Source organism: Lontra canadensis, unplaced genomic scaffold (assembly GCF_010015895.1).
Source record: "Lontra canadensis isolate GAN:19392208 unplaced genomic scaffold, GSC_riverotter_1.0 scaffold30, whole genome shotgun sequence".
Taxonomy (NCBI): domain Eukaryota; kingdom Metazoa; phylum Chordata; class Mammalia; order Carnivora; family Mustelidae; genus Lontra; species Lontra canadensis.
In genome coordinates, this window is record NW_022631024.1 from 13,639,921 (window position 1) to 13,707,678 (window position 67,758).

General features: G+C 54.6%; 4 protein-coding genes across 8 annotated transcripts in view; 2 read left to right on the plus strand and 2 right to left on the minus strand.

The window, feature by feature from the left end:
- Window positions 1-713, plus strand: part of CDK9 (cyclin dependent kinase 9) — a 4,111-nt gene extending 3,398 nt beyond the window's left edge. Inside the window, exon 7 of the mRNA XM_032865928.1 lies at window positions 1-713. This exon is cut by the window's left edge and continues 213 nt beyond it. Within this exon, the coding sequence (XP_032721819.1) occupies window positions 1-153 (153 nt within the window). The 3' untranslated portion in view covers window positions 154-713.
- A 5,632-nt stretch (window positions 714-6,345) lies between these two features.
- Window positions 6,346-24,734, plus strand: FPGS (folylpolyglutamate synthase). Of its 2 annotated transcripts, none has more exons than XM_032865935.1 (15): window positions 6,346-6,540; window positions 16,851-16,979; window positions 17,072-17,125; window positions 17,210-17,274; window positions 19,108-19,222; window positions 19,359-19,439; window positions 19,543-19,604; window positions 19,685-19,787; window positions 20,031-20,108; window positions 20,309-20,456; window positions 20,562-20,651; window positions 21,346-21,496; window positions 21,672-21,747; window positions 22,557-22,623; window positions 23,825-24,734. In XM_032865935.1, exons 1-15 carry the CDS (start codon window positions 6,418-6,420, stop codon window positions 24,235-24,237), a joined length of 1,755 nt encoding a protein of 584 aa, XP_032721826.1. In that variant the 5' UTR covers window positions 6,346-6,417; the 3' UTR covers window positions 24,238-24,734. The 2 variants fall into 2 exon arrangements, with proteins under 2 accessions (XP_032721826.1, XP_032721825.1); XM_032865934.1 differs by lacking the exon at window positions 6,346-6,540 and adding an exon at window positions 15,476-15,670.
- A 722-nt stretch (window positions 24,735-25,456) lies between these two features.
- On the minus strand, window positions 25,457-55,974 carry ENG (endoglin). Of its 2 annotated transcripts, none has more exons than XM_032865933.1 (15): window positions 55,588-55,974; window positions 47,310-47,452; window positions 38,145-38,285; window positions 35,441-35,603; window positions 34,574-34,739; window positions 34,165-34,291; window positions 33,568-33,742; window positions 33,217-33,359; window positions 30,139-30,276; window positions 29,904-29,942; window positions 29,252-29,365; window positions 28,697-28,948; window positions 27,208-27,262; window positions 26,041-26,142; window positions 25,457-25,908 (listed from the first exon to the last, which is right to left on the minus strand). In XM_032865933.1, the coding sequence occupies exons 1-15, from the start codon at window positions 55,652-55,654 to the stop codon at window positions 25,784-25,786; spliced, it is 1,950 nt and encodes a 649-aa protein (XP_032721824.1). In that variant the 5' UTR covers window positions 55,655-55,974; the 3' UTR covers window positions 25,457-25,783. The 2 variants fall into 2 exon arrangements, with proteins under 2 accessions (XP_032721824.1, XP_032721823.1); XM_032865932.1 differs by having other exon boundaries at window positions 29,252-29,368; window positions 55,588-55,973.
- Window positions 55,975-65,016: 9,042 nt separating this feature from the next.
- The window catches only part of AK1 (adenylate kinase 1), an 8,605-nt gene continuing 5,863 nt past the window's right edge, over window positions 65,017-67,758 (minus strand). For all 3 annotated transcript variants that reach the window (XM_032865937.1, XM_032865938.1, XM_032865936.1), the window contains 2 exons: window positions 65,507-65,698; window positions 65,017-65,255 (listed from right to left, as the gene is read on the minus strand). In XM_032865937.1, coding sequence (XP_032721828.1) covers window positions 65,187-65,255; window positions 65,507-65,698 — 261 coding nt within the window. In that variant the 3' untranslated portion in view covers window positions 65,017-65,186. The remainder of the gene's footprint in view (window positions 65,256-65,506; window positions 65,699-67,758) is intronic.

A 67,758-nucleotide genomic window follows, 5' to 3' on the forward strand; every position in this document is an offset into this window, starting at 1 on the left:
GATCTCAAGGGCATGCTCTCCACGCACCTGACGTCCATGTTCGAGTATCTGGCGCCGCCACGCCGGAAGGGAAGCCAGATCACCCAGCAGTCCACCAACCAGAGCCGCAATCCCGCCACCACCAACCAGACGGAATTTGAGCGTGTCTTCTGAGGGCCGGCTGCCCGCCCTTTTCGTTAGGGCAGTTTTATTTTTCCTTCTGCTATGTGACTTGCATTGTGGAGATGATGGGGCATTTGAGTTTTCTCTAGTGCTTATTTTATTTCCTCCCTACTCTGGGCACTGGGAACACCAGCTGAGCGGACTGGAGGAAAGCTTTGGCTGAAAGTCCTGGAGGGCACTGGGGTGCCTTGCCTTGTTCCCTGGCTTTCGAGATGATGCCCAGAGGGTCTCCATTTACTTTCAGACAGGAATGGGGTGGGAGGAGAGGCACACCCCACCAGTGACTTTGTAAAGAGAGTTCCCAGTGTGGTAGGAGGAAGGGACAGGTCCCTCACCTGTTGCCAGCCCTCCTCTCAGGTGAGAAACTGGTGTGGGGGACGGAACCAGCCCCGGGAATGGGCTGCTCTTGGCCCAACCCTCCGAAGCCCCAGGGCTGGCAAAAACTTGGTTTCTTCAATAGAGAATTTTATCGTGTTTCTTTTGCTCAGTTTGGAGACATTCCTGGACAGTTTGGTCAGTTATAATTAAAGTTGACTTTTTTTTTTCAGTAAGTGGCTATGTGCTGTGTTCTGTGTTCACACCCCCAGCCCTGCACCCTGTGGCCAGCACACTAGGCCTCACAATTGATTTGTCAAGTCTTGATTCTTTTCTTCATCCCAGTTCATGTCCCCAGATATAATTGTGGAGGACTTTTGTCTTTTTTTTTCTTTTGAGTACCTTCCAGAACACTTGGCCTGCTCCTCCAGAGAGCAGGCGCCATGATGCTCCCTAGCTCCTGTCCACTGTGTCGAGGGAGAAGGAAGACAGATGAGACAGGGTCTCGGTCCCCGAAGAAGGAACTGGGGAGGGACTGCTGTAAGCTGCATGCCGTGTGACTCCATCTGCTCTGCGTCATAGACATGCTTGAACCTGAGGCTGCAGAAAGTTCTCCATCAGTGGAGTGACAATAGTTAGATTTGTAACTTAACAAAGGTTCCTCGGGCTGCTAAGTCTTGGGTGGCCTAGGGCAGGCAAGAAATGACCAGAGCAGTTGAAGGGAGATCTCTGGGGACTTGGGGAGATGGCAGTCACTTGGATTAGGGTAGCCAGTGGGCAGGAGGACAGAGAGCAGTGGGAAGGTTAGAGTGTCTGGTGTCAGAGCTACAGTCCTTGGAGGAGAAGCACATTTTGGCGGATAACGTGCTGGGAACCTGAAGCCAGGGATAGCTATATTTAAGGCAAATTCTGCATTCTGTCACAGGAGGAGGCCTTTGGAAGCGGGTCCCTGAAGTAAGGTTGGCAAAACTTTTAACCAGAACTGTCTCTAGAAATGGACCCAGATCTCCAGATAACACACTTCGCAAAAGGCCAGAAGTTAACAAAAAACAAACCTTAAACTTCCTGACTAGTGTTTTAGTTTGTCAGGGCTGCCGTAGAAAATCGCATAGTCACACAGGTGGTTCACAACAAATTTATTCTGTCATTGTTCCAGAAGCTAGCAGTCTGAAACCCAGGTGAAGCCATTAGTGGGTCCATCAGGGTCCATCAGAATGTTCCATGCCTGTCTTCTAGCTTCTGGTGATCGCTGGCAGTCCTTGGCTTTCCTTGGCTTGTAGATGAACCTCTCCAGTCTCTGCCTCTGGCTTCACCCTGTGTTCTGCCTTCTGTGTGTGGCTGTCTCTCCCATGAGAACACCAGTCCATGGATTTAAGATCCACGTTGATCCGGTATGATCTCATCTTAACCAGCTACATAGGCAAAGACTCTTATTTGTTTTTTAAGATGTTTATTTATTTATTTATTTGCTTATTTATTTATTTTTGAGGGAGGGAGGGAGTGAGAGAAAAAGCAGAAGTAGTGGGGGGTGTGGAGCCTCAGAGGCAGAGGAAGAAGCAGAATCCCCACTGAACAAGGAGCCCGGTATGGGGCCTAATCCCAGGACCCTGAGATCATGACCCCAGCTGAAGGCAGGCACTTAACTGACTGAGCCACCCAGGTGCCCCTGCAAAGACCTTTTTAAATCAGGTCACATTCTGAGGTTCCAGGTGAACATGGGTTTCTTTTCTTTTTTTTTTTTTTTTGAAGACTTTATTTATTTATTTGAGAGAGAGAAAGCTTGAGAAGGGAGAAGATCAGAGGGAGAAGCAGACTCCCCATGGAGCTGGGAACCCGATGTGGGACTCGATCCTGGGACTCCAGGATCATGACCTGAGCCAAAGGCTGTCGCTTAACCAACTGAGCCACCCAGGCGCCCTGAACATGGGTTTCTATTCAACTCAGTACATTAGCAAGTAATCCAGCCCGTGTGGAAACAATTGCAAGGTGTCCTAATGGCTATTGAGTCTATAGTTGTTGGTTTTTTTTTAATCTTTTTTTTTTTTAAGATTTTATTTATTTATTTGACAGAAATCACAAGTAGACAGAGAGGCAGACAGAGAGAGAGAGAGGAGGAAGCAGGCTTCCTGCTGAGCAGAGAGCCCGATGCGGGGCTCGATCCCAGGACCCTGAGATCATGACCTGAGCTGAAGGCAGAGGCTTTAACCCACTGAGCCACCCATGCGCCCCTTTTTTAATCATTTTTAATTTATCTGCGTACAGGAGGAGGGGCAGAGGGAGAGGGAGAGAATCCCAAGCAGGCTTCACACCTAGTGTGGAGCTGTCACGGGGCGGGGGGTGGGGGGAGCCGATTTCACGACCTCGAGATTATGACTTAAGCTGAAACCAAGAGTCGGACTCCCAGCTGAGCCACCCACGTGCCCCTCAAGTCAGTAGATCTTGAATGACCTAACTGACGAGGGGAATCTCCTGTCCTAAATTGTCAGAGGTGTGTTTGTTAGTTTGTTTTCTCTGAAGGAGATAACAAGCTGCTCTGAGAGAGGCTCATGTTCTCTGACCCAGCAATTCCTCTTACAGAAGTTTCCACGGACACAATGACAGCCCGTTACCCCGTCGAATCCTCACCACGAGCCCAGTAGTTTGATTCCTCCATTCAGCGTGTTTATTGTCTGCGTCTTCCAAGGACCAGACTCTTCTAGACTTGCTACAGCTACCAAGCTGTGACCACTCCCATCTCTATGGAACTCACGTTCTAGTAGGTTCAAACTAGTCTGATGGGATAGATTGTATGGCAGACGATAAAGTGGAATAAGAAGGGAAAAGAGTGGGAGTCCATGGAGGGGCTCAGGGTGACACGAGAGCAGAAATCCCAAGAGAGATGGGGCATACGGGGAGCTAGAGGGTCACGCAAGTGCCAGGATCCAAGGCTAGGAAGCTGTCAGAGAGCCTTGTGCAGAGGGGGACACGGTTTCGAAAGGTGCAGTGACTATGCTGGGGAAAACCGAGGCAGAGCTGGAAGCTGGGGGAGCAACTGGGATTCTGGAATAATCCAGGCTTGAAGAAAAGGGCTTTGAACCAGCCTGGTGACGCAGCTGCTGGCGTGCATGTTGGTTTATGCGTGGCTGGCTGTGAGGACAGGTGTGTTTTCAGGTTGGACGTGAGTGTGAATGAAAGGATCCCGGAATCCCAGGCTCTGCTGGAGGGAGGATAGTGCTGCCGTCTCCGAGACCAGGAAGGCTGCAGGAGGCCAGGCCAAGGCACGGGTGGTCCAGCATGGTAAGATGGAGAGGACAGGTGGACATCCCTTGAGTCAGCAGGTGTATACCTAAGGCTCAACCAGGGCCCCCGGAATCTGGGCAGGGGGCACACTTGGGGATGGGGCCAGTGCCACGGTTCTGAAAGGTCTAGGGCAGGAGGAGATCGTGAGACAAGAGGGGAGAACAGAGATTGTGGCCCCCTGGGCCCTCCAGTGTTCAGAGGTCCTCAGGGAATCAAGAACAGCAACTATGAGGTAAGAAGGGAGCAGAGACTGAGGGTGTTCTGGGCAGGTGGGAGTGGCGGCTTGGACAAGCGCCACTGTTGGGTCCCAACAGTGGGGTGATGGCCAGCAGGCAGAGCCACATCGGGGTCAGTAGTGGGTGCTCCAGGTGAAAACCTGCCGAGAGCAGTAGGATTACTGGAGGACGGGACGAAGGGACTTGAAGACAGGAAGCGGCACCATCTGCTGTGAAGAAGGGTTAGGGATCCAACTAGTCCTGGGTAGTCACGGACGAGCCGTGACATGGAATGACCCAGCAGAGATGACACACATTGATTCTCATCCTATAGACAAAAGGGCCATGTGGCCAAGGGTTCAGTGGCCATGCAAGGGCCCTTCTTCCCTGTAGTTCTTCTGGATGGTTTTGTCCTTCGCGTTTCTTTGCTTTCTCCTATTTCCTGAGTTCATATTTTCCCTCATGCAGTCAAGTGGTATTTTAAACCAACAAAGCAGACCCGAGGCCCTGGGGCTGCTGGCTCCGAGCCTCCTACCCCAACATGAACTTCCCCAAGGGGAGGCTGCGTGAACCAGCCTCAGACCCTGGTATGCTGCCCCTGGTATGGCTTCCCCGGCTGTGGAGGGAGATGGCCTTGAATAAAAGCTCCTAGAGGGCAGGGCTTGTGGGGCATTCCCCTGGGGCACCTAGAGGAGAGCCTGGTGTCTTGAGTCCCAGTTACCTCAGCGAGTCACCCCCGTAAGCAGCTGGCTCGAGAGGCTGTGTCGTCCCAGGCGGGAAGGGCCTTCACCAGCTCCTTCCGCCCAGCCCTCCGCGTCGCCTGGCCGGTCTGTGTTCTGACTCCCTTTTTTTTTTTTTTTTTTAATATTTTATTTATTTATTTAACAGAGAGAGAGAGAGAGATCACAAGTAGGCAGAGAGAAAGGCAGAGAGAGAGGGGGAAGCAGGCTCCCCGCCGAGCAGAGAGTCCGATGCCCCCTGACTCCTTTTTGAGCAGATGGTTTTGATGAGGGAACAGAAGGCAAGCTGAGGACAAAGCAGAAGCTGACACCCTACAACCACCCCCACCCCCCACGAGATACATGGGACATTCCTCAGACGCTGTGGGCTGTCCTAAAGGAAAAACAGTTAACTTGTAGAGATCACAATCCTGTAGGACCTGAATCTCCCTCAGTTTACAAATGTCCTGGTGATTTACAAGGAAGAAGCTTTCTTATCAATAGCCTGACTTCCAGAGACCTGTAACTCGGTTTCCCAAAGCCCTAACATCACTGTCCCCTCCATAAAATTGAGGGAGGCTGAGGCAGAAGGAAAGGTCAATAAAATAGAATTTCTTTTAAACCTGCAGCCCAGGGGCTCCTGGGTGGCTCAGTGGGTCAAAGCCTCTGCCTTTGGCTCCGGTCATGTTCCCAGGGTCCTGGGATTGAGCCCCGCATAGGGCTCTCCACTCAGCGGGGAGCCTGCTTCCCCTCCTCTCTCTGCCTGCCTCTCTGCCTGCTTGTGATCTCTGTCAAATAAATAAATAAAATCTTTAAAAAAAAACCAAAAAATAATTTAAAAAATAATAAAAAAAATAAACCTGCAGCCCATTGACAAGGACGTGTGATAGGAGGAAGCTCCCAACTGTCTTACTCTTAATGCCTTACTAGAAGGAAAACCAACTTTGACAAATAGCAAAGCTTCCGGGATCCTGTGTGTCTTCTTTAATACATGAAAGTTCTTTCTCAAAACCTCCCTTTTTCCTTACCTGCCCCCAAGCCCCATAGTCTATAATCAGCCGCCCCTCACAACCCGCCCCTCACAACCTCACAGCAGCTTTTCCTGCCCTCGTGCTTTTACAAACCACCATTTTTCACCCAAGATGCCTCAAGAAGGCTCTGGGCCTCGCCCCACTGAACTTCACCCATATTCCAAAACCACCTCACGTTGGTGAAACACAGCCTCAGCAGGCTCTGACCCCTCAGGTCAAGGGCGCCTGGGTGTCCTGCCCCATGGCCCTGGGCTCCCAGCCTGGCACAGCCAACACACAAAGGGCACTAACTGTAAGGGGAGGTGGGCTGTGATAAGAGAGGCCAGATACGGCCAACCCTGTTCTGTGGGAAGCCCTGCCCCAAAGTCTGGAAGTTTCCCAAGTGCTCTCATCTCTATGCGGGCCCCCACCTGCTCACTCACCTTTAACCGTCTCCGGGCTGTTATTTAACTGGGGAGATTCACCAGAGAAGTCCCTCCCTGGGCCGATCCCCAGGACGAGAGCAGGCACCTATCAGGTAAGACCTTCCTCCCTGCTCACAGGGGAGGCCCAGGGCCAAGAGGCAGGGAGAGGGAATCCCCGATATACCCCTCCTCTCTGGCCCAGCTGAACCCAGGGCAGAGCAGGCTTGGCAAAGGTGCCCTCACCCATGAATCACTTTGTACCCAGCCCTGTTGGGGTGTGGGAAGCCCGGGAATGAAAGGTGCCAGGTCCCTGGCAACCCGCTGGACAGGGGCTGAGAAGGTGTGGTGGAGAGCAGCCATGGAACGGTCCGGCCCATCCACGAGAACTTTCTCAGCTAAAACTGCCTCCTTCCAGGTAGGAGAACTTGGTGACCTTGGGCAGGTGGCCTGTCTCTCCAAGCTTCCATCTCTTTCTTCTGCATAACGGGTGTGTATATATCCCTCGAGGCCACAGGCCATCAGCAATGATAAAAACCCCACACTTGGCGGGGCCCCAAGGGCGAACCTTGTCATCGATAAACCTGGTTCTAAGGGCTTGGGGTGATCAGGGGCCCTCCTGCGGGCCTCAGTTCCACCTTCTAACCCAGCTGCCCGCCCACTGTGGTGGTGGGGGAGCTCTAGGGGAGGGGTCTGCAGAGCAGAACGGACAGCAGGCCTGGGAGGTGCCGAGGCCCCTCGTGGGGCTTCCTGCGCTCCAGGCACCGCGGACATGGTTCCTAGACTGTTCTCACCAGATTTAACTCTGACTGCTCATTCAGGAAGGGTTGTTAGTGCCACTAAAATAATAATAATAGTAGTCATAATGGCAATCCTGGTCCCTGGCTTCCTACCTGCTGGTCCTATGCCCATGCGCTCTTCCTTTTGTAGATTCCGAAGGTGCAGTAGTGGCTGTTAGGGACCTAACCCGTTAAAGACTTCTAACCCCCATCTGGAGCTTGCTCTGGGGTCCGGGCACAGCACCCTCTCATTCTGCCTCACCCCACCCCTCTGAGGTGGGCACGACCGTGACCCCTGCTTTACAGATGAGGAAATGGGGCTCAGAGAGGTGAGGAGACTGGCCCAGGCTGCCCAGTCTGGCTCCGGCAAACGCTGGCCGGAGCTGGGGTACAGCCGGCTGGGCCGCAGGAGTCTGAGCGAGGAGATCAAGGTTCAGGACCAACAGGCGCTAGCCCAGTGACTTGGCCTTATCAAGCCTCAGTTTTCTCCTCTGCTAAATGTGCACACAGCGAGTCAGCACCTGCTTCCCTCTTGGGACTGTAGTCTGAAGGCCAGGCCAGAACCGGAAGGCCGCCGTCAGTGTGTCCTGGGGCCACTCTCACCCAGACCATCCTGACCCACGGAACCTTCTGCCCAGCAGACGAGGGGTGGCTCCAGATTCCAGGGTTTGAGATTATCCAGGTCCCCTTACCTTAGAGGCCAGGACCCTAGGGAGGACAGATGACTTTCCCAGGGTCACACGGTGTGGGTCCCCCACCAGGAGAGAGAACTGAGGACACCCCAAGGGCTGTGGGGTGCTGGCATTTTGCCTGGCTCCCTGAGTCAGTGGGGCCTCCCTCTGAAGTAAGAGCCAGCTCAAGGCCAGAGCCCCATTGATTAAATGACCAGGTCACCTGACAGGACACAGGGCTGGGGTGGGGCAGAGTCCAGGGGTGGCCAGGGAGTGGAGTCTGGGGCTTGGCATGACAGACCGCTGTGAGTGACTGAGCTATTTTCCCTAGTAGGTCTTCCTCTGCCTCCCTGAGAAAGGGTCCAGGAAGAGAAGCAGTGCGTAAAGATTGGTGCACAGGGCTGATGTTTAGAAAGAATTCATGTTAACTATTACTTAAGAAAATCCAAGTCACCAATGCAAAAAAAAAAAAAAAAAAAAGACAAGGATTCCCAAGCTTGATGAGCGGGTCTAGATCAGAGGCGACTGGGGGTGCCTGGCAGACTCAGTCCGTGAAGTTTGTGACTCTTGATCTTGGGGTTGTAAGTTCGAAACCCACGTTGGGTGTAGAGAAAAAATAAAATAAAAAAATAAATCAGTAGCAGCTGGAATCAAATGGAGCTGGGACTGAGCCGAATCCTTGCTCCCAGTTCCCCTTGCCAGCTGGTGAGCTCCACATGGGATTCTGCACCTCCGGTCTTCGGTTCCTTCCTGGTTGCATGGGCTCAGCCCAGCAGCTGGCAAGGAGGAGGTGATGAGGACAGTCATGGTTGCAGGGTGAGATAACAGACTAAAAACCAAAATAAGTTCCGCACACATGCTCTGCCTCTGAAGGTCAGCGAGCCAGCTGTCCACCGGTTTGAGCAGAGAAACCCAAAGACACTCAGGCCGCTGGGGAGGAGGCCAGACTGAAACCAGCCTCTCTGTGGGCTGGCCTACCGCAAGGCCTCGCACCACACACCTGGTGCCCTCTGAGGACCCCTCTTGGCCATGAGGGAAACCCCAGGAACATCCCAAGCACATCCATGGAGCCACGCCTGGTCCCATGTCAGCTGTGGCCCCTTGCTGGGCCTCAGTGTCCCCAGGGCAGATGGTGAGCAGAATGTGGCAAAAGGATGACATCTGAGCAGAGACCTGGGATGATGGGGAGTCGGTCCTGGGAACTTTTGGGGGAAGAGCATTTCAGGCAGAGGGAACCACCAGTGCAAAGGCCCTGCGGCTCTTTCGTGCATTCACTCTGTGTGACCTTCGGCTGACTGAGTAACCACTCTGTGCCCCAGTTTCCCATGTGTATAATGAGGATAATCACAGTGCTGGAAAAGCTGTTGTGAGGATGACATAAGTACCTTTGATGCTAAGGGCTCACTAGGTGTGGGGTGATGGGTGTGAGCAGGTGTTTCTGAGGACCACAGAGAAGACCAGCAAGGCTGGGGGTCACATTTAGATGTGCTAAGTTCGAAAGTTTGGTTGTCACCCTAAATGCTATGGAAATTCACCGGAGGGGTTTCAGCAGAAGAGAGACAAGATCTGATTATCTTTAAAAATGACAAGAGAATGCTTGTAGGGGTCAAGAGGAGGAACAGCAAGACTGCAGGGCAGACCAGCAGTGGCAATGTGGAGGGACGTCTGTGGCTGCTGGAGAGGCTGTGGATGGGCAGGGTTTGGGGGCAAGGGAGAGGGAAATCCAAGGTGAGAGCAGCTGGGCAGATGGTGAAGTTGTGTCTCAAGCTGGGGAGGCCTGGCTGGTTTCAGGGTAGAGCCCTAAGGGAACACCTGCTGTGGATGTGACGAGTTTAAGACGCCTGCTGTGGTCAAGCGCGGGGGAGAAGTCAGGAGGCCGCTCATGTCTGCAGCTCGGTGAAGAAAGGCATTTGAAAGTCAGACATCATCCCAGACTGGGGACCTTGGAGAGAGAGAAGCATGAGCCCTGGGCCTTCCAACATGAGGATTCTGGGGAGACAGGGGGACAGTGCAGCCAAGCAAGAAGAAGGAAGAAGTAGAACTGGGGAGGGAAGTACCAGGGGAGCCCAGAGAACAAAGGGTTTCAGGAAGGAGGGCATAGTGAGCCTTGGAGTGTAACCTGCCACCTAAGATAGAGGGTGATAAACACAGCGCTCTGGGGGGCTCTGAGCACAGTTCCAATTGTTTCCTCAAGGTCATGTCTAGAAGTGGAATGAGGATCAGAGGGAGGCCTGTTTTTAAGGCCCCAGTTGCCCTCCTGATAAACTAAATCCATGAACACCTTAGTAGCCAGACTCATGGTGGGGATTTCGTACAGCTGCACCACGGAGGATATGGAATTCCATCTAAGGCAAGTTTTCTTCCCCCAGTTACAGAAAAGTGTTTTCTTGTAGGTCACTGGATGGAAATAGATATTCGGTGGTGGGGAAGTCCTTATGTTTATTGGAGGGTCAAAACCCCGGGTGGCCCTCAGGCTTCATCACAAACCTGCCAATGAGCTTGAACCTACCTTGGTCTCCACAAGGGGGAAAGGGACAGCTGGACCCCTCTAGTCCAGGCTCTCTGGAGTATGGTGGCCTTTGGAAACTCTTGTCCTCAGCGAAATACCCACCCATGGATATCCCCAGAAATGGCCTAGGACAGAGCTAATTTCAGCTCTCTCCCTACTAAGGAGGTGACCAAGGGTCAGACAGGATCAGAGAAGGCAACAAACTGCTCAGGGTCACACAGTGCATTGACAACAGATGAATATCCATTTCTCCACCTATAAAATGGGGTCAATTTCTAATTCACACAATTTTCAAGAACTTGAAAAGAGATTGCAAAGTCAAGTACAGGGATAAGTGTTTAATAAATGTTAGCCTGAAAAAGCAAAGGGGAGAAGTATAGGGGAAAGGCATTTCAGGTAAAGGTAAATGTGAGCAAAAGCTTAGAGGTGGAAGACACCAAGGCCAATTCCTACAGTCTTTGCCAGCTGCAGGAATGGTGCCCCGCAGGGGTGGATGAGGCGGGAGGTAGGTAGAAGCCAGGTGACAGTGGGCTTATGGGCTTTATTAATCTGGGAGGCATGATGGGCCAAGCAAGGGGGCAGGGACTCAGGCAGATCTGAGTTTAGAAAGTCTACCATGGGGCCTTGTTGACTTGCTGTGTGTCCCCAAGCTGTCTCTGTCCCTCTCTGGGCCTCAGCCTCCTGCCTCTATAGCAGTGAGGATGGCTCTGATCAGGGTTATCAGGGTTTGCAAATATGTATCTCCCTTTCTGAGTTTCCTTCTTTATTGTCTTCCTACCTTGGACAGGGCCTTCTGCAAGCAGGACTTTGTCATCTGTCCCCAGAAGCCACTGTCTCCAGCACCAAGCCCAGGGTCTGGCACGGGGCTGAATGAATGAATAGATGAATGAGTGCATGGATGGATGGATGGTTGGATGACATCCTTTCCCTTTAGGAGGGTGGGGGTAAAGTAGAATCCCCAGCTCTTACTGCCCTCCACACACCCCTGCAGATCTGCCTCCAGGGGCTGGACACTGACCCACTTGCCAATTTTCTTTCTCTCTTTCTCTCTCTCTCTGTCTGTCTCTCTTTCTTTCTTCCTCTCCAGACAATGGCTTTCTTTGAATTATTCTTTCTGGAGAGCAAGAACACTTTAATGCTGGCACCAAAAAGCCAACATTTGTTCTCCAGGTGTGGGATGAAGGTGCCTTTGATTTTCTCCTTTACACATTTCTCTGTTTCCTTCTATGAACATTTGTGGCTTTCAAAAGAAAGAGCAATGATACAAAAGAGGTTAGCAGATTACACATACAAATAGTTTTTAAACATAAGAAAAAGTGTGCAGCATCCTCCAAATAAAATAAATACAAATGATAACTACCTTGAGAATCCATTTTTCCAACTATGCAAGTGGCAGAGATCAAAGTTGGCTAAGGTCTGTGTTGGTGAGGAAATGGCTGGCTCGTGCATGCTCAGGCATGAGCGTGGAAATTAATCCTACCTACCCTTTTGGAGGACAATGTATATGTGTATGTGGCAATATGTATGAAGGTGTTGAATGCCCGTCACCTTTGACCCAGCAATTGAACTTCCTGGAATTATCCGTCAGATGTGCTCACACATGGAAGAAATGATGAGGGCAAAATGTTACCCATTGCAACATCGCTTGTGATGACAAAAATATTAGAAACCTAAATGTTCACCAGGAGGAGACTGGTTAAATCCGTAGTAATACCTCCACACCAAGGAGTACTGCCCAGCTTCAAAAACATAAATTAGCCCATGAGACCGCTCTTCTGTACCAACACAGTCTAAAATAAGGTCCAGGATATAAAGTTATATGGAAAAAATACAACACAGACTTGTGTATATAGTCTGCTATCTGCAAATCTAAAAGCGAAATCTCTATATATTTAACTTTGCTTGCAAATGCATAACTTTCTCTCTGGAGGGATCACGGGAAACATAACTGATTGTTTTTGGAGAGGGGAATTAGGGTGCTGGGAACTGGCACGGGAGGGAAGCTTTCCATTGTACATATTTTATACTTTTGTTTGAATCATAGGATGTGTTATCCATTCAAACAAATTTAGGACTTATTTTATTTTGATTTTTTTAAATCCTTTTTTAGAGAGTGCGTGGGGTGGGGAGAGGGGTAGAGGGAGAGGGAGGAGAGAGGGAACCTTGAGCAGGCTCCATGCCCAGCGCGGAGGCCGTGGAGGGGCTGGATCTCACAACCCTGAGACCATGACTTGAGCTGAAATCAAGAGTTAGACATTTAACCAGCTGAGCCACCCAGGTGCCTCCTCCCCCAATATTAGGATATGAAAATATGAAAAGTTTTAATAAGAAAAAGAAGATAACTCTATTCTACCTCCACCCCCTTAAAGGACTCCTATAAATTTCCCAGTGTTTGTGCCTATGTGCCTCCCACTGTCCTTGGAGACCATGGAGTAAACAGAAGTCCAGGGGAAAGGTGACATGACCAGCACAAGTCCACTGGGTGGCTTTGCCAAGGCCCCAGTCGCGGCTTATAATTCCCTGCACGACTGGGATGATACCAGGTAGACTCCTGGAATTTTCTGGGCTGCTACTTGTCTTCATGCTTGTGCATCTGTTTCTGTTTCCAACTGGAGCTGAAGTCAGTAGCTCAATGATTTTGAAGATTGCAAATGCCTACCCTCCCTTCCCCCCTCCCAAGAAGACATGAGGGGAAAATTGGCACAAACTTCTTTCCTTGGGGCATAGAGAAAGAGATTAGTTAAGATTCAGGAATGTAGGCAAGCTGACCTGGGAGGAAGGGGGTCTCCCTCCTGGGATCTCATTTTCCCTGCCATCTCATTCTTGGAGGAATGACCCGGAGCAGGATGTTAATACTAGTACCTGTCTTATAGGGTCATGCTCAGTTAATGACCAACTGTATAGAAAGTGTTTAGAGCAGGGCCTGGCCCAGAGAAGTGCTCCGTAACTATTTGCTAAGTCAGTATCTTCAAGGGATCCCTATAAGGTTATTGTTGACTAAGAGTGTTAAGATGCAGAAAATATAGTCATGGGCATCGACAAAGTCCTGTAGATGTCTAGATGTGTCTGTCATCTCATGTGCTTAGAAAACTGTGGGAGGCAAACTTGGATGCCACCAAAGGAGGAACGTGAGGGGTGGGGGTGAGCCAAAGAAAAACATTTGTTTTTTTTATTTTTAAAGATTTTGATTTTTAAGGAATCTCTACACCCAACACGGGGCTCAAAATTATAACCCCGATATCAAGACTTGCACGCTCTATGGACTGAGGCCGCCAGGATCCCACAAAGAAGAACCTTTAAAGCAACTTTATGATCATTTTTATGCAGTTATTCTGTATGTGCCTATGCACAGAGAACATTTCAATGATGAAGAAGGAGAAGAGGAAGAAGGAGGAGGAGAAGGAGAAGAAAACTATGAAATGAAGCACCTCCCTATTTCCCATGGGGCCAGGGTTGGGGTGCCCAGCAGTGATGTGAAGAGCAGAAGTCCAGCCAGTGATGGAATCTTTCCGACATGTCATATGTTTATTTCAAAATCAAACGATCTCTGATAAATATTTACCCCCAATGATGGTGGGAAATAGGTAGAGAGGTTCTGGAATCCCATCAATTGTTTGAAGGATTGTCTTTTGTCTGTGGGGACTTCCCTAGAGGGCTGTTTGTAGCACACACACACACACACCCCTCTCCCGCCCCCACTCCCTTCACCCCCCACCCCCACCTCCAAATATCCGCACACCTTTCTGGCATCTGACCTATAAAAAGGCAATCTCCTAGTCAGGTGAGGTGTGGGGGCCATGGGAGCCTTCGCCCCTCAGGAGCTGCCCCTCCCTGGTGCCCAGGCCACTGGCCTCCGGATGGGGATTCTTCATTGGTGACTGTCACTTCCGTCTTCCTGGTGTGGCCGTTAGGTTTCTCTGCTGTGCTCCTTCACCTTCTCCTAAAGATGCTTTCTCTTAGTTCTATACTTGCTCACTGAGGAACGCAACATCTTGATTAACTTGCTTAAGGAATATCATAAAAATCCCAGCATTCTGAAATTGTTTGGGCATTGCAATGATCTCCATTGGGGAGATGAAAAAATGCTTGAAGAATGAGTACAGGAAAAAGAGGACCAGGAGCAGGGAGCAGGGCAATGCGATGTGAAAGAGACTTTTTAATCCCGCAGAGGGGATCTGAAAAATAAATTACAGGCATGCCTTGTTATTTAAAAGAAAAAAAAAAAAAAAAGGAATCTCCCCGCTACTTGTTCCATGCTAGCAGTTGGGGCCAAGAAGGTCAGACAGGAAAAAGTCCCATCGGAGTCCTCCTCATCCATAGCTAGGGTAGATTACTGTCTCTTCCCCCACGTGGCTCTCCACTTTGTTCTCCACACAGTAAATCTTCCAAAGTGCAAACCTGATCTTGTCATCTTTATTCATTTTTTAAAAAAAAAGATTTTATTTATTTATTTGAGAGAGAGAGAGAGAAAGAGCACAGGCACGGGGAGGGGGGGGGGGGGGGGGGGGGGGGGGGGGGGAGAAGCATGCTCTCTGCTGAGCAGGGAGGCCGAGGGAAGGGACGCTGGGTCCCAGGACCCACAGATCATGACCTGAGCCCAAGCGAAGATAAACCCTTAACCGACTGAGCCACGCAGGCTCCTCTTTTTTTTTTTTTTTTAAGACCATGTTATTGTTGTGCAAATTTAATCCAAATTTCTTAGGCTACAAGGTCCTGCTGGATCTGGCATTTTGGGGCAAGTAGGCCCCACCCGGTGGAAGTGCAGTTCCCTCGGACCAGTGGTTCTCCTCTCTCCCTCTCCCCACCCTCGTCACCCCTCCCTCTCTTCAGGCCTTTGCTTTTTACACCGCTTTCCCTCCCTCTGAAAACCTCTCCCCGCCCACCCGCCCAGCCACCTCGCTGACTCCGCCTCATCTCCAGGCCTCTGCCAGAATGTCACTTCTTCCAGGACGCCTTCCAGGCTGCCGAGGGACCCCAGAAGCGAAGGTGCTTGGGTTTGGGTCTATTGCCTCGCAGTCCGGTAGTCAGATTCAGAAGTGCAGAGGCCCAATACCCGCAGCCTGCGGTCTCTGCATTAAACCGCGACATTTCTGGCTTGAATTCAGTGACCTCCATCCATCCAAGTGTACGCTAGCTCTGTCTTTGCCTGCTCAGAGCTAGTTCTGGCGGACCCCCAGGCTGAGGGTTGCAGACTGGGACAATTTTGGGGGTGTGGTCGGGTCCTGGAGACGCTGAGCGCGTGCAGAGAATGCCCCTGCGAGGGGGCCCCTCACAAACAGGGCCGAACCGCTGCGCCCCTGCCCCTCACAAATATGGCATCCTGCGGATTCTTATTGGTTCCGGGAGACTCTCTGGGTAGCGCTGATTGGTGGAAGGCAGGGGCGAGGCGAGGCTGGGCGGGGCGGGGCGTCTCCGGCCCGGGCCTAGCAAGTGGTAACGGGCGGTAGGACTATGTCGCAGGCACGCTGCCACCTGCGCGCCGCTCTCTTCCTGGCGGCAGTTTCTTCACGCGGTGCCACGACCGGGGTCACGGCGCGGCGAGGGTTGAGCGCGTGGCCCGCGCCGCAGGAGCCCGGCATGGAGTATCAGGTATCCGGCGGGCCGACGGGCGGTCGTAAGACGACACGTGTGCCGGGCCTGAGCCACACAGCGTCCGGACTCCGCGGCCTGAGGCTAGGGTGGACCGGGAGCCTGACAGTGGGGGACTCGAGGGCCGGAACATCCTGGAGCCCGGGGGTGGGGACAGAGACCAGGAAGTTGGGCCTGGGCCGCGGGTTCTGGGAATTCTGAGGCTAAAGTGTCCCGCCTTAGTGGGAAGGGGCGTCCAGTGATAGGGGGTTCAGGGTCCCAACTAGCGGTTGGGGTGTGGGAGGGGTGAAGAGTTTCAGGAGTTCAGATTTGAGAGATCCAAGAGTTGGTATCTGGGGTTGGAGTCTCCAGGATTCAGGAGATCAGAGATCCGAGTGCCTGGAATTGGGGGCAGGCGGGAATCAGGTGGTATTGGTGGGTGGTAAGAATCTGGAGAACATAAAATTTCCACCTGGCTCTGTTGTAGGGGTGGGTTTCCATAGACCACACCTGCTGCCTGTCAGGCCGATGACACAGTTTAATGGGTGCAGGGCCTCCAGCCAGCTATTGGGGCCCTTGAGGGGGAATAAATAGCATGTCCACTCTCACTCCCACACTCTCCTGAGGAGTGTCTGGTCACTGGCTGGTCGACCCCTGGGAGACCCCTCTTCCTTGGAGCATCCATCTCTTCCCCATCTGGACGCTTTGAGCAGCTCTTTTTTGAGTCAGGCTGTGGAACCCCATCCTCAGGGTTGGGCATGGAAGCCTCCAGGGATTTCTAGTTCGAATTCCTCCAGTTCTAAAACCCCAGCCTTCTGTGGTTCTCTTGCACCCCCTCACAGCCCCTTCCCAATTTAGAGCCCAGTATAGCTGTGGACGTCATTGGGGGGAATGAGGGCAAAGACCCCAGTGTGGGGTTGAAGACTGGGAAGCCCAAACTGGGAACAGGCTTCTCCCGTTAGTCATGTAACCTGCTTGCCTAACACTCCTGGGTGGGGCCGAACTGCCCCAGGTTCCCATCTCTGCCAGAGCTGGGAAGATGCCACTTCTCTCTCACCAGTGCCTAACCTCGATGCTGGGGCACCAGGGCGGGCATTGGTAGGCTTGGTGCCCTGGCTTGGCCACCGATGTCCCAGGGTCCCTCTGTTTCTGTGGACCGCTGCTGCGTCCTAACCTGCTCCCTGGGGACTGTGGTTGCCAGGATGCTGTGCGTGCCCTGAACACCCTGCAGACTAATGCTGGCTACCTGGAGCAGGTGAAGCGCCAGCGGGGTGACCCTCAGACGCAGCTGGACGCGATGAAGCTGTACTTGGCCCGGAGTGGGCTGCAGGTAAGGTGGGCGGGGCCCGGGACCGCTCTCGCCCCCCCCCCCCCCCCCCAAAGGTGAGTCTGTGGCTGAGGCGGTCGTCCTTATGTCTTCAGGTGGAAGACTTGGACCAGCTGAACATCATTCACGTCACTGGGACCAAAGGGAAGGTGAGAGATCAGACTCAGGGGTAGGGTATCCACCTGATGGGGTGGGAGGGTGGGGCCAGCCCAAACAAGATCTCTTCTTTCTAGGGTTCCACTTGTGCCTTCACTGAACGTATTCTCCGCAGCTATGGCCTGAAGACAGGATTCTTTAGGTACTGAGGGTTGGAGAAATGTGGGATCTCTTAGCTCTCCGCGTGGAGGGGATGGTGGCCGGGGGTGGCCTGGAACCAACTAGCAGGAGCTCAGCTGCCTCTCTCTCTGCCCAATGTTGATTGATTCAATAACCATTCCATTGGCTTTTAACATATTGCCCGAAGTTTGTGGCTGCCTTTAATTTTCGTAATGAAACGAATTCAGGACGGGGAGACAGCAGCTGGAATGTGTACATGAAGTACATACCTAGAGTCATCAGATATCTTTTTTATTAAATTCCGTGTGCAGCTTTTATGTTTTTTAAGATTTAAAAAAAAAAATTTAAGTAATCTCTACACACAACGTAGGGCGTGAACTCACAATCCCACAGTCAAGTTTTGCACACTCTACCCATGGATCCAGCCGGGTGCCCCCACATAGAGCTTTAAAATCACAGAGAAATATTTATCACCTCGGACGTCTTTGCCGTAAGGAGCAGAAAATCTGGCTTGTTAGGGCTTAAGTGCTGAGGTATTTCCTGATGTCCACGTGTCGAGGTGTCCCTTCTGTTCTGCTGGCGTCAGCCGCCCCTTTGCCACCTCGTGCTTGGCCTCAGGCACCAAAACGCACACCAGAGGATGGGGTGTGAACCAGATGTAGGGCCCTCTTTCCTGCGCTGCGCATGCCTCTCCTCAGCTCCTCACCAGTAAAGCAGTGGGATCACAGTGGTCGTGAAGTGCTCAGAGTTTGGTCCCTGTGGTGGTGGGACTTAGGATTTTTGCTCCTTTTATTTTGCCAGTTCCATCAAGTGACATCTAGAACTGTCTGAAATCAGCTGACTGAGGCCATTTCAGGCCGTATTTTCTCTCCACAGTTCTTTGTTCAAAAGAAAGAAATGGGGGCGCCTGGGTGGCTTAGTGGGTTAAAGCCTCTGCCTTCGGCTCAGGTCATGATCCCAGGGTCCTGGGATCGAGCCCCACATTGGGATCTCTGCTCAGCAGGGAGCCTGCTTCCCTTCCTCTCTCTCTGCCTACTTGTGATCTCTGTCAAATAAATAAATAAAATCTTAAAAAAAAAAAAAGAAATGTAAGGAAGGACTTATAATATGAGAGGGGCTTGGAGGATTCAAACACAAGCTGACAATCTCTCTTCTAAAATAATTTTGGGGATGGGGTGATCTGGCTGATGCTGTAGGTAGAGCCTATGACCCTTGATCTCTGAGGTTGTGAGTTTGAGCTCCACGTTGGGTCTGGAGATGACTTTAAAAAATAATGAAACCTTAACAAAAATTAGTTTTGAAAAATATTTTTTTGGGTAAAAACCCAGCCTTTGGCTTCAGCCCGTGTAGCCTCGTGGGCCGGCCTGGGGTTGCATCTTGAGCACACAGATGGGACCTTGCCCTCTAGGGCTGGAAGACAGTGTGGGGGCAGATGTTGGCAGAGTGACTGAGGCGTGTGTGATGGGTAAAGCACAGGGGCCTTTTGGAGCCCAGAGCACATTCCTGATCAGCCTGTTGGGGTACCAGGCAGGGGCAGGGCTTTCTTTCTGGAGGAGGGCCCAACTCAGTTGAGATGTGTAGAGGGAGTTGGGGGGTGGGCAGCCTGGAGGAACTACGAATAGGCCCGAGGGGCTAGGGCACAGGGAACTGTGGGGCTGTGGGAGAGGTGAGGCACAGAGCCCAGTGCCTCAGCCCCACCAGGACCTGGGAGGCTGGGTGAGGAGCTGGGACGCTGGAGGCCGGAGGGAAGTCACAGGACTGTCAGCAGGGCAGTGGCGTGGTCAGATCTGGGTTTCTGAAGACAGGCATGAGGGGCTCGGGAAGGGAGTCCCGATGACCACAGGTCTCCCGGCAGCTCTCCCCACCTGGTGCAGGTGCGGGAGCGGATCCGCATCAACGGGCAGCCCATAAGCCCCGAGCTCTTCACCAAGCACTTTTGGCACCTCTACCACCGGCTGGAGGAGACCAAGGTGCGCATGCAGGAGGGGCGGTGGGGGGCCGGGTAGGGGCGCTGGAGAGACCCACAGGGGGCTGTATGCCCCAGAACCCCGTCTCCCCAGAGCAGAAGTGGCAGGGCCCTGGGTTCTGACATGTTCTTGTCCACAGGACAGCAGCAGCTGTGTCTCCATGCCCGCCTACTTCCGCTTCCTCACACTCATGGCCTTCCACATCTTCCTCCAGGAGAAGGTACGTGCCCACTCCCCTGAGTCCTGTGTCTGAGGCCGTGGGGAGGGGAATCTCAGCCGGCTGGGGGAACAGGACCCCTGACGTGCCTCCTATGCCTCTGCAGGTGGACCTGGCGGTGGTGGAAGTGGGCATTGGTGGTGCTTACGACTGTACCAACATCATCAGGTGAGGACCACTGCTTGGGAAGAACGGACGGCGGCCGTGAGCCCCAGGCGGCACCATCAAGTCCTTTCTGTCTCCTGCAGGAAGCCTGTGGTGTGTGGCATCTCCTCTCTTGGCATCGACCACACCAGCCTTCTGGGGGACACAGTGGAGGCGATCGCATGGCAGAAAGGGGGCATCTTCAAGGTACCAGACAGCCCTGGGGAGAGGAGGTACATGGATGGCCTGGCCCTGGCCCTCAAGCCTTAGGGAAGTGGGGATGGGGCAGGGTCACCTGTATTCTAACTCAGGATAAGGTCTCAGCCATCAGCGGGGTCTGGAGCAAGAGGCCCCTCCCCTCCCCTCTGGAGGGCAGGTGAAGTGAGCTGCCAGACCCCAGGACGGAGGACCCGCAGCAGTCTGTCTCACTCTCCCCCTCCTCCTTTGCAGCGTGGCGTCCCTGCCTTCACGGTGCTCCAGCCTGACAGTCCCCTGGCAGTGCTGCGGGACCGTGCCCAGCAGATCTCGGTGAGTTTGGAGACCCCAGGGTGGGGGTGGTAGCCCACTGGGGAGGCACGTCATCCTTTTGGGCCTCAGTTTGCCCATCTGTGCAGTGAGGGACAACTGCTCAGCCAGCTAGAGCACATTCTGGTTCCCAGAGCAGGACGGAAGGATCCACAGCGTCAGGGAGGGCTCCCCTGACCCGCTGTTGCCCGTCTCCTTGACAGTGTCCTCTCTACCTGTGCCCACCACTCGAAGCCCTGGAGGAAGGCGGGCCGCCGCTGACCCTGGGCCTGGAGGGAGAGCACCAGCGGTCCAACGCCGCCTTGGCCTTGCAGCTGGCTCGCTGCTGGCTGCAGCAAAAGGGCCACCAGGGTAGGTGGGCGGGCGCGTGGGGAGGGGGCACGTGGAGCCTGCCTCTGAAGGTTCCCTGCACACTCCGTCCACACAGCAGCCCCTCCCCCCACCCTTGCTCCTCAGGCCTCGGGGAGCTGAAGATGTCTCGGGCCAGCGTCTTGCAGCAGATGCCCCTGGCACCCGTGTTCCAGCCCACGTCCCACATGCGACATGGTGAGGCAGACCTTCTTGCCTGGCCGGGACCCCTCAGATGTTTCTTTGAGTATCCTGTTTGAGAGGAGGGGGCGGTTGGAGATGGTGCCCAGAACAAAGGCCTCTGAAGTCAATGTCCCTGACTTTGAGTTCATGGACTCTGAGCCTCAGTTTTCCTACCTGCCAAATGTGGTGATGACAGGGCCCACCGTGTGGTGACATCACTGAGGGGCTGAGCCAGGGCCTAGTGGGATGTAGCGCCCAGTCAGTGGTAGCTGCTGTTACTGGCAATCTTGTCATCATCCTAAGACCATGAGGTCTGGAGAACGGAGCCATTGTCAGGCTTCTTGCTTCCCCCCGAGCTTTCAGCACACAGTAGGTGCTCATAGCAGCTAAACCCCTCTTGCCAGTGATTCCCTTGTGCCCACTGTGTGCCGGCCCGAGTCAGGCAGATCTCAGATCACATCCCGGCAAGCTTGGCTGTGACCTGATCTCTCTTGGCTAAGGGCTCTCCGCCTACATGGAATAGGAGACTGAGATATGATAGGGATGTCCCCTCTCAGGGCTGCTGGGAAGACTCCCTCAGGGGAGGCAGAGTGAGTGAGAGTGAGTGGCAGGCAGCTTGACTCATCAGCCTCCCAGCAGAGCAGCAGGCAGCAGGCTGTGTGTGTGAGTTGAGGACTAGGGTGGGAGCCGGCTGCCTTGCCCCCTGCAGGGCTTCGGGACACCGAGTGGCTGGGCCGGACGCAGACACTGCGGCGCGGGCCCCTCACCTGGTACCTGGACGGCGCGCACACCGTGAGCAGTGTGCAGGCCTGCGTGCGCTGGTTCCGCCAGGCGCTGCACCGCAGCCGGAGGCCGAGCCGGTGAGCTTCCGGGGCGGGGCTTCGGGGGTCGAGGGGCCGGACGCTGGGGGGAGCTGCTGGGACGGACCCAGCCGGGAGGAGGGCCGTTTCTGGAGGAAGGAGGGGGTGGGGCCCACGGAGTGGGGTGGGAGGTGCCCCCTCTCTGACCACGCCCCCATCCCCGCCCCTCTCCCAGCGGCCGTGAGGTGCGCGTCTTGCTTTTCAACTCCACTGGGAACCGGGATTCCGCGGCCCTGCTGAAGCTGCTGCAGGTGAGGGGCTTGCTCGGGAGTGGGCGGGAGGCCCACCAGCCCCGTTTCTGGCCGTGGGATCCCCAAGCTGCCTTCACCGCCGGACGTTGTTTCTTCAACTCTCAAATGGGGCTCCCCTGAATGGTACTGAGGATACCATGTGAAGGGACCGGGCTCATAAGGAGGTTTAGACCTAGGTAGGTCACTGCCCTCGTCCTGCGGGGTCAGGCTGAATGAAGCCGAGTTAAAAGCAGGACTAGGCAGGGGCGTGAGGTGTGGGCTGTGGACTGGCTTAGCCTGCCCCTTCGGCCACTAGTACAGGGTTGTAGACGAGATGGCATTTCAGAGATGGTTTGCGGAGTCTCTGAGCTGTAAAGCCTGAAGAGGCCCCCTCTCTGCTCAGGGACGTTGAGGCGTGCCCTGGGCTGTCAGGGCCGAAGTGGTTCCTAGGGATCGTTTCCTATTTTACAGACCAGGAAGCTGAAGCTGTTCATCTCTCTCACAGGGCAGACAAAGCCTTTCCCCAGCCTGGATTTGGGGCCTGCTCCTTAGCTGGGTGATCTTAAGCAAATCCCCCTCTCCCCAGCCTCAGTGTTCCCATCTGTACAGTGGGCCGTGCTGCCCAGGCCACGGGCCTGCAGGGTGTACTGAGGCAGATGAGCCGCTGAGGTTCCATGGCTGGGTTTGTATAGCATCACTCCAGCTGAGTGGGGGCGTCTCCAGAGATGGGGATGTTGGGGGCAGCCCAGGGGAGGTGCTGTGAGCAAGTTGGGGTGGTGGAGTCATCCTCTCTGGACTCTGACACCAAGTCTTTCCTCTTGGCCTTCTAGCCCTGTCAGTTTGACTATGCCATTTTCTGCCCTAACCTGACGGAGGTGTCATCTGCTAGCAACGCAGGTAAGGTGACAGGCATGGTCTCTGGGAGTGAGCAGGGGGCAGAAGCCCCTTCAATGGACTGCTCTGATGGGGACAGTGGGGGCTTTGGAACAGGAGGTCCCGGGTAGGAGCTAGATTTGTTTTATTGTATAGATAAATACTCTTCAGTACGTTGTGGATATTGTGATCACAGTACTGGAACAGAATTACTGGAGGGAAACGGTTTTCAAAATGCAGGCTGCAACCCACCGATGGTTTTATAGTCAATTTAGTGGGTATGAACAAGCATTTTTATCTATCTACTTATTTTTAAAGATTGTATTTATTTGACAGACAGAGATCACAAGTAGGCAGAGAGGCAGCCAGAGAGAGAGGAGGAAGCAGGCTCCCCGCTGAGCAGAGAGCCTGATGTGAGGCTTGTTCCTAGGACCCTGGGATTATGATCTGAGCCTAAGGCAGAGGCTTTAACCCACTGAATCACCCAGGAGACCCTATTTTTTTTTTTTTTTTTTAAGATTTTATCTGTCAGGGAGAGAGAGGGAACGCACAGCAGGGGGAGTAGGAAGGGCAGAGGGAGAAGCAGATTTCCTGCTGATCAGGGAGCCGATTCGGGACTTGATCGTAGGATCCTCGGATCATGACCTGGGCTGAAGGCAGACGCTTAACCGTCTGAGCCACCCAGATGCCCTAAACCAGCATTTTTAAAATGAAATAGAAAATATACGTGTGACTTGCATGAAGGGTAGGTACTGTTTTGTGACGGTACCGTCCCAGACACCTGTATACACCTGTGTGAGTACTGAGTTGCCCTCGTAAAGGGTTGTTTTTTTTTTTTTAAACTGTGGGTCATGTTCAAAAAAATTTGAAATAGTGTAAAAAGAAAATGCAGATCCCCAGGCCCCACAGCAGACTGTTGGGGAGAATCCAGGAATGCACATTTCCACTTAGGCCCACCCGTGTGCTGGATCCTGCCTTACAGTTGAAGGCAGTGAGGCTAAGGTTTGGGGAGGTGTTGATCAGGCCAGAGCTCCCGCTTTCAAGCTAAGCTCCGTGGCCCTGCTTGCCACCAGCTCTGGGACGGTCTGTGTCTCCGCTTCCTCCCAGCATTTCCCACTGTGAGGCCTGATGGTGTGTGTAAAGGGCCTGGTCTTGAGCAGGTGCTCCCAGTGTGCCTCCCCCACCCCGTCCCCCCAGCTGATATGCCCACCCTTGTGCCCGGCAGACCAGCAGAACTTCATGGTGACCCTGGACCAGGTGTTGCTCCGCTGCCTTGCACATCAACAGCACTGGAGCCACCTGGATGAGGAGCCGGCCAGCCTGGACCTCTGGAGCCCCACCAACCCGGAGCCTGGTGATGAGCCCACATCCTTGCTGCTGGCTTCCCACCCACGCCACACCCATAGCACTGGCTCCCTCGTCTTCAGCTGCATCTCCCATGCCCTGCAGTGGATCAGCCAAGGCCGGGACCCTGTCTTTCAGCCACCCAGTCCCCCCCCAGGCCTCCTTGCCCACCCTGTGGCTGGCAGTGGGGCTGGTGTGCTCCGAGAGGCTGCCGCCATCCATGTACTGGTCACAGGCAGCCTGCACCTGGTGGGCGGCGTCCTGAAGCTGCTGGAGCCTTCCCTATCCCAGTAGCCCAGGCAGTGGGGTTGGAAGTGGGGGGGTCTCCCACGCCTGCCCTACAGCTCACCATGAACTTTTGTTAGGTGCCTTTTGTTATCTGCTTTTCTGATTCTGTCCAGACTGGCCCGGGGTCCTGGGCTCTGGGCAGCAAGATCCAGGGCTAGAATGGGGAGGCCGAGATGGGACATCCTCTTGTCTGAGCCTAGGGTGCCTTGGGCCTCTCCCTCCTCCTGACTGAGACAGCCAGAGGGCTTCTTGGTTGTCCCACTGTCCCAATAGGCTAAACTATGCAGCCCCCCATCCCTTGCTACCCTGCCTGCATCCTGGCTCAGGCCCAGCTTACCGTGTGAGCTGCCTGGCCAGGCCTGGGGTCCTGCTGGGTGCTGGTTGATAGATTACCTCTTAGTGGCCTTCTGGGGAAGAGAGGGCTCCTGCCTGGGGCCCACCAGAGACAAAGGATGGCTGGAGTCAATTAAAGCCTTTAAGTTTTTCAAAAAGAAATGGCAAAATGTTTGAGCAGCTTAATCTCTAGCTCCCTTAGCACAAAACGCAGGCGTCAGGGCTGCAGCTGGCATGGGAACTGGACTGGGTAGGAGCCCAGGCTGTAGGGCCTGGGATGAGCCCCTCCCCAGCAACCCCACCACCACCCCAGCCTCAGGGGGCCTGTCTGAAGCAAGAACCCTGGACTCGGTTCCATCGGCCACAGGCCAGGCACGGATTTGCAGACTTCTGCACAGAGACTTTGTGACTGCTGAGGGAACTGTGGCTGGCTCGGACGAGCCATGGGACCTGCCCACAGTCACAAAGCCAATTAAGTGGCAGGTTTGGGATTTGACCCCAGAGCTGTCACCTCCCCACCCGTTTTAGGCTTCCTGTCCCTTCTCCCGGCCCAGGCCAGCACTGATTTCATGGTCTGATTTATTGGTGGTGAGTATATAGGGGTGGGTCCAGGCCAAACAGGCCACTTCCCATCAGGTGCCTGCCTCTGGGGTCTCCATGTGACAGTTGCGGGGAGGAGCTAGGCTCCCCTGGTGCCAGGCTGGGCAGCCCTAGGCTTCTGTTTCCCTTGCTAGAGTTGTGCCAGTCCAGGTGTGGAGGCCGCTGGGAGCAGGTCCGGGTGGCTGTGGGCTGGCCCTCTTCTGTTTCCGTGGAGGAGGCCTGGGTGGGCTGGGTCAGTCTGTTTTGAGTTCTTGCCTCCCACCCAGCCCGGGTGCTGGATCCGGGTGCCTCGGTTTTTACAGCAGTGTGGAGTTATAGGGCAGTGGTCTCTCTCTCCGTGGTCCTGGGGCAGCCACAGTCCGGGCCCACCGGGTTTGCAGGTTCTGTGGGGTGGGGAGGGGGGACCCCACGGTGTTCCAGGCTGGTGCCCCCGCTGGCAGCAGGCCTCTGAGAGGGAGGCAGGAGGGGTGGACGCAGAGGGCATGGTCCATCCTTGGTCGAGTGGAGGGGTTGGGGTCCCAGGATAAGTTCAGGGCCAGTGCTTCCCAGCTGGTGGCTGCTCAGTCTCTCCTGCTGGGCGAGGGCTGGCTGGGGGGCCCCCAGGTCTCCAAGCTGGGTGCTACGCCATGCTGCTGGTGGAGCAGGGGGTGCTCTGGGTGCTCCCGATGCTGTGGTTGGTGCTACTGCTCTCCGAGGAGGCCGGGGCAGCCACCGCCACCACGGGCTCCCGCTTGCCGGGGGGACCTGGGGGCAGGGGCGGAGGTCAGGGCCCCGGCCAGGGCTCCCCACTCCCCCAGAGGCTCCCCCGGGCTCCCCCAGGTGGTGGTGGCGGCAGAGAGGTCCTGAGCACTCATGGAGGGGGCCTGGGATACTCACGCGTGTGCGAGTAGATGTACCAGAGTGCGGCGGTAAGCAGGGCCCCAATGAGGAAGGCGCCAAAGGTGATGCCCAGCACAGCGGGCAGGACGAGGCCTTTGTCTGTGCACGCGAGGGAGGGACAGCTGCAGTCAGTGCTACGGCCCCCTCCCAAGCCGCCCACCGTGTGCGCTGGCCGGAAGCACAGGTCTGGGTGTCAGTCCCAGCTCAGCCACTGGCCCTGACTTCTGGACCTCAGTCTTCTCATCTAGCAGGTAGAATCATCAAACCCCTGCCTAGGTGGTGGCTTTTCTGACCGTCCACCCAGAAGGCCCAGCCAGGCCTTTGGGCCGAGACTCTGCCTTCCAAGGCTGATGGAGGTGCATTTTTAGGGAGAACGGATGGTATAATCCGAGTAAAGAGTGAGTCGGGCCTGAGAGTACAGAGCCTCCCCATCCCACTGTGTGACCTTGGGTCAGTCCCTGCCCCTCTCTGAGCCCTCTGCTGTGGTAGGAATGGGCCAGAGTACTTCTGAGGGCTCTTCAGCTCTGCTTGTGGGTTTTCCCAAGCCTCGTTCATCCACACTCCTGATTCCTGAGTGACGATGGGCCTCCCCTTGGACACTGAGTTCCTGTCGATGCAGTGGGGTAATTAGCCCTGCCCTCTTGGTCATGGGCTAGGGTTAGGGCTCCATCCTAACCCAGGTAAGATGGCAAGGAAGCAGGTACCCCACCCCACCCCTGACCTCTGCCCCCAGTGTCAGTGACCTGTTCTGCCTAGTAGGGGCCCAGGCCCACAGGGAATGTACTGGAGGCTGGAGGGTGCTGGGCTGAAGGGGCATCCTCTACAGTGGGGGCCTTAAGAAGGGGAGGCCAGCCCTGCCCCACTATGCCTTCCGCCTCATTTGATTCCAGAACCCCCCCAGCACCCCCAAGCAAGGTCAGCTAGCAACCACAGGGATTAGGAAAATCTAAATGCCTGGGATCCAGTCTATGGGGTTGTCAAGGGCCAAGGCTTTCTAGCTAGAAGATGCGGCACAGATCCTACGCTAGGCTGCTGGGGGCCCTTCTGTCCCTCCCAGGGGTGTTCTCTTTGGGGTCCTCCCTGCATGTATCTGTGCTGCACCCCTTTGGGCCACCCATCAGGCCCCACACTGGCCTCAGCCACTGGAACCCAAGAGAGACTCACCAGGCAGGCCAGGGCTGACAATATTCAGACGCATGGAGACAGTCCTGTGGGTGTCCTGGGGGAGGAAGAGAGCGGTGGATAGCACAGCCTGCAGGAGCCGGCCCCTGGGCTTATTCCCTGGCTCTGTGACCCTGGCCTGTCATAACCCGCCCTGGGGCCTTGGTTTTGGATCCCATCCCGCCGCTTAGCTGTGAGCCTTTGGGCAAGCCCTGGGAGATCCATGCTGAGGGAGGGTGGTGGGTGGACAACCCTTGGCTGCTGCTAGGATGTTCCCTGGGAGGCTTCCAAATCCCATGAGGATTGCGGGGGCACTCGGCACTGCATCTGGGACCCTCGTGAAGGGTCAGGTGAGCCAGGTTAACTCAGGCCTGTGCTCACTGAGGGTCGCTGGGCTGGGGGTTGGGGAGGCCCACTCAGGAGTGTCCCCAAATGCTTGCCTAGCTTCATACAACCAGAAGAGTTTCTAATCCTAGAGTCTCTTCTGTGTGCCAGGACCTGGGGATGTGTGTCCAGGGCTGTGTGCCTGAGGACAGATTCCCCACTGGATGTTGAAGGAGAAGATCAGAATTTTGTGTCCTTTATCTTAACCCTCTTTGCGGAGATCTCCTGTTTAATGCAGTGACATTGGTGACTACTACATGGAAAGATGGGTGAGTGCATGGGTTCCTGGATGAATGGGTGTCAATAGATGACTGGGTGGGATGGTAGGAGGCTGCTGGCTGACTGGGATGGTGGAAGGACTATAGATGAATGACTGGGTGGCATGGTGAGAAGTATCAACCAATGAATGGATGGCTGGGTGGGAGAGAGTGACCATGGACAGATGACTGGGTGGGATGGTAGAAGGCAAGATGGAAGGAAGGATAGATGGAAGGGCGGGATGGATGCATGGATGGATGAAAGGCAGAAAGAAAGCTGGGAAAGATGGAAAGATGGTCGAAGGGTGAATGATTGGAAGGAAGAAAGGATGGATGGGTGGAAGAGTGTAGGATGCGTGGAAGAAATGCTGGAAGGATGGATGCCAAGGATGAATGGATGGTGGAACGTTGAGTGGATGGAAGATGGGTAGATGGTGGACGGGCGGAAGGACAGATGGGTGAATGGTGGACAGGTGAATGGATGGAAGGATGGGTAGTGGAAGCATGGATGGAAGAAAAGGAAGGAAGGATGAATGGATGGAAGACAGGAATGAAGGATGGAAGGAGCAAAAAGGAAAGAAGGATGGTTGGGAGGAGTGATGGAAGCAAGGAAGGATAGACAGCAGAAGGAAGGATGGATGGACACAGCTGCGAATCCTACTAATGTCCAATATACAGCAAAGCCATCAGAAGGCTGTAGGGTGGCAGAAGGAGTAAGCCTTGGTCACCAGAAGCCACACACCAGTCTGTGGTTCTGCCCCTTACCAGCTGGTCCCACATCGTGGGCTTGTCGCATCCCTTCCTGGAAACCCTAGACCCGAAGCTACCCTTGAAGCTGGGCCCCCACTCACCGGGGACAGGCTCCTCGAACGCAGGGTTATGGTGCAGCTGAGGATGCCGGTCGTGGGCGTGGACACCATGTAGCCACGGAGGAGGAAGCTGAAGCGCACGTCCCCACTGGGGCCTGGGGACAGCAGGCTCACACAGCTGCCCTTGGCGGTCTGGCTCTGGATGAGTTCCACGGTGTCCGCGTCAGGCCCCAAATCCAGGTGGCAGCTGTCCAGCTGGAGCATGAGCTCCGGGATGGAGGGGGACATGCTCACCTACGTGGGTAAGGTAAGAGTGACAGGGCACAGTCAGTTACTCAATGCTGCCCTTGGGAAATACGCGAGACTCATTCTGGGGGCCCACCTTGGAGGTGGAAGGAGAGTCCTGGGTCCCCCTAGAGCAAATGAGGAGGAGGGGACACTCCACCCAGTGTCTCTGTGTGGGCCTTCCCCTCCACCAAGCACCCTGCTGGCTCCCTCCTTTGGGGAGTTCAGTGCACACCTTCCCTCTACTAATGGTGCAAAGAAAGGCTCTGAGAATCCCAAGAGCGGGCAGGCCTGAGAGGTCAAGTCCGGTACCTGCACAAAGCCCTGTTGCCCCAGCTCGATGGTGTTTGAGACCTGGAGGAAGTGTGGGCTGAGGTACAGGCCCAGCTGGAAGGAGAGGCTCTCCATGTTGATGCAGTGCACCTTCTTCTGTGGGAGAGAGGGGGGCATGGTCAGTCTGGGAGACACTGGGCAGGAGGGTAAGGGGTGGGGGTGGGGATGGGGGTGGGGCTAGGAGCACAAGCCATGGTCCCCAGTTGCTGCCTGACCCTCCTTTAAAAAAAAAAAAAAAAAAGCTTATTTTCATCAAGAACTTGCTCTGCGCCAGGCCTGGGTGAATGCTTTCCCAGGTGTGGTATCAGTGACTGCTCAGAAACACCCCATAGGGGAGATCCATCCTTAGGCCCCTGTTTATAGATCGGATCTTTGGGTCCAGAAAGCTTAATTCGCTTGCACAAGGCCACACAGCCAGTATGTACTAGAACTTTCTGGCTTGAGAGGCTGAGAATATAACCCAAGAGGGTGCTGCTCCCATTGTACAGAAGGGGAGACTGAGGCAACCTGAAGATAACATGGCTTGCCAAGATCAGGGCCCGAGTTCCTTGAGGCCTACTCCCCTCCCAGGCCAGGAAGGGGTGCCAGGCCCCCAAACCAGATGGGTTAGCATGGTAACCATCCATCTCACCCACTGCGGTGATGAGCTTGACAAGAGGTTGACGACCACCTGTAAGGAAAGAGCCAAGGAGGTCAGAGTCAGGAAGTACCCCCAGAGGGTATCCGGCCCAACACACCCATTTCATGGATGGGGGGACTGAGGCAACCAATGGCTCATAAGCTTGTCTTCCTACTGAGCACCACACCCTCCTCTTCCAAAGGCCCATTGGCCTGGAAGGACAGGGAGGCACCGCCCTTGCTCTTACCTCATTCCGGACCACGTGTTCTGTCACTTTCATGCCACAGCTGGAGTAGGCGCTGCGCAGGACAAACTGGTCATCTCTGTCCTCAGCCTGGCAGCTGGGGTCCGAGAAGGTCAGGCTTGTGATGCTGCACCTCAGAGTCTGGGCCGGGGTTGGAGTGGAGGGGCACCGTCAGGAGGCATGGGGCCCTCTGGGGCCTGTCCCTCACACCCCAGCACCAAGAACTGACAAAACTCAGGGCTGCGGAGTCACAGCCATTCCTCTCTTCCCCTCTTCGTTTTTGTTAGATCTCATCAGACTGCACCATTTAAGACAATACTTTCCCTGAACTACACTCGCTTTTGTCTGTAGCCTTGTCCTAAGCAATATTATCTGTGACATCATGAGCTTGATTTGCTACTTTTCTCCTAACATGTATAATTCGAATAAATGAAGACATGTTAAAAACATCCATTTGAGTTCTACGTATAATTACTGCCCACAGCACCAGGGACACAGAGATCCCACCAGTATAATCCAGTCTCAGGACCTAGACCGTGGGGCACCCGGGTGGCTCAGTCAGGTTAGGTGTCTACCTTTGGCTCAGGTCATGATCCTGGAGTCCCCAGATGGAGCCCTGCATTGGGCTTCCTACTTGTCAAGGAGTCTACTTCTCCCTCTGTCCCTCACCCCGCTCTCTTGCTCTCACTCTCTCGCTCTCAAATAAATTAAAAAGAAAAAGAACCCTAGACTCTTAAACCCAGACAGAGTTGGCAAATTTTTCTGATAAAGGGCCAGATGGTGAATCTGTTAGGTTTTGTGGACTATGTGGTGTCTGCAATTACCCAACTTTGCCATCATAGCCTGAAAGCCCCTATAGAGCACATGTAAATGAATGGGTGTGGCTGTATGCTAATAAAACTTGACAAAAACAGGCAGAGGGCCACAGTTTAACCTCTCCTGTAGTAGAGGAATTCATCTTAGAATTTTTTAGTCACGCTCTTAGGATCAAAGAATCTCTGCGTCTTTGAGATGAGGGAGCTGTTGGAGGTCCCACCTGAATCCAGTAACTCACCTCTCTTCCAGGATACACCCACAGGCGCCCAGAGCCACCTGAGCTAATAGCCCACCAAATAAAAATGACTCTGGGTGAAGCCTCAGTGACACATGGTCCTGGCATCCAAACTCTGCATACTGACCACATTTCTTAAGTCAATGAGAGGGCAGAATGTTCCATGTTGGGGCAATTCTGTTCAGACCCTTTCCTTTGTATTTTCTTCTATATGGATGCTGTACTCAGAGAAAATGGGCAGATTTTTTTTTTTTTTTTAATTTGGACTGGGCGGCAAATATGCCAACCCATGCTGTCCCTGCACTAATTCCTGCACCTCCTGGAACCTGCTGGGCCAGATGGAGGTTGGGGTGGTGGTGGTGAGATGGGTAGCAGACAGGTGTCACTCCATATTGCTCCTGTACCCCACACCCCCCAAAACTCCCACATGCACTTAACTTTGGAGTGCACTTTAGAATGACAAAATTTAAGTGTCATTCTAAAGATCCCTGAGATCATGGGTGATTTGTCCAGGCTCTGGCTGAGATTTCCGGCCTCAGGCCAGAAGAAATCACACGGGAGAAGATGGGCAGCTAGGATGGCCCAATGTTTTAAAATGTCCCCGAACACCAAAATCACTGTAGCCAAAATTTAGAAACTATAACAAAAAAAATTATTTCAAATAAGAATGGTGGACAGAGGGTCCCCAGCTTTTTTTTTCTTAATGTAAAATGCTTATAAAAATCAAGAGGGGCGCCTGGGTGGCTCAGTGGGTTAAAGCCTCTGCCTTCGGCTCAGGTCATGATCCCAGGGTCCTGGGATCAAGCCCCGCATCGGGCTCTCTGCTCAGCGGGGAGCCTGCTTCCTCCTCTCTCTCTCTCTGCCTGCCTCTCTGCCTACCTGTGATCTCTATCTGTCAAATAAATAAACAAAAATCTTAAAAAAAAAAATCAAGAAAAATACTGAGTCACACTGATAAAGAGCCTTAGGTTACTATAAGTCACATAGGGTCATGCCCACACTCACTACTAATCAAAGAATTATAAATTAAAACAAGAACACCATGTCCCACCTCTAATGTTGGCACAATTTTTAAAAGAAATTTTAAAAATTCTATTTTATTTTTATTTTTTAAGCAAGCTTTGCACCCAACGTGGGGCTTGAACTCATGATCCCAAAATCAAGAGTCCACTCATTGAGCCAGCCAGGCGCCCTAGCAAAGGACTTTTTTTTTTTTTTTTTTAAACGAAATTAATAGTCTGGAGAGAGAGAGTCAAAGTGCTCTCTAAATTGGCAGTGAAAATTGGAATCATCTTTTGCAAAGTGGGTTGGCAATGTATATGAAAACTTGCAGCCTCTCACTAATGTAGAAATCTAGCCTAAGAAAACAATCCTACATAAAGAGTGCATGGTGATATTTTCTGTGTATTTATAATGTTGCATAATTGGAAGCAACCTCAGTGTCTAACAAGGGAGGAGTTAATTATGACATGTCAATATGATGGAATAATTTGTGCTTATTAAAGCGACATTAAGTACATATGTCAAAGTTCTAAAAATACAGTAAGCGAAGATAGTGGGAGACAGACAAGTGCATTGGAGATGACACCATATAAGAAATACACAAAGAAACACCAGAAAGAAACACCAGAAAGAAACACCAAAATGTTGGTAGCCACCATCTTTGGGTAGGAAGGTTGAGATATTCTTTTCTCATTTTTCACATGTAAAAAAATCCGGTGTTATTCCTAGTTGGAGATCATACTGTATAGATACACTCTTAAGTGCCCGCCCGGCTTAGCCTGCACTTAAGATTAATTAATGATGATTATACCTGTTTATTGAGCCCTTACAGTGCACCACATCAGGGTCCCTGGGTCAGAACTTAATTAATTCTTCCTGCATGGCAGGTCCATCATCAAGCCCATTTCACAAGTGGAAAAACTGAGGCTTGCAGAGGGATGAGATTTGTCTCCCTGCCTGGGTCAGGACCCCCAAACTCTTGGCCTAAAGGAAGGACTGGCTACCCACGTTCCCAGGGGTTCCCTTACCGAGATGAGATCTTTCTTGAGCACCACAGTCATGACATCTTCGGAGCACTTGGGCTGGATCAGGGACAGGAGCAGCTCCTGGTTGCAGCTCTCCTTGGGAGGGGTGGTCGGGACAGGTGGGGGAGAGGTCTGCAGCCCACCACCTGCAGGGCAGCAGAGTCACAGCGGGCAAGTCACTGAGTGCTCCCTGGGCACCGGGCCCCCAGTGCTTCCCTAACTAGCTACTTTCACTGTCCTCGCCCGCAGACGGGGAAGACGGGGCTTCTGCCGGCTGATGCAAGTGCCCTGCTCACAGCGGTGCCACCGCCACTGATCCCAAGACAGGGCAAGGGAAGGGAAGAGGGTGCTCACCGCAGCTGTGGGACTGCAGTGAGATGACACTGGCCAGAGGGAGCTCCACGAAGGACGCTACCATGCTCGCGTTGAGTCTCCAGGCCTCCCCCAGCAGCCCTTGGGGTGTATCCGGGAGCGGAAAGCCACGGATGTTCTCCTTTGGAAAGATCTTGAAGGAGTATTCACCGGTGGTCTAATGAGAGAACAGGGAACCACAGACACAGTCAGGGGGCACACAGCCTGGCAGGGCACCGCCAGCCAGCCAGGGTTATGCCAGGCCTCGGGGCCACTCACTCCTTTGCTCCTACTATTTCTTCCCCCGGGCCACCTCCCCTCATCTACTGGCTTCTGTTTGTCCTTCAAATCAGCGTGGGGTTCCCTTCTCCAGGAATGTTCCCTGACCCTGTGGGCTGGGGTAGGGGCCTTCCTAGGGGATGATGGAAGGCTTCCTGGAGGAGGTACCATCTGGGTGAAGGTCTGAAGGAAGAACAGCTGGCACGGAGAGGAAGGGCTCAGGGCTGGGGTGCTCACACAGGAAGTTGGGGTTTTCTCTCTGGAGAGCCTTGGCCAGGCCTGCACAGGGCTGTCTGGTCTGGGTCGCAGAGTAAAACTCACCCAGATCTGCATGTTGTGGTTGGCGTCGATGAGCCAGGACACATAGGGTGGACCTTGCAGGATAAGCACAGCGTCGGGACCCCCTGAAGCACAACGCAGCTCCACCTTCATGGTCACCGTCCGGGGCCTGTGGGGAGACAGACCCTGGAGTCAGCGTGGGGCAGGGACACGTGGTTGGGCGGGGCCTGATGGAGACTTTTTGGGAGGGGACCAGACCTGGGGTCAAGTGGGCGGCAGCTGACCTGATCACTGTGGGGCCGGGGAGGGGCATCAAAGTGGGCAGGGCAGGGCCCACAGTGGCGGGCCCCAGAGCTAAGGTGACAGCGACAACACACTTACCTAGCCAGGGATGGGCGGGGCTTGATGTGTGCGGGCTGGGGGGTGGGGAGGGATGAGGGGGCACCCTTACCGGGCCTCGGTGCCTGGCAGGACCCTCACGATGTGCGCTTCCTTGTGGCCAGGCACGCCTTCCAAGCGGCAGCCCCGGACAGAGGTGGGGGTGAGCGGGCTCCAGTCCAGAGTGTGGCCCATGTCCATGAGGGGTTCCAGATTGCAGGAGGACGGTGCCCTCGGGGCTGTGGGGATAAGCACACCTCAGTTCCCTCCCTGAAAAGCTGGGCACTAATACAGAGGCCTCCTCTCACCCACGGTAAAAGGGGGGTGCAGAATGCAGCAGCAAAGAAGTGGGGTGCCTGGGAGGACCTGAATTCAAATCTCCCCTCCACCACTTACTGCCAAGTATCTGGAGGCAAGCTCCCGCCCGTTTCCTCATCGGTGGACCCAGGGTTAATAAAGGCATGAACCCATGGCACGTGTTGGGGGTGCAGCCTTGCGACCACCAGAACATCACCTCCCTTTTCCTCTTTCCTATGAAATTTGCCATGACCAGAAATTATGGAATTATTTTGGAATTATTATATGGAATTATAATTATTCAATTATTTTGAAATTACGGAATTTATTCGTCTGTGTACGTATTTACGGCCATCTCCTCACTGGTGTTGGCTCCAGGACGGCAGGGTCTGGGTCTGTCTGTGCAGAGTCCCCAAATGCCTAACATAGGACTGAGCACATAGTAGGTTCACAATAAATAAAAGTGCGGCTTTCTAGGGCAAAAATTACTGTCCCGATAGAGCACTGACTTGTTATATGTGACCTGGGGCAAATCACATCCCATTTTGGAGGCTTAGTGTGCACATCTGAGAAATGTGCCAGAGGAATTCACATTTCTTCAGAGCGGAGACCTGAGTCCATAGAGGCTACAAGGGAAGCTGACCTTGGTCCAGGCGGAGGAGGACGCTCTGAGGGTCGTTCAGCTCAGCAACAGAGACGATGGGGCCCTTCGTTTTTGCCCAGTCGAGAAACTGGTTCTGGGTGGTGAAGGGGGGCAGCTGTGTGGCGTTGATTCCTGGGGGCCCTTGGAAGATCAGTGTGGGGTTCTAGGAAGACACAGGAAGGCTCAGGGTGCTGCTCCTGGGCCCCAAACCCCCTCTGTCCCGTTCAGGAGGTTGGGAAGTAATTTGGGGAGGCAGTCAGTTGGCTGAGGGGAGGAGGCAGGGTGGAGAATGCGGAGGCTGATGGGTCTGGAGGCAGCCCAGAGACCCTCATCAGCCTCCCACCGAGAGCCAGATCTGTCTCATCTCCCTTCCGTACCTGGTGCCGGACGGAGACATATCCTTGTTTATCCCACTGTCCGAACATCACCTCCCGACCCCGCCAATCTTACTTATACAACCCACACTTGGGACATCATGTGGCTGGGGTCTGTGGGGCACAGCGTCTGCCCGGCCCATCCCCGCGTGGTGCTGGACACAGAGTGGGCACTGAGCAACACTTGACTTTCCTGACATGTCAGCTTTACCCAGACCTAGCACACCGCGGGTGCTCCCTGCACAAGGGAGGAAGGAAGGAAGGAAAGCAGAAACATGAATAAATGAATGAACGAAAGACTAATGGGGACTGTCCCTGCCCTGGGGGATCTTAGCATCCAGAAACGAGTCATGCATCAAGTCACTTGGAACAACAGGAGACAGAGGATGTTATTGAATAGGAGGGAACAAGACAGGTGTCTGGACGGACAGGGAGGGGGACGTGGGTGGCTCTGGAACCTCCCTGCCTCTGCTGCCCCGGCCTCAAGGGAAGACCCTGGTGGGCCTGCAGAAGGAAATAGGGAAGACTTCCTGGAAGAGGTATTCTGCGGAAGCCAAAGGATTCAGAGGAAGCTGTTGGGGCCCCAGACTCCCTTGCGTTCCATCTTCAAAGCCAAGGGTATTGCTCTCAAGCCACAGCAGCCTGAGGGCTTCAGGCTACATACTAAGGGGGACTGCCTGGCAGTGGCAGTAGGCAGACACCATAGAAAGGTCCACCTAGAATGGAGCAGGATTTAAATAAGGGGGCAAAGTGGTGAGCACCTGGGTGGGGAGCTCAGACCCTGTGACGGAAGGGCTGGCGCAGTGCTCTAGAGCTGGAGGAGGTTAGGGACCTTTACCCAGCCCGACTCTCAGGGTCATCATCTGTAAAATGGGGATGTAACAGGGATGAAGGGTGAAGCATTTGTCTGTCACCGGTGCTGGGTCAGACACAGGTCTAAGCTCCAAACCCGACTGGGGTCCCTCTGGGGGAGTCCCTGTCCCCTTTCAGGTAGCTATAGCCTCCCTGCCGCCCCCCACCCACTCCAACAATACCCCACCCTCATCCCGGAGTATTCTTAGCTCCAGGAGGAAGGACTGGCCCAGGCCAGAGCCAGCAGCTGCTGTGACCTTCCTGCCCTGCGGGTGAGTTTCATGTTCCCTGCGTCATACCCCCACCCCCAACCCCCCCAGGCTCAGATCCCTGCCTGAGGCGCCCAGGAACGGGAAGGGGAAGTTAAGGGGGAGGAGGAGCCCTGGCAAGCCCTGGCTCTCCACAGGGCTTTGATTTACTCCACTGAGAACTGAGGGATTTGCCACATGGGGCTGGTCCAGTTCTGCCCTCCTGCCTGGCTTCCGGGTGTCCCTGGGCTTTCACGCTGGCCCTGTCTGTCTGTCTCTGCGGTGCCTGCTGTCAGCCTGGATTCCTCACCCCCCCCCCAACCTCTGTCTCTGGGCCTGTCTCCCAGGCAGCCCTGGATCCAGGTCTGTGTTAGGTTCCCAGCTCCCCTCCTCCTCTGTCTGTCTGAATGTCTGTCCGCCTAACCCTCCCACAACAGGCCGGATCTTCTTAGTTCCATTTTTCTTTGTGTTTCTCTCCCCCGTATTATCTTTGCTGTCCGCCCCCACCCCTGGCCTCTGCTTTCTCTGGCTGTAAACAGCAGCTGCTCGCATCTGGGACCACCTCCCAGGGCCTTCCAGCAGGGGAGGCAGTGCGCACAGGCCACCCCACCTCCTCTAGCCCGGACCCCACCCCTTGCTGTGGGTCCCAGCCCATTGACCTCTTCTCTCTGGAGGACGTGCCTGACACTTAAAACTGGAATTTTTGCAAAATATTTTTTCTCCAATGTAGACCATGTTCATTAGAGCAAATCTCGCAAATTCCACCAAGTGTGAAGCACAAATAAATAAAATGTCTCTCCCAATCCCGTTTCCCCACCATAACTACTATTAATACCCTGTTAGTTTTCCTCTTCCTCTGTACTTAAATATTTTCAAACATATCTTGGAACTTTTCCAAAGACAGTGACCAGATTATGTTATGGGAGGTCACTGGATGCACTTCTGCCACTGGGCAGATGGGAAGACCAGTTAGGCAAGAGGACTGGCCTTGGCCAGGGTTGCCCTTCAGCCTGACTCCCATATCTGGGTTTGCTCTCTTCGCCCCAGACCCTGATGCCTTCAGGGTTCTCTCAGGCAGGGCCCCATGGGATTCACCAGGCAGGGTGAATAACGTCAGAATGAAAAAGAGAGGCACGGTGGCTGGGGCAGGAGAGCCTGGCCCACAGAGACAGACAGCAGGGGCCTCCCATGTTCAGAGCCTTAGCCCACGGCCAGGGGTAACACACTCACGAAGGCCAGGTTGAGGGGGATCCCTGGGGCTTGCAACCGCAGCAGAATGTTCTTGTTTGCACTGAGGACCAGAAGCACCTCTCGGGGCCGAGTGCCATTTTGGTTGGACTTCTGGACAGTCAGCTCCAGCTCCGACAGATCCTAGGGTGGGGACAGGAGAGTGACATACACACACGGACCAGTCAGACCTGCACAGGCTGTGCCACCCAGATCAGTCGTGAAGACTCACTCCTCAGCAGCTTCCCTTCTACTCTCCCTGCCCCACTGGGCTGCCCCGGCCTCCCAAGGCCCAGCACTGGGCCTGGCCATCAGGAGAAGCTCAAAAAATATTGGCTGGGTACAGGGGGATTGGTTTCATCAAATCCAGAGATTTTTTTAATTGCAAGAAGCCTGAACTTTATCCAACAGTGGATCAAAGTTTGCTATTTCTGTGGCATGCCTGCTGCATAAAAGGCCTGGGACCATCTGCGTGACTTGGACAGTACCCTGTACCCTTTCTCTATTCTTAGGCAACAGGATCAAGGCAACAACCTCTTCCCGGTTTCCTACATTCCTGTTTGCCTTGCTAGTTTAAAATACTAAAATGCCCCTATTTTTGTTGATATAGTACCATCATTTTGCTATAAGACTGTGAACTTGAAATCATTACGTCCTGAGGGGTACCTACTGCATGAAAAATGTTAATTGATCGTGCTGTGTGCACTTAGAATGCCTTCACAACAGCCCCAGCCTGGTAGTAATCAAGTCTAACACCTGCGCAGTGCTCACTGTGTTCCAGGACTGTCCCAAGGGCTTTATGTATTGACTCGTTTCATCCTCACAACCTTAAGACATAGGCACCATTATTCTCACTTAACTCACACTTTTGAAAAGGAGACACAGAGAGGTGAAGTCATTTGCCCAGGATCACACAGCAAGTATGTGCACAGCTAGGTTACAGACCGGGGAGGCCTCCGTTTTAACCATAAGGCTCCACATTTTTCTACACCTCCTTATTCCCAAGAAGGAAAAGGACACAGCGATCCCCAAGGCAGAACTTCTTTTGAAAGAACAACCTCAGAGGCGCCCAGATGCTGTGGTCTGTTAAGTGTCCAAGTCTTGGTTTCTGCTCAGGTCATGATCTCAGGGTCGTGGCTTTGAGCCCTGTGTCAGGCTCTGTGCTCTGCATGGAGTCTGGCTTGAGAGTCTCTGTCCCTCTCCCTTTCCCTTTGAGACTTCCGCTGTGCTCTCAAATAAATAATTTTTAAAACTTTTATTTATTTGAGAGACAGAGAAAGGATGTTTAACCAACTAAGCCACCTAGGAGCCCCAAGAAAGAAAGAAAGAAAGACAGAGAGGAAGGAAGGAAGGAAGGAAGGAAGGGAGGGAGGGAGGGAGGGAGGGAGGGAGGGAGGGAGGGAAAAGAAAAGAAAGAAAAAAGAAAGAAAGGGAGGGGACGCCTGGGTGGCTCAGTGGGTTAAGCCTCTGCCTTCAGCCCAGGTCATAATCTCGGGGTCCTGGGATCGAGCCCCGCATCGGGCTCTCTGCTCAGTGGGGAGCCTGCTTCCTCCTCTCTCTCTCTCTGCCTGCTTCTCTGCCTACTTGTGATTTCTGTCAAATAAATAAAATCTTTAAAAAAAAAAAGAAAGAAAGGGAGGGAGGAAAGAAGGAGGGAGAAAGGAAGGAAGGAGGAAGGAAGGAAGGAAGGAAGGAAGGAAGGAAAGAAAAGAGAAGAAAAGGAAAGAGGAGAGAAGAGAAGAAAAAAAAAGAAAAGAACAGAACAGGACTTCAGATCTGCTCTAAGACTTTCTGAACCAGTGAAGGGGCAGGAATAAGCCTCAGGAGCCCGGCCACAGACTCACGAGCACAATGATCAATGGAAACACTCCACTGAGAAATTAATTCAGCCGCTCTCCAGAGCAGGCGGCCTCTCCAACAGAGATGAAACCTGACCCCCCAAATCTCCTTACGCTTATCAAAAAGGAGAGAGGTATTTCAAGATAAAGACATCAGTGGAAAGTTTTAGATTTCACTTCCAATTATCTCCTGGCCGTTTCCCCAGCTGATGTCACAGAGCCCAACAGCGCGTTTCAGCCCCTGGAAAAATCTGCCCAGAAATATTTCCGTTAGTCAATAATCACACCATAGTCACTCTTTGTTTGTAACTTTGCTCTTTAAAACAAAAGAGCAAATAACATGATTTCATTTTCCATGTTTTACAAGTAACTGTTTCATTTTAGTGAGCTACTGACATTGCCTGTGGATCACTATTCTTATGTGAATTTATAGAACGATAATAGAGGTTTCAAATTTATATTTTATAAGTTCACATTTTTGATTAGTGTTTTCTAATGGGTTTATAACCTTTTGGTTTTCAAAATATCTTTTTTAGTCAATTTTTTCAAATATTATGTATTGCCATTCAGCCAGAGGAGTGTACAACTCTAGAACTCAGGGCTGTGAGTTCGAGTTCCGTGTTGGGTGTAAAGGTTACATAAATATTTAAAAAATTTAATACCTATGCTTTCTAAACACATTATTTTTTAAAGATTTTATTTATTTATTTGAGAGGGAGAGAGTGAGAGAGAGCACAAGAACAGAGGGAGAAGAAGCAGATGCTCTACTGAGTAGGGAGCCTAACATGGGGCTCCATCCCAGGACCCTGGGATCATGACCTGAGAGCATGACACTTAACCAAAGGAGCCACCCAAGTGCCCTGACATTCTAAACACTTTAAAAATTAAATACTGGATTTAATAGATTTCGGTAAAACATGAAATCAAAGCTAAACGTCAGAACTGACATTTTGTTCCAGGATGATGATTATTATCTGAAGTTCTTATTTAATTCATTAATTAAAAAAAAATTGAAGTGTAATTGGCAGAGCGCTTGAAATTAACCCGAGCAAAGGGAGACCCACTGTGGGGGTGTTGGGAAAGGCCCAGTGCCTCTGACCTGCCAGAATCCTTGAGAATGAGAATCACTGAGGATCTCTGAGAATAGACCTGCCCCCCCCACCCCCGCCTTCTTACTCTGATTGCGTATGTACTGTTAGCTTGAACAATCGTCTAGGATTGCACAACTCTGTGTATCTACTAAAAACCATTCAATTGTATACTGGAAATGGGCAAATGTTATCTGGATAAAAGCTGTTGAGAAAAACAACTGAATATCAGTCATTTCACATGGTTCAGCCTAATCCATGCCTGGCCCTGTACTGAGCGTGTTACATGGGTTTTCCCTGAGGCAGAGTCAGGTATCTTCCCATTTTACAGATGCAGCAATCAAGGCTCAGGGAGGAAATCTACCCAGGGACCTGCCCCGGGGCGAAGTCGGGCGCCAGAGTGGAGCCCACAGTCCCTGGACCTCTGGGCAGCTCTCCCGGGCTTCCCTACAGTTCTTCACTGTGCTGCCCCAGCTGTCACCCAGGGGAGTGACCTCTGGGGCCCCACACGCAGCAAAGGAATGGGCCCTGAGGTCTGGAGACGCTGCTGACAGGCTGCAGTGGACGAGGCCCGTCCTCCGCCCTTGGTGGGCATCCACAGAGCGAGAGCTCCGCGGGTGACAGAGCGGCCAGGGGCACAGCCTTGGAGCTGGCAGGTTAGAGCCCTGTGTGCGTCCATGGTTGGACAGTCGTGGCTGCTGCTGCTCGGCGACTGTCCCTGCTCCTCTGTACCTCAGTCTCCCCGCTTGGTAGGATGGGGTTGGGAACAGATACCAGGTGGCGCCCTCAATAAAGGAAGTTAGAAAAGAGAAGTGGACGTCAGTGTCGGGTCATGCCGAGGGTGAGGGCGTTAGGAGACTGGTACTTTGTGGGCATCTTTGTCATGACGCTTAGCCCTTCACCCACCACTCAGTTGTCTCCGTGGCCCTCCTGGTAGGGCTGGGGGCTGGAGAGGGGCTGGGGGCTGGAGAGGGGCCGGGGGCTGAGGCCCAGAGACGGAGAGCCGTGGGGCGGGAACACACAGCAAGTGAGCAGCAGGCAAGCTCAGGGAGATGGGAAAGCTGGGCCCCACAGGGGGTCTCTGAGCTCCGGGACCTGGCTGAGTCCCGCTAGTTACCAGAAAACCCCAGTCTGGTTTCCACAGCAAACATTTCCATCCTCTAGCCCTGACTCATCATCGGAGTCACTCACACACACACTGACTTCCCTCTTCCCACCCCCCAATCCCCCAGCCCAGAGGCAAAGCAAGGGGTCTGCCTCGCCCCCCACCTCAAAGCTCCCAGTCTTCCGAATGGCTCCCTGGGAAATCTGGGAGCCCAGCCGAGGCAGGCAGGCCGGGCCGGCCCCTCACCCCTAGCTCCAACCTGGGCCAGCTCAGGCCTACCCCCCCCCCCTTCCCTGAGTGGGTGGGCGGGAGACCGCGTTTCTATTTTCGTGCCAGTGTCCCACAGATGCCATTGTTGGCCCAGCGGTTGGTGGCGGGAAGGGGGGATTTCGGTGAGGAGGCCCTGAACACTAGTAGCCACTTATAGAAAGCTGTTTCCAGCAATTCTTCTAGGAGCGGAGCCTTGGGGCTGCCTGCGGCCCCCACCCTCCGAGGGCCAGACTGGAGCCGGCCAGAATGGAGCCAGCCGTCCCTCCGTCTACCCCAGCCTAGTCAGAGGACACATACAGGCAGGATGGCAGGGGCAAGGGGTCAAAGCCAGACTGACCTGAATTCAAAAGTGGGCTCAGTCATTAACCTGTGACCCTGGGCAGTCACTGGTCCTCTCTGGGCCTCAGTGTCCTGGTCTGGAAAATCGGCTGAACAACAGGCTCCCTTCGTAGACTTGTGAGGACTGAGTAAGGTGCTGCGCGCAAGGTGGGGCATCCGTGCCCAGCGAAACACGCGGCTGTAGATTGGCTCTTGTCACCTGTGATTCCTTCCTTGCCCACTCACCTAGAGGAGTGCCATGGTCTGGGGGCTGGGGAGGTTGGCCTTAAAGGTGGGCCTCAGTTAGGGAGAACTGGGACATGTCGAAGCTACGCCTCCCTCCCTGTGGCATTCCCCTCTCTGGGCCTCCGTCTCCCTATCTGTGTAGCGAGGAGGTGGGCTCAGTGATGTTCTAGTATCATGTGGCCCCTGCATTTTATCCTGCCTCCTGGTGTCCCCGTGTTTTGCATCCCAGAGTCGTGGTCCCTAGCCAGGTGGACACTGAATGGGCTTCCAGAACCTCCCAGGAGAGGCGTGCTGCTCTCCCCAGCAGAGGGCCCCTGGTCACCTGTGTCCCGTGTCCCTTCCCCTTCCATTTGCCAATCTGAGAGGACCAGCCTGGGGCCCAGCCTGGGGCTTTTGCACAGGAAGTAGGCACAACTCTATCCAGGAGCTCGGCGGAGAACAAGACTGACACCCCTCCACAGCCAGAGATGAACAGCGAGTGCCACCGCTGACCCCGTGGGGAGGGTCACTCAGCGAATGCTCACCTGCGTGTGTGTTTCTCCTTCCTTCCTTCCATTAACCATCCATCCACCCCGCCACCCGATAGTGACTGCCAGACTGACCCTGAGCTGGACCCGGGGACACAGCAGTGAGAGAGCAGACACCATCCCCGCCCAGCCTGCTGGGACCCCCGATCTGTGCCCTGCCACCAAACCGACCCCTCATATCTGCAGGGCCTGGGATAAGAACACGAGTGGCAGCCCCCCCGGATCCCAGCCCACCCTCCTTTCTTTTCGCCTCCTCCTGTTCATGAATACTGAGGTGGGCAACCCAGCCGGATTGCTCCAGCTCTGCCATGCCCGCCCCCCAAACATAGTCACCTCGCCCTCCCTTTGGGTCTGGAGAAGCTTCTACCAGCCATGCAGCGCCCCCTCTAGGATGGGAGGAGAAAGAGCCCCATGCAGCCCTGGGAGGAGGCTCAGCGCGTATGGGCGGGGAGTTCTGGAGTCCAGGGACGCAGAGCATGGACACGGGGACAGGAGCAGGCTCTGGGTGGGCACGTCCCTCTGGCCCTACAGGTACCCAGGGGGTGCAGGTAGGGGTGCAACCGGAAGAGGGTCAGATAAGGGCCACTGTGGGGCCTGAACAGGGGCTCTCATTGCCTAGGTCTGAGAGCGACACTGCCCTCCACAGCCCTTCCCAGCCTCCTAGGACGGTCTCAGGGAGCCCCGGGCCCCTCCTGCTCTCCCTCTCTGCCCGAACAGCCTTGCCTGCCCCTCTGGTCAGGAATGAGTCAGTGTAAGAGCCTGGCCTCTGCTGGGGGGTGGCGGGGTGTCCTTGACTCCCCGGGTTTGCCCAGAAGCGGGGTGAGTCAGCGGCTGCCCCAGCTCGGGCCCGGTGGCCTGGGGTTTGTGAGGAGGACAGCAGTCATTCTGACGGGAATCGCTGAGACACCAGGCCAGTTTCCTGTCTCCACGGGTCAGGATGTGATCCCAGGCCCCCTCCCGGAATCCGGGCTCCAGCCTGCCCTTCGGGGACCTAGCGAGATAGAGCCCCTGCCCAGCGGCCCCTCATCTGTCTGATGCAGACCTCTCTTCCCTGAGCCTCTTGGCGGCCACAGCTCCTCTGCCGCCCACCCACAGGAAATCTGAGGGCTTGAAGGCTACCCAGGGGTGGAGGGGAAAACCATCTCTGCGTGCCAGGGTTTGAGGACGGCAGCCCCAGGTCGGGAGGGCTTGGGCTGGTTGCTGAGACAGCTGCCGCCCACACGCCTGCTGCCAGCTCCTGTTTCTGGCCCTGGGCCTTTGCTTGCAGTGCCCTCTGCCCAGAATGCCCTTCACCTCCCTCTGTCTGGCTAGACACCGAGAGCCTTTCACTAATGCCCCTTTCCCTCCACAGCCCCGTGTTCCCCTGACTGCCAACGCTATCACTCAGTACCGGGGCTGCGGATGCCCACCTCTGCCTCCCCTGGCTTGGGAGTGCTTCAAGGGCAGACAGAAGTTGGACTGCTTTCTCTCTACACCATCAATGCCCAACACAGGCTGGGCACTGAGCAGGCAGCTGGCAAAGACTGTTGATGGGGGAGGGCGGGGACAACTGTCAGGCTGTGGACCCGACTCCAGGGGGCTACCTGGAGAGGAAGGTGCCTTCCATGTCACAGCACAGGGTCTGCAGGGATCATGGGCCCTGGGGGCAGGAAGGCCAGGAGCCTCTGGTGGGGAGGCCCACTTCTGTCCGGCTGGACCTCAATTGGCCCCTCTGAAAAGAGATTCACAGCCCCTGCCTTAGCTACCTGGCCGCAGTAACCTTTGGGGATCAAATTAGCAGACTGACATGAACGTGTTCTAGAAACTGAAGCATGCGGGGAAATAGGAGGGTATTACAGGTGAGACCCAGAGGCCAAAGATAATAACATATGATAACAACAAGATATCATTGTTGGCAGCCCTGCCCCCAATATTTGTCTGCTCTACCCCACTGGATCCTTGCAAACCCCCTCGAGGGAGGTATTATTATAGTCCCCATATTTCCCATGGAAGACCAAGGCCTAGAGAAGAGGCCCGAGGTTCTGCTGCTGTAAGGCGGGAAGGCAGAGCTCAGTGTGTAGACGTCCAGCTGCAGGGCCGTGTTCTTACCCAGCGGTGCATTTGGAATGCACTCACGCAGTCAGCAAACGGCTATTTGCTATCTGCCAGGCGCCCTGGGCCAGATTCTGATACTCTGTGATTCTTCATGGAGTCCCTGGGCTCAGGAACTGTTTGTGTGGCAGAGTGAGGGAAGGAGCCCCCTCTGCGTGCCAGGCACTATCTGAGGTGCCGTAATGTACCCAAGGCTGGAGCCCCAGTCTCCACCACCCCCTCAAGCAGACAGGCCTGGCAGGCCTAGGGTTCACAGCCTGGCTTCTTCGACTGAAAGCCAGATGCTCCGTGGACTGAGTCCCCCAGAGGAGGTAGGGAGCGACGGGAGGGCCCATTGTCATGATCTCTAGGATGACATGAGTTACACTGGCATCCTCCCATACCCCTAAAAATCCTCCAATGACTCTTACTGCCCACAGGAGACCAGACTCAATACAGTGGCAGGGCCTTTGCATCTCCCCAGCCCTGTCCCAAGGTGACCTATAAGCTCCTGCCACCGTGAACCACATTTTGACCCTAACCAGAGCCTGCTCACCTGTGTGTTCACTCTGTCCTCAGTTCTTCCCTACCAACTCCTTCACTCCTCTTGGCCAGGAGTGCTATTGCTGCCTCCAGGAAGCCTTGTCTAATCCCACAGCAGCTGTACTACCCCTGCCCTCTGCTCCCCAAGAGAGCACCCATCACCCAGATCCTGGCTGGCTCTCTACACGTCTATTTCCCCCAGACCTGGGCACTCGGCAGGGGCTTTTCTCAGATTCTGGCCCATTGCTGAGTGATTAGGGTGGGGGGATCCATGTCTCCCAGAGACCTGGTCAGCAGAACAAACAAAATGAGCTTATGGAGGCCGATCTCATGTCCCATAGCATTGCCAAACTTGAAAAAAATTACAATGGCTTTGGAAACCATCTAACGTGTGTCTGGCACTATCTCAGTTCGGGGGATTATCGAGGCCCACAGTCCTGGTGGCAGGCAGGGCGGTGGGGAGCAGGCCCCCCTCGATATTGGTGGTCTGGGCACCGTCTTATCGCCGCACAAACGCAGGGCAACTCAACAGTTTCAGGAGCAGCCTGGCCACAAGCTTCCTGAACTGACGCCACTGAATCGCTATCAGGAACTGAGGCCACACAAGCCAGGTGCGGCCACCAGCCCCAGCAGGCCAGATGCTGCGAGAACCCAGATCTGCTGGGGGAGCCAGGGCACAGCCTAGCTTGGGGTCTCCCAGAATCTAGTGCGAACTCTGGCCTTGAGTATGTGGCTTCACCTCTCTAGGCCTGCCTCAGTTTCCTCCTCTGAAAAGTGGGGGTAATAACAGACTCAGAGAGAGAGCCCCGTGGGAGGCTTCAGTCTGCCAAGAAGCAGCAAACTCCCCCATCACGACAGGTACACAGGTGACAGCTCACCTGGTCCATTCCACTGCTCACCTGGCTCTTCTCCACTCCGTCCCTGGCCCCACCCAGCCCTTCCCACCTGAGATTTGTGGCATCCAGAAGACCTCCGTGATGCTGGCCCCAGGAAGGCCATTCCTTACCGGCCCTGTGAGATGCCTGTGTCTCTCTCCTGGCGGGGGCCCTGGTGAGGACACAGGCTGCTGCTCCAGGGACAGCCACAAGGGAGGCTCCCCTCATCTTAATGGCCCTGGGTCTTTCTCTGGGACCCCAACCCCAACCCTGCCACCAGGCACTCACCCTTGAGGATTCCAGGAAGAGAACGTGAACTTCAAGGGTGGCATTTGGGACCTGAGCCACGCAGCCCTTAGAAACTTGACTTGTAACGTATGTCACCTTGGCATCCACAGGCTGTAGGTCACAATGGACTGTTTCTGCGAGACCTGTTGGGGAAACACAGCCAGAGTGAGCCCCAGGTGAGAATAAGTTAGTGACAATCACTCCCACATTCTGAACGCCTAGCACTTGGCACTGGCTTAGGGCTTTCTGCATCCCACAGCTATCCTACAAGGCGGATATCATTCTGTCCATTCCACAGACAGAGAAACTAAGGCTCAAGAAGGAAAAGTCTCTCCCCCGAGGTCACGTTGCAACTAGGGGCAGGGTTGACAGATACAATGTAGGATACCGGGTTAAATTTGAATAAATAAAAACAATTAATTTTTTAAAGTGTAAGTATATCCTGACTATCACAGGGGACATATTTATACTGAATTTTTTTTCATTGTTTATCTGGCACTCAAATTGAACGGGGTATCCTATATTTTTTTTTCAAAGATTTTATTTATTTACTTGACAGAGATCACAAGTAGATAGAGAGGCAGGCGGGGGTAGGGGGAGGCAGACTCCCCGAGGAGCAGAGAGCCCGATGCGGGGCTCGATCCCAGGACCCCAGGATCGCGACCTGAGCCAAAGGCAGAGGCTTTAACCCACTGAGCCACCCAGGTGCCCCAGGTATCCTATATTTTTATTTGCTACATCCAGCAGCCCCAGCTGTGGGGCCAGGCTCACAGGTGTACACACCCAAGCCTCCAGCCAGTCCACTCCCAAGGGAGACAAGAGCTAAGATCAGGAGAGGAAAACTTCCCGTCCTTCGTCTTGAGGTGGCTGGGAGGAATGGGGCCAAAGAGTATTAAGAGTCGCCAGGCCCCAAGGGAGGGAGTGAGCCAGAAGGGTGGCCCCGAGTTCAGAGGGCGGCTGTGGGAGGAGGCCTGGGCCACAGGAGCCTGCTCCTGGGCTGCCCGGAAACACAGGTCCTGAGGGAAGGGAATGGAATTTCACCCTGACCCGGCAGAGGAGGAAGAGGAAATGAGGCCCCTACACCTCGTCCTAAGGAATGTGCCGAGGAGGGGGGGGGCTCCGGAGGAGGGAAGGAGGACAGAGAAGGGGCAACTGGAAGTTTGTGTCTCCATCTTGTCGCGCTCACTTCCTGTTTTCTTGGAGATCAAAGATGGGCGCGGAGGGGCTGGCAGCACGTCCAGCCGTCGCCAGCTCAGAAGAGGGGGTAGGGAGGCTTCTTCTGAATCCCAGGCCTTGGAGCCCATCTTTCTCCTAAACCAGCCTTTCTGGGCTCAGGACCCCCCAGAGGTCAGAGAAGAACTTAAGATGGCCGTCCCTGGCCTCCGCCACGCTACCCGCCAGGGGCACCTTGGGAGGGATAAGTTCAAGACAAGGGCGTTTGGCGACTCCAGGCCTTGTAAGTCCTTGCCCTGGTCCTGTCCTGTGTGCAAGGCTCACAGTGCGAGTGTCCTATGGCATTTGATTCAAAGCAGGGTCCCTGGAGCAAGGCCAACCTGGGTTTGAATCTCAGGCCCGCACTTACTAGCTATGTGGCTTTGGTGAACAGTTTTCCCCCTTTAGGCTTCAGTTTCCTCATCTGTGAGAGGACAGCACCCACAAAACCCTCGGAAGTTGTTGGGAGGATTCTGCAAGAACAGGGCGTATGGCGATTCTTTGGGTTACAATTATTTGATTGACTTCAGTCCCTGGAGAAGAATGGACTGTCTTAGGGGAGTAGGGGTGAAGTGGTGGGATGGGGCGGTCTGCAGGTGAGGGACCTCTGGCTTGGAGGTCACTAGTGTCCCAGGCCAGCAGACCCCCTCATCCCAGAAGATGCAAGGGCTGACACCATCTCCTGTTGTCCCAATCCCTGGTGACCCACTAAACCCCTCGGTGCTCCCCACCCTCTCCCTCCCTTTCCCCCTCAGCGAACACAGATTTCTTGGCTGCTACCTGGTCCAAACCCTTCCTACACAGATGGGGAGACTGAGGCCTAGAGAGGCGGGAGGGGCCAGAGTCACTCACACAGCGCATGGCTGACCAGGCTGGGCCTCAGACCCCCTTCTCTCCACATGACCCAGGGTCTGGCCTGCAGATTAGCACAGTGCCTTCCTCCTTTCCTTCGGACTTTCCCTGCCCCCTCCCCAGACTTCCAGGAACCCTAGTTCCTCCTGGATTGCCTGGGCGGCCAGGGGCCACCTCTTCCATGCCGTCAGCCAGCGGGAGAGGCCATGGGCCTGGCCATTATGTAATGATCAGATAACGGGCCAGGCTGGGAGATCAGATAAGAGGTCCATTTATTTTGGGGCCTTTTCGAATCCTGGCTGCCCCCACCCCGCAGACGAGAATGGGGAGACAGGAGGGAGTATGACGCCCGGGCCTGTCTCCCGGAGCCGGAGGCGGGCCCAGACAGAGCTGAAAACAATCCCCTGGCACCAAGGGAAACGCCAGGGCCTCCCGGGACCCGGGTTGGAGGAGGCGCCGCTAGGGGCCTGGGTGACCCGGCCCCGAATGAGAGACCTAGAAGCCGCCTCCCCACCTCTGTCCCCTTCCTCCTCCACCCCCACCCAGGAGCATAGGGCCACCTTGGGGCTTTCTGCCTGGCCACCCCAGGACCTTGAAAGGCCACAGGGAATAATGGTCAAGCAACACCAGAGTCAGACGACCTGGGTCAAATCCCAGCTCTACCCCTCAAAACAAGGGTCACCTTGAGCAAAAGACTAACTTCTCTGAGCCTCAGTTTCCCCATTTACAAAACAGCTTTCATCGCGCTTACTGAGAGCCAGGTACTGTTTTGAGGCTTGACATGAGTTCATTCGTTTGGTTCTTGCAGCAGCCCTGCGGGTGGGTGCTGCTCTTGTAACCATTTGACGCCTGGGGAGACAAGATCCGTGAGGGACAAGAATTTGCCCAAGGTCGCCCAGCTATTAGGAGTCAGGGTCTGTATTTGCTGCCATGCAATCTGGCTCTGGCACGTAGCTGTGTGTCTGCCTGGTACCCAGTAAGCGTTCTGAACACAGTGGCTCTGATTACTTCCTAATTCCAGGGTAGAGCCTTTCCACGGGCTTTCTCTGTTTTTCTTCTCTTCTTCAATCACCCAGCTATCCATCCACTCTTTGCTCCTTTCAGGGTCCCAGTATAGCCTCCCAGATGTCCCAGCTTCCAGCTCAGTGCCCCCACAAGAGAGCCCTCAAGGCTCCCTTCTCCAGTCTTCCCTATGGCTCCTCAGTGCCCACAGGGTCAAATCCATGCTCCACCACCTAACATGGGATTGAAAAGTGCAGGGATCTGGGGCGTCTGGGTGGCTCAGCCGGTTAAGCATCTGCCATCCGCTCAGGTTGTGATCCCAGGGTCCCGGGATAAAACCCTACATCGGGCTCCTTGCTCAGCGGGGAGTCTGCTTCTCCCTCTCCTTCTGCTCATGTGCTCTCTTTCTGCCTCAAATAAATAAATAAAATCTTAAAAAAGAATAGTGCAGTGATCCGATGGATGCCAAGGTTCAGATCGGATTCTGCCAGCTTTCAGCTTCCTTTCCATGCCTCAGTGTTATTATCCATACGATGGGGATGACGGTGATCACAACAGCTTCCTCATCGAGCTGTTGCGAAAGTTGGTCCGACGACACAGGGGCAGGACTCCACAGGCTCGTGATGCAGGAGGCGGCTCAGGACTGGCAACTGCTCTCATGAGAACTTACACCCACTCGGAAGAAGTAAGCTCTTCCTCCAAACACCCCTCATTCCCTGCAGCTGCCCTGCTCTCCCCCAGACCAATGGTCTTCCTTTCCTCGACCTCTTGGTCAATTTCTGTTCAACCTTCAAAGCCTTGTTGTGAAAGTCTTCTCGTCGGGACTGATCCAGTGGCCCTCTAGCTGGGAGGACCAGTGTCAGGGCAAGAAGGGGACCAAACCTCATCTGCCCTCAAGCAGAATGGGGCAGTGGTTAGACCCTGGGCGCAAGCCCCAGCTGCTCATTCCTGGGCTGTTACTTGGGAGAATTCCTTCACCTGCTTGTGCCCCAGTCTCCTCAGCTGCGAGGTGGGGGAGACAGAAATGTCTGCATCCTTGGGCTTTTGTGAAGGTTAAGCCTGATGGTACACATCGGGTCTAGAGCGGGGTGGGGCCGAGAGTGGGGGCTGGGTCAATGTCAGCGGGGATGTTTGTCTCTTCACCCCCATCCCTGTCCCAGGTATGAAGCCAGCTCAACCCTGGAGAATGGTCCAGAGCTGGGGCTGGAGCTGGGGCTTAGTGTCACTCTCCGTCTGGCTGAGATGAGACAGAGTCTCAACGGTCATGTCCCTACTGTCCCCAGGGACACATCTGCTCCTGGCTCACACAAGTTCCTCTTTTATCTCCTGGCAAATGGGAAGCTGCCCTGAAATGCGGGCTCTAAGAGATGGGTATCTGTGGTCTCTGTGCTGTGTCACTTGCCCCCTGTCTGAAGAGGCCCAGATCCCCACACAGGTGGTGGGCAGCACCAGGTTCCAAGTCCTGCCTCTGCCCCATCTTCCAGCGAAGGCTTCTCCACACTTTGATCCCAGCCACCCGACACGGGCCTCAAATCCCAGCACCCCCCCCCCCTTCTGGGACTCTGTCCAAGTGAAATGCTCCAAAATACAGGAAGAGGTGCATGTACCAAAAACGTGCACGGCGGTGGTATTTATAACTAGCCTCAACGGGGGAATCACCTAAATTTTCAACAATAAGTGATTCGTTAGACAAATGACAGGATGGCACATCGAAGAGAAACAATCTTCTGGAACCACGAAGGGATGGTTATGGGGTCTACATGACAACATAGAAACATTCTGGGTCAAAAGAAGGGTGCCCAAGTCTCCCAAATGCTGATCCATCTTCCTTAAAACGACCTTCACGAGCTAGACAAAAGGGACACCTCAGTCAGCTGGGCGTCTGCCCTTGGCACAGGTCATGATCCCACGGTCCTGGGGTCAAGTTCCACATTGGGCTTCCTGCTCAGAGAAGAGTCCGCTGCTCCCCCTGCTTATGATCTCTCTCAGACAAATAAATAAGTAAAATCTTAAAAAAAAAAAAAAGAGTTGGACAAAAACTAGTAGGCAACCCACCTAACAATGCCGACATTAATGAAGGAACTTGGGAAGTGATTTTTTTCCCCTTCTTAGCGGTTTGCTTTGATGAGTAAACTGAAGTGACTACATAATTAAATTGCTCTTTAAAAATCTACGTTTGGGGGCGCCTGGGTGGCTCAGTGGGTTGAGCCTCTGCCTTCGGCTCAGGTCATGATTTCGGGGTCCTGGGATCGAGCCCCGCATCGGGCTCTCTGCTCAGCGGGGAGCCTGCTTCCTCCTCTCTCTCTGCCTGCCTCTCTGCCTGCTTGTGATCTCTCTCTGTCAAATAAATGAATAAAATCTTTAAAAAAAAATCTACATTTGTCTTTTAAAGAGAAAAAAAGCATTCCAACGTGGCAAAAAAAAAGTATCTTAGAGACACTTTGAGAGAGAATTCCCTAGAGAAAGCTTTGCTGGAGAACAGGGACGTCGGGGTTGTCCCCATGCGTGCCGTGCACGGTTACTATTTTATTCTGACAGGAATGGAGTCACTGTTGCTGGAGCGACCAAGGCCGGGTCCCAGACATCGGTCCACAGCAGAACAGACACAAATTCAGCTTCTGTTTCGGCTGCATGTCATGGCATATGGATTCATTTGCTAGGGCCCAGGCTGATGGACATTAGGGTGGTTTCCAGTTGGGGTTTTGTTACAGGTACCTATGGACCATACAGACCTTTACGGAGTTGGACAAGCAGCGCCAAAGGGCTGAAGGCTGAGGGCGTACACGAGTTAGGGTTTTGAAAGATTCTGCCAAACTGCGTTCCCAGAAGGCTGGACCCATTTCTCAGGCCTGTTTGAGGATGTGAGGGCCACTCCCACCCCATCCCCCAGCGTGGAGATCTGAGTTCCACACTGCCTGCCCTCCATGAGCCTCAGTTTCCCAGACTATCAAAGAATCGGGCTGGATGGTTTGGAATGTCCTTGAACCCTATGATCACTGGGGTACTGGTACCCACTCCCAGGAGGAGATGAATAAATTATTAATTTTTCCAACTGGCTATTAAACACAATTAAAAATTAACTTTTGAGGGGTGCCTGGGTGGCTCAGTAGGTTAAGCATTTGCTTAGGCTCGGGTCAGGACCCGAGGGTCCTGGGATTGAGCCCCATGTTGGGCTCCCTGCTCAGCGGGGAGTCTGCTTCTCCCTCTTCCTCTGCCCCTTCACCTGCTCATGATCTCTCTAATAAATAAATAATGTCTCTTAAAAAATTTAAATTTGCGGGCACCTGGCTGGCTTAGTGGAGCATGTGACTCTCGACCTCAAGGTTGTAGGTTTGAGCCCCACGTTGGGTGTAGAGACTACTTAAAAATAAAATTTTTTAAAAAGATTTTATTTTTTTATTTGACAGAGAGAGACGCAGTGAGAAAGGGAACACAAGCAGGGGGAGTGGGAGAGGGAGAAGCAGGCTTCCTGCTGAGCAGAGTGCCCGATGCAGGGCTCAATCCCAGGACCCTCGGATCATGACCTAAGCCAAAGGCAGATGCTCAATGACTGAGCCACCCAGGCGCCCCAATAAAAAAAATCTTTAAAAAATTAAATTGTATAAGCTTAAAGAGAAATATTTTTAAAATATTTGTTGCATCGATGTGGTAAAATTATTGGACAAAGTGCTGGGGTCGCCACATCCCACCTGCAAGCTTGCTGAGTAGGTAGCTTGAAATCGACCATAGAGGAACATTCACACCCTGGACATTAACAAACACCATCCCCAGCGCCCTCCACCCCATTGTTCATGATTTGCCAGCACACCGCTGCCTTCCATCCTAGAAAACCAGGCCCTGAAGATCTACATGGATCTTTCTCGGATGATGAGAGGACAGTGTTATCAAGCAAGAAACAGAGTGGTGAAAGAAAGACAGGGTGGCCTAGAGGCCTATCGTGGAGCTCAGGTAGGCTTCTGTCCGGGCTGTGTGAACTTGGCAGGTCACAGCCTCCACTTCCTCTCCTGGAAAATGGGGAGATGAAGGCAGCCATCTTGCAGAGTTGCTGGGAGCTATATGGGGGCGGGGGGGCGTGCATACTTATTACACGTGGGTAGGAGTCACAAGTCTAGGGTCAGATCTGTGCTAGGTTATTGAGTGGCTGTGACAGTTTCCTGTGAGCCGTGAAGTAGGGGTTTAGAGACCAAGGACTGGGGACTTTAAAATGTCACAAGGTGGGATCAGGTAGGGAGGTGGCCGCAGTTGTTCTCTTCCCACTGCCAACCCCAGATCCTTTAGGGAGTTTCTGGATGTGCCGTGGGTCAAGGAGAGCCCATAGGGCTGTCTTGTGGCTTCAGGTGGGTGAGGGGCGGACACGGCAAGGTCCACATGAGTGGGATGGAGGTCTGGGTGTCCCCAGCTCCTCACAGCCTCTCTGGTCAGTGTCAGAAGACTGCAGAGCCAGGGCCGCCTAGAAAAGCCCCCAGGCTGAGCCGCCCCCACAGAACCCTTAGTCTGGGCCACATCTTGAGGAGCAGAGGGTAAGTAGAGGCAGAGAGAGAGTGCTAAGTTCAAGAGTGTTCTGGGGGCCGCTCACAGGCCCTGGGAAGGTGAGAGGCAGGAACTTAAAGCTGATCATAAAGCCGCAATAATAACACAGAATCCTCCAGCCTGTTCTGAGCTCTCTCTACAAGCACACTGCCCCCCACCCCAAAAGCCCCAGAGGAATTCCGTCCCCATCCCTGCTTTGCTCAACGGCCTGAAGGCCATCCCTCAACATCACACCGCCAGGAAGCAGCCATGTGAGATTTGAACCAAGAGCCCTAGTGCTGACTGTGAATCCACACACCCTCCTCCCCACAGGTTCCTCAGATGGGAACCTTAAGGCCCAGAGAGGGCAGGAGACCCTCCCAGGGCAGCACAGCACTCTAGGACATGGGCTTCCTGGGGAGAAACTGGACAGAGCTAGGAGGGCAGACGCCGGAGGCCAGGGCTGAGGCAAATAACTCACACCCGTTTGCTTGAGACGGTTAGGGCTAAAAGTTCTTTGTCTTGTCAAACCGGGAGGGTTGGTCACCCTATGGTGTCCACATTGGGCTGTCCAGACCCCCTAGGACAGCCCCACTGGGCATAAGGTCAGGACCAGGTTAGAGGCCGGGGATACTTGGGGCCGAATCTCACCGCCACCGCCCCCCACTCCCCATCCCCCACCCCAGGGTCCCTGGACACCTACTTGTGGGCCTGAGGCTGCAGACGGCCAGCAGCAGGGCGACGACCGGGGGCAGCGTGTGGCGGTCCATGCTGTCCACCAAGGGCTCTGTGCGCTGGGCCTTATCCGGTGTCCAGGGGCAGGGCTGCGGGCGGGCGTGGGGGCCGGCGTGGGCGCGAACAGGGACCCAAGGGGAACAGGCGGCCGGAGCGACGGCGTCCCTGCTCCAGCCTTCTGAGGTGGCGGCCGAGGGGTCAGGAGAAGTGGGCACAGGGGCGCAGGGCCGGGCCGGGGGTCGCTGGCCGAAGGGTGAGCGGGGAGGGGGTGCCGGGCTCCTGCGGATGGTGGCTGTGGCAGCAGTCCTGGCCTGGGGATGCGGATGGAGGCTGGGGTATGACGGTGGGGAGCTCCCGGCTCATCCAGCCCGGCCTGGGGAGGCAGGAAATGCGCTTCCTTAGAGAAGGGGCTGGCCCAGGCAGCCTGCCAGGCGGGGAGAGGAAGTGCCACGGGCTTTGTCGCTGGGTGGGGGGCCCTGTGTGTGGTGGGGAGGCAGTGGCGTGGGAGGGCCCAGGCTCCAGGCTGGTCTCCCCACACACCCCACTCTCCCATCCCACCCTCTCCAGGGCCAGCTGGTGAGGCTCATCCCCCAGCCCCCCGGGGGCAGCTGTAAACAATCACCCTAACAAGGAGCCCTTTTAGAGGCCCTGACCAAGGAGGCTCAGCTGGAGCTCATAGCCCCTTGAACTCAGTTGTTCCCATTTTGCAGATGAGAAAACAGAGGCCTGGTGCAGTGAGATAACTGGTCCCCAAAGTTGGTGGAGTTGGGATTCGAAGAGGTGTCATGGGGCACCCAAAGTGGCTTACGTAAGCCTGACACTGGCTCGTCATTCTTTGCTTTGCAGGCAGGGAAACTGAAGCCCAGGATAGGGAAAGAACACTCCCAAATGACAGCTGGGGCTGAGCTCTCAGGGCCCAGGGAGAACAGGGGAACATCAGGCCTGCTTCCTCCATGGGTGGAAAATCCTCCAGGGAAAAAAGACAGCCCCAAATGAAAGCGGGACTCTCTAACGGTCTTTCCGAAGTCAGGTGGCCCTGGGTTCAAAGCCCAGCTCTCCTTGTTCTGAGCTACAAGTCCTCAAGCAAGGTTCCACAACATTTGGTCACCATGTGTGTAAAGAGGGCACAATGGTGCCTTCCTGGCCAGGCTGCTGTGAGATCTGGGGAGGTCTGGACACTATGGCGCTGAACTTGGCCCTGGCACAGGAAACACTCCCACCATCAGTGCTCCTGGGAGACAATACCCGAACTGTCCCTTGTTCATTCTGCAAACAGTAAGCGCCAAATGTGTGCCCACCGTGGTGTTGGTCCCGAAGTAGCACCTAGGGTCAGGCCAAGGGAGCTCAGAGGAAGCAGCCTGAGCTGCCTGGCGTCTGAAGGACTGGGCAAGGCTGGGGAGAGGCATAGAAGAAGGGGGTCAAGAAGGTCCGTTGGAAAAAAAAAAAGAAGGTCCATTGGGCAGGGGACCAGCCCCAGTGAAGGTGGGGAAGCAGGAAGTAGTCCGACCACTGTGGGACATGCAGGGGGTGTGCTGGGGACAAGAAGCCTGGAGGGGCAGACTCTCGCCTGGCTCTGGAGGGACACCTAGAATGAAGGCCAGGGGCTATCATGGAGGGTTCTGGAGCAGAAGGGGCTGGCTTTGAGAAGACAAATCATGTTACGTGCTGGCAGGACCCACAGACGGGATGGAGCCAGGAGGCCCTTCCCTTTATCCTTGTTCTGGGCCACAGATGGAGTAATAGAGGCCCAGGGAGAGAGGAGAAGGCAGGAGCCCTGGGTGTCTCTGGAGGGAACAGAGCACAAGTATGTTTGTCTGTGCAGGAGCTAAGAAGGGGTGGGAAGGGTGGGCGTGGCTTCTTGGGTGGGGATTGGGGTAAGGTTCGCTGCCCAACCCCGGAGCTGCCTAGCCAGGCATGGGTGTGGGGTCAAGGAGACCCCCTCCACCAAGCAGGAAGGCGGTGATGGGGAGGAGGGGGCCATCGTGGGAGGAGTAGCCCCTCGGCCTATTCCCATGGGCGCAGAGATGGGGAGGTGGGCGCCCCCAGTCCGAGGGCGGGGATGACAGAGGGGGCCGTGAGGCTTCCCCCAAGGCCCTCAGAACAGGGTCTGTACCCCAGGGACAGTTAATCCAGCCCCTGGGGCTGAACTCCCCAGTGCACCAGGCCCCGCCCTAGGCGGTCCCCTTATCAGCTCTGGATCCTCACAGCCACCCCTGGAGGCCAGTGATGTTAAACCATTTATGGAGGAGGAACCCAAGACTCCCTGATGTTTATGTGACCCCCCCAGTGGGAAAGCAGAGACCTCAGGGCCGCGTGGCTCCAAGCTCTCCTCCTTCTCTGCTAACTGTGGGGAAGACCCATGTCACCGTGGCTGTGGGTGTCACAGGGTGAGGGGAATCCAGGGCCAGAGCAGGGACCCCATGGGAGGCTCTCCCCAAAACTTCCTCCCTCCCACTTCCCCCCAGGCTGCACAATCCATCCCCAAGCACATTCTAAACCAGACCCACTGGATTCTCTTGAAAGCAGGAGAAGCTACAGGCAGACCCAAGGAAGAACTTTCAGGAAACTTCCAGGGTATAGAAAGACCTACAGGCAGTTAAAGGAGGGCCTGGAGCCCTGACTCCGGAGACCTTGTGGAGGAGGGAAAAGACTGGGACCCCCCAGCTGTAGAGACAAGGTCACCTGGCCCCCTCCCACCCTAGCCTGTGTGGGGTCCTGCTGTGTGAGTCTCTCCACTGACTAGACGCCCCTCAAGGGGGGACTTCAACACATCTGCACTGCTGCGGCCCCAGCACAGAGCCCAGGATGCTTCTGGCCTTAAGATCTATTTATTGAAAGCATGAAGTACCCAGGAAGATAAGGCAGGGGTGGGGGCCATGGAGGTCACAGGGAAACTGAGATACAAAGAAGCAGATCTTAACTCCTCTTCCCCAGTAGAAGAGACCAGTCCTCCACTGGGTCGCCTGTCCCTGGGAAGCTTGATGGTCATATGGTCTCACAGCAGGGGACAGACCTTGGGTTAGCCATCTTCCATCTCCATCTCGATGGACATGTCTGCTGCATCTCATCACCCCCAGCCCTGCACAGATCACAGGGAGTGGGGAGGAAAGGAGTTTCATTTCTCTGGGTCTTTCCCTGCAGAATCAGTGCAAATCAGTAGCCTCCCTCCACTGAAGGCCACAGTCCTGACCAGGCCCTCTCCGGGCCAAGGGTGGTCATGGCCCACACTGCTCTCCCTTGTGGTTTCCCCAACACCGCCCCCCGCCACCGTCCACACCTGGGTAAACAGACCCTTCATTAAATTCTCAAATTATCCCAATGGAGCGTGCCATCTGTTTCCTGCGGGGCTCTGACTGATACAAATGTTTTCAGGTGCCGCCTCGCCACACGCCAAGGAGACATGTGGCCAATGGCCAGGTCCCTGTGCCACGACCCCACAGTGGGCAGGTGCACAAATTCTGCTCCTTCCTCCTCCTGGCTGGCTGGGAAGGCCAGGGCTGCAGGAAGGGACAGAGCACGTCTACCCTGGCCACTAGCCACAGGAGGAATTTTAGGCAGTCCCCGGGGAGCCCCCCAGGCGGCTGTCTGTCTCCAGCGCCGGCCTGGAGCCAAGGGCTGCTGAGGACATCAGGGCCAAACCCACAAGAACAAGGGAGAAAGTGGGTACACAGGGAAGAGAACATGGGAGTGGGAGTCAGGGTATCCAGGCTCTGTCTCAGACAGCCTTAGGCAAGACCTTTCTATGTTCTGGGTCTCATCTTTCTCCATTGGCACCATGGGAGGACAGCCTGCCGGCCTGGGGAAGCTTAAAAGCCCAGGAAAAGAATCGGAATCACTTCACCATTGACAAGCTTGTCCAGCCCTGTGCCAAGTGCCAACTTACAGCCACCTACTGGGCTGAGACTGTCATGGGTCCATTTTACAGTGCAAGAAACTGAGACTCAAGGGTGCACGACAACAGGTCTGGGGAGAAGCAGAGGGTAATTCACGTCTGGCCCGTATTTCCTTCCTTAGCTTCCAGAACATTCCATGTTGTTGTTCTTCCCACCTCCCTGGTCACCTTATCTGCCTCCTTACTCATTCCTCCTCATCCTCCCAGGCTTGACCCCTGGGCCTCTTCCCTTTTCTGTTTACCCTCATACCCAGGTCAGGTTTTTGCAAATCTTTGGGACCATGACCTTGTGTCCCAGCATGAACCTGGGACTCAGGCTCAAACAATCGCAGTGTTTTGTGAACACATATACCCTTACGATGCGTATCCATCTCGTCTCATTTCCTTTCAAATACGGATCACAAGCCGTTCCATCGGTTTCATCACCCACGGCGGGTCTCAGCCATAAAATATGATGCCTTAGCTCCCTGCTACTCCAAATGTGGTCTTAGCATCCCCCGAGAGTTTCTCTCTGGCCCTGCCCCAGACCTGCTGACTCAGAACCTGCATTTTATCAAGACCCCCAGGGCATCCATGTGCACATTAATTTTGACAAGTGCTGTTCTGGGTGCCCTCATCCAGACAAATGGCTTTAAGTGCCATCTATGGATACTGATGGCTCCCAGCTTTCTACTCTCCCCCTGATTCCAGGCTCCTGGGTGTAACATAAGCAGCTCAGGTTCACGGGACCAGCACCACGTTCTGTCCCTTCTGTGCCAACTGCTCCCGCCTCAGTGTCTCCCTCTCAGACCATGACAGACCCCTCCTCTCATCGCTCAAGCCTTGAGGCAGACCTTGACTCCAACCTACACGAGAATCTTGTCGGCGGCTCTCCCAGTTTTCCAGTGTTTGTGGGGTTCCCACCACTGCCCAGCTACCACCCTGGTCACCAGCAGCACCCCCTAGAATATTGTAGTCACCTCCTTAGGGAGTTCCCTTACTGCCACCCTTCCCCCAGCCCATTTGGCACACAGTAAAGGGGGATGGCTGTTGAAGTTAAGCCAAGTTCCATCCCTTCTGCTCAGCACCCATCTTGGGTCAACATCTTGTTCGGTATAAAAGCCAAAGCCCCTCAAATGGCCAGCGAGGCTTCCCCTGTCCCCTCTCCAACCTCGTCTTCTGCTCTGCTCCCCCTTGCTCCCCACACTACAGCCACACTGGCCTCCTTGCTGTTCCTGGAATGTTCCAAGTCCAAACTCACCTCAGGGCCTTTGCACTTGCTATTGCCACTTCCTGAAACACTCTCCCCCTAGATAACCACAGGGCTTTAAGTCACCATGCAAAGTCGCAGGGTCAGTGAGGACTTGGCTGACCATTGCATTTAAAATAGCCCCCTCCCCACACCACCAATTGGTCTCCATCTGACACATTCTATATAGTTTTTTTGGTCTGTCTCCCTCTCTAGAACAGAAGTTCCATGAGGACAAAGATCTTGCTTTGCTGCGCCAACCCCATCATTTCAAACAGCACCTGGCCTGTGAGAGGTGTTTGAGAATTCGGTCAGTATAAATGTTAGCAGCTCAAGCTTGCACAGGTTGTGATTCTGAGGCCTCTGGGCATGGGTGTTGGAGGCATGCTAAGCCAAGGACAGGGCCTCTGATGAGAGGGAATGATTCCCCAACGGGACATGGTGGTCACCAGGTCAGTGGTCCCGCCAGGCTCTGCTCTGTTCTAGAAGAGAGAAGTCCCTCAGAGTCTCCTTCTCGTTCCCCAAGGACAGGTCTAGGTAACCGCCGCCTCCCAAATGTTGGCCTTTTTGCTGAAACCCACTCCCCAAGGTGCAAAGAACCCATGAGGACCACCCAGGAGACAGAAGAATTCCACTGGGTCAGGATTCTAGAACCTCTACGTTGTAAGGCTCAAAGTTCATAGAAAGAAAGCTAAGGCCTGCAAAGGGGAGTGACTCACCCAGCACTCCATGAACCATGGAGGGCAACATTGGCACGGAGACCCTGCACTAGAACCCTAGGAAGAGGGCAGAAGCTGGAGACGGAGGCGAGGGTCTAGCCCGGTGCCCCTGCCTTGCTGTGTGGCCAGAAGCAAGTCACACAACCTCTCTGGGTCAGCTTCGCCAGTGAGGAAGCCCTGTGCTCACAGACTGCACATGCGCAGTAGGGCCCTGGCCCGCACCCCTCCGAAGCCCCCCCACTGTGGAGCCGCCAGGCCTTCCTGTTTACTCGAGGCCCCTCTCCAGGCTGGGAGGCGGCAGCCTTGGCCTCCTCTGCTCCCTGCTTCCTTCCTCTCCCACTTCAGCGCCTCCGGCCAGGCCCTCGGGGCCCTCGAGGCCAAGACTTAGGGGCGCAGTACGTTGGGGGGGGGCATCTGAGGCCACCACCCCCGCAGAGCACTCATTCTCTCTCTCTGAGACCCTGAGGTCTCTGGCTGGTCAGAATGTTCCGGCAACTTTGGGATAAGCCTTTGCCTGGAGCATCGCTAGAGACGTCAAGAGTGTGACAATTGCGATGGGCTCCTGCCTGGTCCCAATGCCACGCCCACCTCCCAGCCCACATGAGCGGATGAGCAGAGGCGTTGGCTGACCCCAGAGACTCCCTCTCCTTCCCACCCCCAGGAGCCAGGCAAGCGCTGAGCGGGCTCTCCCTCACCTACCCAAAGTGTGGGCCGGGGACCAGCAGCCCAGCCTTAGCGGCCAGGGCAGGCCTGCTGAAGCAGGATCAGCTTTTTACACAGGCCTCGCGTGCCCTGGTAGGCCGGACACGCTGCAGCTCTGGCCCCCTGCCTGGGTTTAAAGGCCTTCCTGAGCCTCATTTCTTAGGTGTTCTTGCCCCACAGGCTGAGCCTGAATCCATGAAGCCTTTACAAATAACTTCCAGTTCACAAGAAATTTAGAGGAGGCAGGAGCAAGTTGGACGACACCAGGAGGAAGCAAAGGGTGAATCTGGAAGCTTTCTGCAGGACAGCTGTCACAACAAAGATTCTAAGGTTGAAAGAGATCTGACAGATATCACAACCAAGGGGGTGGGGGGGCTATGATCCTGGGTTGTACCCTGATTTGAACAAAGACACATTTTGGGGACAATTGGGCAAAATTGCCTATGGGCTGATTATTATAAATTATGAAATTAGTGTTTAACTTAGTGTTACGGAAACTCTGAGTTGTGGTTTTGAAGGAAGGTGTCCTTATTTTGTAGATACTTGAGGGGTGAAGTTTTTTTCTTCATATCTGTAATTTACTGTAAATACTTGGTCAAGACCAAAACAATAATGAAGGACATACAGGGAAATGACAGCAGTTACTAAAATGTTGGCTGATGGGGGTTCATTCTATTATTTCCTCTAATTTTCAGTTTGAAATTTTTCATTAAAGGTTAGGTTCTCATTAAAAAAACTTTCTTCTTTTATTTCTTTTTAATTAGAGAGAGAGAGAGAGTATGGTGGGGGGAGTGGGGGAAATGTGGAGGGGCAGAAGGAGAGGGAGAGAGAGAGAGAATCCGCAAGCAGGCTCCCCACTGAGTGCTGAGCCTGATGCAGGGCCCTGAGATCATGAACTGAGCCAAGATCAAGATTCAGATGCTTAACCCACTGAGCCACCCAGGTGGCCTGCCCCCCATCGCCCCAAGAAAAAAGGTCTTTCTGAACCTCCCATTGCCCTCAGGGAAGAGACTAGATACTTGGGTCGGCACTCAAGGCCCCACAAATCTGGCCCCTCTAGGCTTGTCTCTTGTTCCTGCACCCCTTCTCACCTGTATTCTATCCAACAGGCCTCTGTGGCTCTGCAGAGCCGTTCCCTCGACCCTTCCATGACCTCTGTCACGGTGAAGTGAACTCCTAGGCCCCCCTCCAGAGCTCCACCTCAAGAACTGGCTGCACAAAGGAGACCCTCGAAGGAAGGTCTGTGGTGGCAAGGATGGGGTGGAGGTTACGGGACCTTTTATATTTCTGTGTTTCGGTGGTTTTTTGTTTTTTCAAGTTTCCAACTTGTTTTTTTAAGTGGACAAGGTGATTCTGTGGCAAACAGGAGTTTGGGTTAGCTTTAGGTTCTCGTTAAACTGGGACACAGCTGAAATGATGATGCTATAATTGAAAAAAAATAAGGATTATGAAGATACTCTTGTCAGGTGATTTCTCCCACTCTATGGTCTTTGGTGTGTCTTCCCTGCTCGTCCTCACACTGGTCTGGACAACCCTGAGCTGGAGGGGGGTGGGGTGGGGTGGGGTGTGTGTGTGTGTGTGTGTGTGTGTGTGTGTGTGTGTGTTAGCCCGCTTGGACGGAGGTGACACACAGACCCAGAGGTGGAAGGTCACAGAGCCACCGAGACTCCCCAGCACACCCCAGCTGGCCTGGGGAACAGAGACCAGGGGCAGAGGCCTTACCCGTGCACCCACCCAGCCCGCAAGGCTTATCCCCCCACGATGCCTGCCTTCTCCTATCTCCCCTGTGCTCTCACTGATCTGTTCTGTGTTCGTCTTTCAATAGACTCACTTTTATAACGTAAATATGTTTATTTTAAAGGAAACTTTAAATGACTAATGTAGATGGAAAACCAGCCACACTTGCTGTAAATAAAGGGGGACACAGCTTGGGCACAATCAGCCCCTCGTGGGGTCTTGTTCCAGCCAGGTGTGGCTGCCGAAGGTCCTCCTGGCTCTAAAGGGAGTCAGCTGGGGCTGGGACAGGTGTTAAGGACATGTGAGCACCAAGTTGAGCCTTTTGCGGTGATGAGGTCACAGCGGAAGAACGGGAAAGGCAAGATGGTTCTCCCCAGGGGATCCTGGGGCACCCTCCCCAAAGCACCCCAGCCCTGCTCATGTCCAAGGCTGCTCTGGTCTCGGCTCCCAAGGCCACAGTGACTGCCGGCCTCACACCCCTGTTCTGCGTTTCTCGTCCTCACATTGAGGAGTGGGGGCTGCAGGGGGCATAGACCCTGACTCAGATTTGGAAATGCGCTCAGACAGGGCAGCTGGTGACCTGTCCAGGGATGTATGGTGGGAGGTCTTCCACATCTCACCTTGTCAGGGAGGGAGTGCTGACCAATCTCGATGCCCTTGCCAGACCCTCAGAGTTTCTTGTACCCAGAAGCCAATTCCTTGCCCACCCAGAGAGCTCATGTGTGCCCTCCCGCTACCCAGGAAGCCCCTCTCCCAACCCAGCCCATGACCTCGCTGCACACAGGTCCCAGTGGCATGAAGCACAGAAAACCTGCTCAGAGCGATGAGGGTTCAGGGCCAAGGCTGCCCAGTGAGGATTGAGAGGAACCCAGGTCAGGGCTCAGCTGTGCCTGACCGTTAGTCCCCAAGAGCAAGCATTCTGCCTCAGTCACCCTGGAGCTCCAGGCCTGGCATGGCCTGGATGAGGAAGGACCCTGGATCTTCCCGTGGTGCTAGGGAAAGGCAGCTGGCCAAGGTGGGCTGAGGGGCCCGAGGAGGACTGGGAGGGTGAGGGGCTAGGAGAGGCCATACCACGTGGATCAACTCCAGTGAAAGCAAAGAAAAAGGAATAAAACCGAATGTCCTTGGAAATTCCTTTAGTGGTTGGCTGTCCACGAAAACAGGATAAAGTGGCTTCCTCTGTCTGCAGTCCAGCCGGGCAGGGTGGAGGCGCTGAGCTCCGGCTGGGGACAGCCTCAGTCAGGACAGGGGAGGGGCGGGGCTCGGCCAGGGAAGGGGCTCCAGGGCTGCTACTTGAGGGCGTCCAGGTGGGTGCAGACTTGGGAAAAGACACTGTCCACGGAGCCCTCGGCATTGACCTGTGGGGAGACAGCCGGAAGGGTGGAGATGATGGGGAGGGCCGGGTGGGCCCCACCGAGGCACGGGCTCACTTCTCCAGAGACCTGGCCTTGCTCTCTAAGCCCAGCCACAGGGGAGCACAGGCAATCATCGAGCCAGTGGGGAAACCAAGGCCTGGAGAGGGGGGCTGACCTAAGGTCACTGGAATTTTGGCCACCCCAGGCAAAAACCCCAGTTTCCTAGGGCTACCGACGGCCTGCAGGGGGCGCACCTTGCGTACGATACCACGTTTTTCATAAAAGGCGATGACAGGCTCTGTGGCCTTGTAGTAGGTCTCTAGCCGCTTCTTGATGGTCTCTTCGTTGTCATCCACTCGCCCGCTGGTCTCTCCGCGCTTCAGGAGCCGCTGGGTCATGGTCTCAGGGCCTGCGTCCACATACAGCAGCAGCGTGGGCTGTCCGATCTGCGGGCGGAGGGTACTCATAGGGGCCCAATTCCTGCCCCACTGGGGCCACCTCCTTCCCATCCTCCCCAGTCAGAGGCCCCACCTGAGACCTACTCAGACCTCCAAGCCCTTCCCCAAGGCAGCCTGAGAGACCTTCCAGAAACCGCTCCCCTGCTCCCAACCTTTCCCATGGCTCCCCCGTGCCCTTAGGAGAGGGCCTCCTGCCCTCCTCCTCTCATGTTTCCCACTCCTTCGCTCTCCTTACTTCAGCCACACTGACTGTAGTCTGGGGTCTCGTCAGCCTCCTCCCATGCCAGGCCTTTGCTCATGCCAGGAACCCTCACCCTCAATACCAAGTTCTGGCCTTCGGATTCGAACAAAAATCTCATTCCTCTGGGGCAGTCTTCCCAGATGCCACCCCCCAGCCCGCCATCCCCAGCAACCTCCCACACCCTCTTCAGTCCCCTCTCCATCTTCACCCAGAATATGTCAGGAGGCCTCTGGTTATTTACTCGCTGTCCCTCTCCCCAGCTAGGCTAGGAGACCCTGAGGGCAGCGAGACTCGTGTCTGACACAGCGGGGTTGGACCAGAACCTGACAAGGTGGAGGGATGGCGGGCTGCTGAGCTCGGGGTGGGGGTGGGGGTCTGAACAGTGTCCCTGTCATTGGAATGAAGGTTTCATCCACCGCAAAGGGCGAGAAGGAACAAGGCTGACCTGTCCTCCTTCCACGAGGCCCTGATGCCCCCTGGTGTCCAGATCTCAGAAGACCAGATGCCTGGACCCCTGGAGGCCATGGCGGGTCTGGGCCCTGTGCTGGGTCCACTGCCCTCAGTGGAGCCCACAACAGCCCCATGAGGGAAGGAGACTTTTAATAATCTCATTTTCCAGATGTGGCCCTGAGGGTTGGAGGCGATGTCACACAGCTGGTACGTGTGGGTCATGACAGTAAGTGCTTTGAGGCTGCCGAGCACCTGACCACAGTGTCCATGGCCCAGGCCGCTTCTGTTTCAAAGACAGAGAAACTGAGGCCCAGAGCAGGGTAGACGCTTTCTTGAGGTCCTGTAGGCATTTCAAGGTCGGAACATGGAATGTCCTACCTCTGGATGAGGCTCAAAGCTACGGGAGCCCAGCTACAGCCCCAGCCTCACAGGCTTGGGAAGTGAGGGTTGGGGGGTCTGGTTCCACCCCAGCCCATTGGGATGCTTGGTCCTCCCCACGAGGCTGGGAAGGACTCCCTCTGCCAAGAAGCCCTCCTGGAGTCAGCCCTACCCCTTGCTGCACCGCCCCCTCCCCGTAGCCCTGTTTCCCTAGTATGACCTGTGACCCCAGAGGTATGGAGCTGTGTGTGTGTGTGTGTGTGTGTGTGTTCACACATGTACATCCCTGTGTATAAGCATGCGGTGTCCACAGGCATGCATTGCGTGAGTGTATATGTGCATTGCCAGATGTGTATGTGCATGTGTGTGCTCTGTATGTGCGGACATATACATGCACATAGGCATACAAGTACGTGTGTTTGGGAGAGCTGCCCCCTGCCTGGTCTTCCTGCTGGGCGTCTGTTTCGGGCAGCTAGGAGCCAACATCTTGAGGTCTACTTCTTCCAGCCAGACTCCTGGTGGCCCGTGGAAGGAGACTGGACTCCCCGGCCTCGAGGCCTCCAGCTAGGCCTGAACCCCTCTGCCACATCAGTCCTGGTTGCCCTGCCCCCTAGGTTCTGTTCTCCCCACACCAACCTGACCCTTCCAGCCCTGTCCGTCCCGCTTCCTCCGACTACAGGTTTCAAGGTGCCGAGCCCCACTTTGGAAGGCTACATTCTCTCTAATCACATCCTGCTCCTTAAGGCAGCTGCCAATGGTGCCCCCCACATTTTGCAAATGGGGACACTGATGAGGTTCAAGGAGGCAGAATGATTGGCCCAAGGTCTGTTGAGCTAGAACCTGAGCCCAGGTTTGTGAGCTCCCCAGCCTGTGCTTCCTCTCCTTCTAGACTTTTCTTCTAGACTTCTAGGAAGACTTCTGCAAACTCTTCCCCAGTGTTCCTCCTTACCCCTCTACCCACCCCAACCCACAATCAGTC

What these genes read in the sequence shown, in the direction of transcription:
- FPGS (XM_032865934.1), top strand. Translation starts at nt 15,533, where the DNA reads ATGTCGCAGGCACGCTGCCACCTGCGCGCCGCTCTCTTCCTGGCGGCA. An exon ending in GACTGTACCAACATCATCAG is followed by an intron (nt 19,605 to 19,684) that starts GTGAGGACCACT and finishes TGTCTCCTGCAG; the next exon opens with GAAGCCTGTGGTGTGTGGCA. An exon ending in ACCGTGCCCAGCAGATCTCG is followed by an intron (nt 20,109 to 20,308) that starts GTGAGTTTGGAG and finishes TCTCCTTGACAG; the next exon opens with TGTCCTCTCTACCTGTGCCC.
- ENG (XM_032865932.1), bottom strand. Translation starts at nt 55,654, where the DNA reads ATGGACCGCCACACGCTGCCCCCGGTCGTCGCCCTGCTGCTGGCCGTC. An exon ending in TCTTCCTGGAATCCTCAAGG is followed by an intron (nt 38,286 to 47,309) that starts GTGAGTGCCTGG and finishes TCCCCACCCTAG; the next exon opens with GATCTGTCGGAGCTGGAGCT. An exon ending in CTGCCAGGCACCGAGGCCCG is followed by an intron (nt 34,292 to 34,573) that starts GTAAGGGTGCCC and finishes GTCTCCCCACAG; the next exon opens with GCCCCGGACGGTGACCATGA.